Below are 72,089 nucleotides of genomic sequence, written 5' to 3' on the forward strand. Positions count from 1 at the left end.
TGATTGGATTCAGGTCTGGGACCGGACTTTCTCTGAAGCCACTCCTTTGTTCTCTTGGCTGTGTGCTTCGGGTTGCTGTCATGTCGGAAGGTAAACCTTAGCCCCAGTCTGAGGTCTAGAGTGCTTTGGAGCAGGTTTTCTTCAAGGATCTCGGTGTACTTATCTGCATTCACCTTTCCCTCTATTAGGACTAGTCGCCCGGTCCCGCTGCTGAAAAACATCCACACATCATGATGCTGCCACCACCATGCTTCACTGTAGGGATGGCATTAGCCAGGTGATGGGCAGTGCCTGGTTTCCTCCTGATGTGACGCTTGGTATTCAGGCCAAAAAGTTCAATTTTGGTTGCGCCAGACCAGAGAATCTTGTTTGAGAGTCCTCTTGGCAAACTCCAAGCAGGTTGTCATGTGCCTTTTGATAAGAAGTGGCTTCCGTCTGGCCACTCTGCCATAAAGGCGTGATTTGTGGAGTGCTGCCTGGATGGTTGATCTTCTGATAGGTTCTTCCATCTCCACAAGGATACGCTGGAGCTCTGTCAGAGTGACCCTCAGGTTCCTGCTCACCTGGGAAGATTTTTGGTGGTTCCAAACTTCTTCCATTTATGAATGATGGTGGCCACTGTGCTCTTTGGGACCTGTAAAGCTACAGCAATTTTTCTGTACTTTTCTCCAGATCTATGCCTTGACACAATCCTGTTTCTGAGGTCTGCAGATAATTCCTTTGACCCCATGGCTTGGGGTTTGCTCTGATATGCACTGTCAACTGTGGGACCTTATATAGGCAGGTGTTGGCAATCCCAATCATGTCCAATCAATTGATTTTACCACAGATGGACTCGAATTAAATTGTAGAAACATCTCAAGCAGTATCAGTGAAAAAAAAATGCACCTCAGCTCACTTTTGGGTGTCATATCAAAGGGTGTGCACACTTGTGTTTGTATTATATTTTACATTTAGGTTTTAGCACAAATGTCTAAAAACCTGCTTTCACTTTGTCATTGTGGCTAATTTTGTGTAGAATCTTGTGACAAAAAATGAACTCAATCTATTATAGAATGAGTCTGTAATGTAATAAAGCATGGAGGAGGTGAAAGTGTGGTGCAGACTTTCTGGCTTGACTGTATATTGCTTTTTTAATATTAAGTTCATGCAACAGCCAGTAAGTTACAGTGAATCACATTTTCTGTAACCGTGGTCTAATGAGGACTACTAGGGGAGTGATGTTCTATTAGAACTGCTATCAGAATTAGAATCAGAATAAGCTTTATTCCCCAGGTATGCACACACAAGGAATTTGTTTTCAGGTATTGGTAGCTAAAATGTAAAATATGTAAGCAATATACAATGTACAGATTATTTTGATGCAAAACAAAAATATTTTATTATATCTTTTCATGGGACAACACTATAGACATGAAACTTGGATATAATTTAGAGTAGTCAGTGTACAACTTGTATAGCAGTGTAGATTTACTGTCTTCTGAAAATAACTCAACACACAGCCATTAATGTCTAAATGGCTGGCAACATAAGTGAGTACACCCCACAGTGAACATGTTTAAATTGTGCCCAAAGTGTCAATATTTTGTGTGACCACCATTATTATCCAGCACTGCCTTAACCCTCCTGGGCATGGAATTCACCAGAGCTGCACAGGTTGCTACTGGAATCCTCTTCCACTCCTCCATGATGACATCACGGAGCTGGTGGATGTTAGACACCTTGAACTCCTCCACCTTCCACTTGAGGATGCGCCACAGGTGCTCAATTGGGTTTAGTCCATCACCTTTACCTTCAGCTTCCTCAGCAAGGCAGTTGTCATCTTGGAGGTTGTGTTTGGGGTCATTATCCTGTTGGAAAACTGTTTTCGAAGGGAGGGGATCATGCTCTGTTTCAGAATGTCACAGTACATGTTGGAATTCATGTTTCCCTCAATGAACTGCAGCTCCCCAGTGCCAGCAACACTCATGCAGCCCAAGACCATGATGCTACCACCACCATGCTTGACTGTAGGCAAGATACAGTTGTCTTGGTACTTCTCACCAGGGCGCCGCCACACATGCTGGACACCATCTGAGCCAAACAAGTTTATCTTGGTCTCGTCAGACCACAGGGCATTCCAGTAATCCATGTTCTTGGACTGCTTGTCTTCAGCAAACTGTTTGCGGGCTTTCTTGTGCGTCAGCTTCCTTCTGGGATGACGACCATGCAGACCGAGTTGATGCAGTGTGCGGCGTATGGTCTGAGCACTGACAGGCTGACCTCCCAAGTCTTCAACCTCTGCAGCAATGCTGGCAGCACTCATGTGTCTTTTTTTTTAAAGCCAACCTCTGGATATGACGCCGAACACGTGGACTCAACTTCTTTGGTCGACCCTGGCGAAGCCTGTTCCGAGTGGAACCTGTCCTGGAAAACCGCTGTATGGCCTTGGCCACCATGCTGTAGCTCAGTTTCAGGGTGTTAGCAATCTTCTTATAGCCCAGGCCATCTTTGTGGAGAGCAACAATTCTATTTCTCACATCCTCAGAGAGTTCTTTGCCATGAGGTGCCATGTTGAATATCCAGTGGCCAGTATGAGAGAATTGTACCCAAAACACCAAATTTAACAGCCCTGCTCCCCATTTACACCTGGGACCTTGACACATGACACCAGGGAGGGACAACGACACATTTGGGCACAATTTGGACATGTTCACTGTTGGGTGTACTCACTTATGTTGCCAGCTATTTAGACATTAATGGCTGTGTGTTGAGTTATTTTCAGAAGACAGTAAATCTACACTGCTATACAAGCTGTACACTGACTACTTTAATTAAGTTATATCCAAGTTTCATGTCTATAGTGTTGTCCAATGAAAATATATAATAAAATATTTGCAGAAATGTGAGGGGTGTACTCACTTTTGTGATACACTGTATATACAAAATTAGAAAAATACCATGATATAAATAATAAAAAATAAAAATAAAAAAACAGAAAAAGGATTAGAAACCCTAGTACAGTGGTACCTTAAAACTTGACGTCAATTTATTTTGGGAGTGGCGTCGAGTTTTAAAGGCATTGAGTTTCAAGGTGTTTTTTCCCATAAGGATGTATGGAAAACCTGTTAATGCGTTTCACTGTCCTGTGGAACTGTGTATATTTTAGGCTAATGTAAAATAATGGGGTTGTTTTTGACACTTATACACTGTGTCTATCCTGTTAAGTGGCTGATCCAAACTTTAGCATGATGGATATGAACAGGACAGATGTGGCAGACCATGATTCCTTAGTTGCTGCAAAAAGTACATCCTCTTCTGGGCCCTTTTGAGGATGGAATTGGTGTTTTTTCCCACTTCAGGTATTTGGAAATAGTAGTTTCCAAAAACCTGAAGTTCTCCACAGTAGACACAGTGCTGTTAGATCTTGTGATGGGATGGGGGTTGTCTCCTAAAGTTCACTATCATCTCCACAGTCTTGAGTGTGTTCTGCACCAGTACACCAACCATTCGATCTCCTGCTGATATGCAGATTCATCTCTTTCTTCAGCTATTTTATAAACAATCAGCTATTTGGTTTAAATTTGTTTATTCTCATCCCTATTCTCATTACTTTGCTACAATCTCCAAAAAACATATTTTAATTAAGCAAATTAAGAGACAGGGAGCCAGACCACCCCAATCTTAGGAAATAAAGTTGAAGTTCACTACTGTTTACAATGTGTTTTACACAATTTCTCCCTAAACCAGGCCACATCCCAACTTACATACTACTGTTATAATTAAGTGTTATGGTATAGTTACACTACAAAAGACTGTAGTTTGGGACTGCTGTGTCTGCTCTTAACCCAAGCAGCTGAATAGCTTTTCTGATTGTCCAACAGCTGTCCAGACTATGCTACTCGAGTATCTTAGCTATAAACCATCAAGAGTCCAGTGATATCCTTCTCAGAGACCATTCACAGACCTGTGCCATACTATTCAGAATCTTAACAAGAGATACTTACATTATTAAACTACTGCAAAAAGAACAGAATTCTCTGCCTGTGACTTTGAGCTGAAACCATTATTTCATTATTTAAATGATAACACAGAAGCATAAAGTCTGAGTATTAGTCTGGTGATAAAATTATCCAGTCCGATTGGGTTTCATATCAACAGATTGTGCTTTATTAAGAACATGTGATTCTTATTATAATCGAGCTAGATTTTAATCAATTACTGGCTGTGCTACAAACTCCAAACTAAAAACATTAAAAGCATTAATAAAATCCTAGACCCTACTATATTCCAATTTTTAAGAGTTTTAAAAAGGGATCATTCATAAAACAGTAGGTCACCATGTACACAAATTAAGTTAATTAGATAGGTATTATAAATAAACAAAATAAGGATCACAGCAAAAGTAAAATGTATCTAAAATGTGTCATGTACAGGTCATGAATTAATATTCCAATAGAATTTAGAGATTTAATTTACTGAGTACACATCTACATAAAATGCAGCATTTGATTAAGATTTTAATTCTTTCAAACTTTCTTTATTTTCAGAGCACTTTCCAGAATGTACCAGACTCACTCAAGCGTGCCCGATTATGTTATGAGGAGTGAAATGAATGAGCAGTGGAGACGAGGGCCATGGCAGTACTCCTATAGCTTCCCATCCACACCCCAGCATGGAACCTACAATCACTTGCAACCCCCAGCCTGGAACCAAACCTGCTCTACTTGGAAGGTAAATTCATCCTAACTGACTTCAAATTAAATCTGATGCCCCAGCTGTCTTTAATTCATACACTTAAAGTCTAAAGATGAGATACACTTGTGAGGGACATGTATGTCATGAAAATCTTGGAATTTCTTAGATTTCTAAAGCTGTTTTTCCCACACATAATAAATGCAGCACTTTTTAAAATCTAGAATATATGTCAAAATTTGCTGAATTGAAGTTCTATCATGTAATTTAACTATGTGACCATATAAATAAGGCTTGTTTACCTGACCCCTTGTAAAGAACATGGAACAGTGGTCTGCCAAATTCAAAATTAAAAGCTAAACTGTTACCCTATGCAATAAATGAATCTGTCAAGATGACCATGTGTAACCCAAGAATCACTTAAAAACTAATCTGATATGAATTTTAAGCTGATGGAATACAGGTGTCACATCACTGTGGGCCTAGAAGTTGTGCGTGTGTGTGTGTGTGTGTGTGTGTTGTTATTTAAATTAAACACCTTTGTTTAGGTCACTGATGTTCCCATTTGAATTCTTGAGGCTATGCTTGACTAGGTACACAGTTTTACAAGATGTCCATATTCTGTTTGCCATATGATGCAGGTTTAGCTGGGGTAGGTTGTGTTTGTTTGTATGACCAAATGCAAATTCATATTTCCAGTGCAAAAGATAAATACATGTGTTAAAAAGAGGCAAAATTGTATATGTTCTCTGCTCTTTTGTATTACCTGTTTAAATAGTGTAAATTTAGCTTAAATTTTGTTGATTATGTTGTCATGAAAATATGATAATAATATCTGCAAGCAAAACTATCTATCACTAAACAATCCGGTAGTTTCTGTCACTCAGTGTGTCCAATAACATCCATTTGAATGACGAGGACATTTAAATGACATTGACAAATGATCTATAGAGTTTTATCATGAGGATTTTATTTGGATGTTTTGTTGCTGATATTAATAATTATAATAGCAAGATAGAATTTTATATTGATATTAATTATCATGATAATTTGAGGTAAGTAGTAATCATCTGATGTGTCATGTTTATGACTGCTGAAGTAAACAAGGACAAACAAATAATGGAAAAATTACATTTTTATTAAAGGCCAGGTTTATATTAATAATGATATGCAGCAAAGGTTATGAGTAAAACAGCAAACTAGCATTTGATTTCAAATAAGGGATATACGTACATATACTTAGATAAAATGATAATAAAGGTATTAAAGATACTATATGTATTTTACTTCAGAATTGAACTGGATTTGACTGCTAAATGCAAATGCAAACCAGAGATAGAATCCGTTTTTTCAGTTAGAAATATTTAATATTTCCATGTAAATACTAAAACTGATATTGAACTGATTGGACCTTATTGGACGCGTTATGTAATATATTAGCATATCCAAGAATCTATAAGAGAGCTTAAAACTGAACTAAAAGACCAACTAAAGAGATATCAGCACATCTGAATAATTTAAAAATGAAGCACTGATAAAATTCTTAATATCAAATGACGTAGTACAGGATATAACAGGATATGTTATTTGGAATAAGTAATAATACAGTATATGTTAAGTAAAAAGTAGATGCAGGTGATGAAACTCGACGGTAATGAGGCTTTTTTTTTTTTTTTATTATAAAAGCTGCATAGAGAGCCAGATATTTGGTTTGAAAGGGGGTTAGGTAAGTAGTATTGGTTAAAACTAACAGGTAATTTCCAGTTCAAGAAATTTAAACATCACACTTCCTCAAGGCACTTCTCCACAGGAAAATCCATGTTATACATTGCTCCATGTTCCCACGACTGTAAATACAATATGTAGCCAAAAGTGAGGTCACATGTTTCAGCCTGTTACTAAAAGGGTGTATAAAATCAATCATATCTAATAAAGACTCAGTACTGACTGCAGCACAAAGCGACGTCTATGAAGACACAGTTTGTCAAGTTTGTTGTGGAGAAAATCCAGTGACATGCACAGAACTGTGACCTTAACCTTACTGAACACTATTAGGATGAACTGAGAACTAGTTTTGGAATAGACTGTCCATCAAGCTTATGGTCAGGTGTGCACATACTTTTGATCAATTAGTGTCACTAATTAATTAAGGTATTTATTTTTTAATTTCAATGCATTCATTTATTCATTAGGAATCAAATCCAAGACCTTCTTGCTGTGAGGCAACAGTACATTTAGTACACAAATAAATCCTGCCACTCTCTGCCACCCACTCCATACTGCTTGCACTCTCTTCTTCACCTTTCTAACACAGCGGCTATTACTTTGTACACTCAACCCCAAGTATTTAAACTCGTCCGCTTTCATCACATTCATAACTCTGTCCAACTTAACCTTCTCACCACCTTCCTCTCATTCACAGATGTACTGTGCTTTACCCTTGCTAACTTTGATTCACCTTCTCTCCAATGAAAACCTTCATCTCTTGAGGCGCTCCTTATCCTGCTCCCTACTCTCACTACACTTCACAATATCAACCACAAACATCATCTAACCTGCTGTAAATACTTCCCACCTTTGCTCCTCTGTCTGGTAATACAGTACAAGTCCCAGCTTCTCATGCCGCTTGCCTTTTCCTTAGACTTCTCTCTTTGCCTCACACCGCATATCCGAGTACTCCTGTCTACTCTCTTTGTCTCTCAGGAGTTCCCAGTACTCTTCCACCAACCTCTTCCTTCTTAAACTTTCCTGCACTTCTTCATTCCACCACCAAGTCTCTTTCTTCCTCTTTTCAGATGTTACTCCAAGTACCTTCCTGGCTGATTCCCTTACCATTTTTGCAGTTAGTGTCCAGTTGTCTAGCTCCCTTTCACCACCACCTGGCACCTGTCTTACCTCTTCTCTGAATTTTATACCACCTTCTATTTTTATAATAATAATAATAATAATAATAATAATAATGTTACACTTATATAGTGCCTTTTACAAAACCCAAGGTCGCTTTACATACAAAAGTAACAATCACACAGAAATAGCAAAAGATGAAGTGAGAAAGTGCTGAGAAAAAAGGTGAGTCTTCAGAAGAGCTTTAAATTCAGAGAGAGAGGAAGTGGAACATAGAGAGGAAGGAAGAAAGTTCTAGAGTGAAGGGGCAGCAACACTAAAAGATCAACCGCCCATAGTACTCAGTCTGAACCTGGGAACTACCAGGAGACCAGCATCTGACAACCTTAAATTCTGGGATGGAGTCTAGCACTTGAGAAGGTCCGACAAATAAACAGAACCTACACCATGGAGTGCCTTTATTAACCTTCATCATTTAATCCTTGGTTCCGCCCTCTGCACTCCACTTTCTTCCGCCTCTTCAAAGACATCCAAAGACATCCTACAGACCACCATCAGTTGCTGTCAAACTACACTCACCCCTGCCACCACCAGGCCATCTCCAATTTCTTTTAGGTTGCGTCTCCTGCATAGTGCACCTTCCCCTGCTCTTATGTCACCTGGTGTTCCACCTTCTTCTTAAAATGTGTTTTCATTACAGACATTCCATTCTTTTTGCAAAATCTACCACCATCTGTTTTTCATTATTCCTCACCTTAACATCATATCTACCTAACACCTTCTTAACACCTCTATTCCCTTCAATAACATGCCCATTGAGTTCAGCTCCAATCAGAACGCTCTCATCGTTGGGTACCCTCTCCACCACTTCATCTAACTCAATCCAGAAATCCTTTCTCCTCTATCAACCCACTTGTGGGGCATTTTCACTAATGACAATTATCAGCACTCCATTAATTCCCAGCCGCACACTTATCACTCTATGAGACACTCTTTTCACCTCCACTACATTCTTGATATACTCTTCTGTCAAGGTTACCCCTACCACATTTCTCCTCCTATCTAAACAATGGTAATACAGTTTAAACCCACCTCTAATACTCTTAGCCCTACTTCCCTTCCACTTCATCTCTTGCACACATAGTATGTCAACCTTTCTTCTTTCTTTAATATCAGCTAGCTCTCTCCCTTTATCAGGCATAGTGCCCATGTTCAACATTCCTACTCTCAACCTCTACCTTCTTACCATTCTTCCCCCCTCTTCTCCTGCTTTCTCCTCCTTGGCCAAACAGTAGAATAGTTACCACCAGTACACTGCTGACCAACAGTTCTTGGGGTGGACATTGTTAACCTGGGTCTCGATCAATCTGGTATGTAAATATCACTTGATCCGCATATTTGATTTGACAGTTTTTTATGCCAAATGCCCCCCCCCCCCCCTCCCCCATTTACCCAAGCTTGGGACTGGGACCTATACACACACCCCCAATGCCCAGGTTACAGGACAGTCTTATAACTCGTAAATAAAAGTTAATAATTGTATTGAGCAGTAGTTTTAGAAGCATAAAACATGAGCACACGTGTATACTAGCTAAAACCTGGACCGTATTCTCATGTCTGCTGCAGTGCCGCTTAGTCACATAACGCGATTACAGACAAATGCAGATATCCGCAAACTGACGCAGAAACCACCCAAATGGCTCTTCGTGTCTCAGGAGTTATTTCTCAGGAATTCGGACCCTGAGGATTTTGTGGCAGCATTGTGCGAGCTATAAGTCCTTACCAAGAGCTGAGTGATTATTCAAATCAAGCTATTCAAATAGTCTTAATCAGTGTGGACTAGCACCCTCCTGGCCCTGGTTCTAGATATGTTGTAAATCATATTGATTTTACACTATATGGCCAAAAGTATATGGACACCTGTTATTTATAACCGTGTTATAATATAATATAGCAGTACAAGTCCCCTTTTTGCAAGCCTTTACTCCTCTGGAAAGGCTTTCTTTCTTCCAGTATGTCTGTCAAAAGAGCATATGTGTGGTCAAGCATCAATTCAGGATGAAATGTCCTGGCGTTCAACCAACATTCTAATCCATTTAATAGATAATCAATGGGCTTGAGGTCCTAGCTTTGTGCAGGCTATTGAGGTCCCTTCACACCAAATCTGTCAATTAATTGATTTAGTTAAATAAATCACATGACCTATACTACATTGTTTGTATAATAATTTTATAATGTCAGCTGTTTGTATGTGATAGAAAGAACAAGGCTGAAGACAATGGGCATTTGAAGCCTGCAACTTGTGTGTGGTAACCACAAGACATGTAGTATCTATTACTTTATTCATTCATTTATACACTTCATCCTGATCTTGGTTGCTGTGGGTTTAGAGTACACTGAGAAACACTGGGTACAAGGCAGGAATACACTCTATACAGATCAAGGCAGTAACCATTTTATATTCATGCATACTTTTTATAAAACTGGAATACACAGAAAAAACTAGAACAGTGACGGGAGGTGAGGATTCCTAGGACCCAGGAGCTGTACAAAGCTCACATTAAAAGCTGAACAACCACACCATCCTAATTCATTAATTTTTTATTTCCAGAGATGATGACCCCACTGTGTTAAAATACATTCTTCTTGGTTTGATCAAACATTACTATATTCAAATGTTATGAATTAATGTTAATGTAATGTCTCATTGTAATGTTCCTGTTGTTTTATTTTCAAGGCAAGACCCCACTGTTTGGCCCTTTGTGTTAACAGGCCCACTTTGAATCGCTTTGATCGATGAGGGTTGCTTCCCCACTAATAGGATTAAAGCTGATTCCCTTCAAGTTCTCTGTACTGTGTGTAGTGTGGGTTGGAGACTGACCTGCCCTGCATCACCCCATCTTTCCACAGCTGAGACAAAGCAAGAAGGAATTTAAGTAAAAACTTCATATAATCCTCAGATGAAGCCATGGGGGGATGTTCAGAGTGTCTGTGGTATCTCTAAAAGCCCAATTGGATGTGTCTGCTGTGCTATGCCTGTGAGAAACATCAGTAAATATAGACGTTTGACAGATTAATGAGTATGCATCTGGTTGAAAAATAAATAATAGAAATAACAAATGAGTGGAGACATACGGGGGTTCTTCAAAAAGTTTCTGCACTTTTTAAAAACTATATTTATTAAGAATTTCAAAAACAAATTTATTATATTTCTACATAATCACTTTCCTGTGCGATGCATTTTTCTTAGCATCGTACCATTTTAATGCCTTCAGCAAAAATGTGTTTGGTTGAGCACATAGTCACTAATGCACCACTGCTTTCACATTATCATCACATGAAAATATTCTTACCCTTAAAACTTTTTTGAGCGTCCAAAAAGGTAGAAATCAGATGGTGCTAAATCCGGACTATTAGGTCTCTCTCAGTCTCCCAGACACAACCAATTACACCTCCTCCCGCCCTTACCATTTCTAACCAAAATGTAAAAGTGTGGAAACTTTTCGAAGATCCCTCGTATAACAAGGGATAAATTATAAAAACAATAAGCTGCTACCAATATGGCAAGAGAAATCTAAGATCTAAGTACATTTGAAAAAGTGTGTAATAACCATAGTTACTTGTCTACAGTAATGCTATGGCCTTCAAAGAGCCTAGATTTCAAACCAACTGACCATCAAAGCAACTATTTAAGGACTGTGCTATAAAGAACTAGTGTTCCGTTTCTCCAGTACAGTTTTACAGACTTTAAAAAAGAATGTATGCCACTTTATGCCAGCTTGCATACAAGCTGTGGTATTGGCTCCTGGTAACCCAACCTTTGGACATCTGTATATAGATTATAAATAGAATAATTCACCACTGCCCTTTAAAGATGTTGGCTCATTTAGATGCAACAGGAAATACAGTATGTTCAGCACAAAGCACAGAGTCAGTTTGTCTGGCTATAAGCAGTGCTTCATGCATCCATAACCTTATTAATTAAATAATTAGTTTGGCTAGATAAATACAGATTGTGACCACACAAATGCTACACCTAAGAACCTCAGAACACCAGTAACTTTGCCATGCTGTAAAAAACACATTCCCCACCTCCTCTTAACAAATATGGAGGCCTGTGCACTGGCATCAGTGAGCCTCATTAACGAGCTTACATACTCGCCTTTATGAGATTAATGCAGTACATGTAACAGGTGTCTGCCAAAATTCCAGCCCTATTTAAACCTCCCGGCCCATACCGGCCCTGTAATCCTATTAGCTCTAATTGAGTGAAGTCGGCAGTCTTTTTCAGTTAAACCAAGTTCAGTCACTAATAGGATTCAAAAGAAAAATGGTCAATACATAAGATATGTGGGGGTTTTAGTTGGGACACAAGGGCATTTCTGTGCCCATAGCTCTAGTCAGCACGAGTGCATTTGAGGCCATTTATGGTCTCTTTTACACACATACTGAAAAAATAACAGCATCTGTGCAAAATGATAGAAACTGATATTTGCAACAGTAATAGTAGTCTCGGTTTTTTTGACACACAGCTTTGGTTGGAGTTTTACAAATAGAGTTTAACTTTAAGAAGGTCATCTCAATAGCTTTTATCCAGATTTAGCTAATTTTGATGTCCCTCTATTTTGAGTCTATGTCCAGCCACACAATGTTTTTTAACAGTCAATCAGCACCAGAGCATAATACTTCCATCACCATGCTGACATTGCCTTACTTTTTATAGTCCAAAACAAATTTCTGGTTAGTGTGGCCAAAAAACCATAAACCTGAATTCAAAATCCCATTTAATTGGCAACTTTTGTAATGTAAAGCTTGCGTACAGTGCAATGTGTACAGCAAAAACTGTGTTGCATTAGCTCCTATAGTGATGGCAGACCTGTTTTTGGTAGTCAATTTAAACTAGACCACTTTGACAAAATGTCTTGCCTTTGTCTAATAGTAGTCAAATTATCCCTTTTTATGTCAGCATAGATAGGTCACTAACTGTAGGAAATTATAATCACTGAGAAAGTATTACTAGTATATCACAGTTGAATGACGATTTAACATTTTCAACACCCCAAAATTAATAATTCAAGTTGTATGGATATTTTTGACCCAGCAGAGTTTATATCTCAATTAAGAAAACTTTTTAATTAATGACATATGTGTTCCAGTCATTTATTAGCTGGAATGTGAATTCTAATCAGGTTATAAATGAGGTTTAATACAGATCAAGTCAGCATAATCTTACTTCAGTCAAAATGAATTTGTCATTATTATTACGATTGGGTGAAATCCAGCTAATATAAAAGGTTACTTTATAAAAACAAATATTTCATAGGTTTTTTAAATTAAAAATGATCCTATTATAAACCACCCAAAGAATTTTATACAAATGCAATATTTCAGTGAAACCTAAATTTCAAAAGAGATTAGTTAGTCTTCTATCAGCCTTTGTATTTTCCTGGGTGTCATCCTTCTGTTTGACCTTTGACTTTGACCACCATGCAATACTGCGTGTGACCTTTCCCCCTTTGGCCAGCACATCTATTGAGATTTAGCTCTGGTGTCTTTCGGACATGGCTCTTTTCAAAGTGGGATGTGGGATTTGAAACCCTGTAATATGACAAATAAACCAAAATGGAAAAAAAACTAGAAGGGCCAAATACTTTTTATGGTCTTGTATTACGATCTCACGTTTGTCAACAACACTTTCATAACTCTCAATCCTTTTGGTACACTGTTTTGTTGATATATTTATCAATTTGTTAGCTTCACGTTCCTTCTCACAACACTTAAAGAACAATTTGGCACTGAAGAAATTAAGTGATGAAGTGTTTTAGGTGTTATTTTGTACATTTCTTCTCCTACTGAGATGTGCAACAGTACGGGGTCGTCGTTGTTGCATTTTTCATTTTAAAATTGTCCACACATTCTCCATTGGGGACAGGTCAGGACTACAGGCAGGCTAGTCCGGAACCCGGACTATCTTCCTTTGCAGCCATGTCTTTGATAAGTGTGCAGCATGTGGTTTTGCATTATTTTGTTGAAAAACACACGGACGTCCCTGGGGAAAATGACGTCTTAAAGGCAGCACGTTGATTTAAAATCTCAATTTACTTTTCTTGTCAAAGAAATTGTCATACATCCCCATACTGTGGCAGACTTTGTAGGAATTGAAACTCTGTAATATGAACAAAAATCCTGTATTATGATCTTTTCCATGAGAGAAAATATACACAGTGACACAGTTTACCTCTAGGTCACTGGAAAATCTCCAGGAGTTCTGGTCAACAGGTATTTCTATTATCTGTGTTATTGTGGGATTGCAGATCTTATCCCTAAACATGCTAGGGGAAGTAGCCCAAGGTAAAGGAACCAGGTTTTACAGCAGCAATTAGGTTACGTGTTACTAATAGAACACCTATTAGTGTTCACACTGTGAAAACACCCTGTGGTGTGTAAATCATGTGTCCTGGGAAAGAAGTAGCAGGGACACTAACAAGGCATTGGTATAGAAGGCGATGACTGCTAAGACACCTGACCAGAATCAGATACAGGCTTTGTCTTACGTGAATATTACTAAAGGAATGTGGTAGCATTCTAAAAAACAAAAGCCTTCAGGTAGAGCCTTTTTAAACCTAGGGCTATTCAGTGGCAACTCAATATGCAAATACAGAGATGTTATCAGTAGTAAAGACAGTTCACTTGTTAAACCATAACTGGGACGAGAAGAAAATTGTCCTGCAATTTGTAAAAAGCCACAACAATGCTAATGGTATCACTGTACAGGCTGGTTTTAGATCATGGTAGGCCTGAGACCAAATTTAGCAGTCAAACAAGAACTAAATTTAATGGAGACAGTACAATAGAAATATTTGTGAGGCAGTGTCCACAAATACACAGGCTTTTTCTTTTTCTTTTTTAAATCTCACCATCCACATGAAAACGGCAAAGTGAAATAAAAATGTTGACATGAGCATTCCAGCTTGGTATGTTATATTATCATAATATAATATAAAATAAGACTGAAAAAACTGGTAACAATGTTAGAATATTGAATACTGGAGTGTGGAATTGGTGTGGATCAGTGTGTCTGCATGGGTTTTCACCGGGTGCTCTGGTTTACCTTCCACAGTCCATAGACATGCAGTCAAGCAAGTAAAAGACAACTAAATTGCCTCAGGTTCGAGTGTGTATGTGTGTGTGTGTGTGTGCCCTGTGATGGATGTTTCCTGCCTTTCGGCCAGAGACCCACTGAGACACTGACCTGGATAAAGCAGTGGAAGAATAGACAATAAATGAATGAAGGATGCTGCCAGGTATTTTGGGCACCAGGATATTATTGAATTCTACCGTCCCAGGCCACACTAGCCCTGAGAATATATACTGTGGAATTTACCACTGATTGAAGACTCATAATCTCTATAAGAAAAACACTACAGGCCATCGTTTGCAGTTTTAAATTAATTTCACTGGTAAAATTCTTGAATGACAGATACTTTTATTTTTCTTTCTACAATCCATCAGATTTATTTTTTCCTTTTGAAACAGATTTTAACTAAAAATAAGACACGATGCTTCACTCCTCACTCGCAGTTCAAGTAAACAGAAGAGTGGGGGGATAGTGTGCAATGCAGAAGCTGTATGGATGCTTACTTTTTGCCAAAAAACAAAAGAAACCGAAATATGTTGTTTGTTTGTTTGTTTATTAGGATTTTAACGTCATGTTTTACACTTTGGTTACATTCATGACAGGAACGGTAGTTACTCATTACACAAGATTCATCAGTTTACAAGGTTATATCCAACACAGTCATGGACAGTTTAGTGTCTCCAATTCACCTCACTTGCATGTCTTTAGACTGTGGGAGGAAACCGGAGCACCCGGAGTAAACCCACGCAGACAGAGAACATGCAAACTCCACACAGAAAGGACCAGGACCACCCCACCTGGGGATCGAACCCAGGACCTTCTTGCTGTGAGGCGACAGTGCTACCCACTTAGACATGCAAACTTTACATTAGTGGATGTTAGTGTAAAAAATATTATATTAATTATGATAGTGTAATAATTTAAAAATGTTCTTAAAGCCCCTGTTTAGGTCTATCGGTGTAAATTGAAGACACACATCTTAAAATCTTGATGGTTGTTGTGAAATTTAAAGACTTAAAAATCCCCCCAGTCAGACCTAATAGAGAGTTTCCACACAAGTGGCTGCATTTATAAACTTACTTGCAAAAACCCTAAAAAGTACTTACATTTATTAACAGTTGGTGGTATGTTTGTATGTTTGCTATAGTGGAGTCATATGGTGTACTAAGGTTAATCTTAACCCTTCAAACAGGATCCCTAATCGAACCATCAACTGTCAATCAAACGATGAGAATTCTCATCATCCACAAAGTTAAGACCATTTACACAATTAGACAATCACCTCTGTCCATAATCAGAATACACGATAAATAACACAGAGGACGAAGGTATAAATGCATTGGGGTTTGGTTAAGTGTAAGTAAGTTGTACATTAAAGAATGCCAGTAATTGGCCCTGCGGTTTTCATTCCGTGCCCTATTTCTTTCAATTCATTAACTCAAAATAATGGGTTCAGGTTCATTCGTAAGCTAAGCAGTGCAAAACTTCAGCAGGCTGCGCATGTGTGTGTGGGTTGAGTTTAGTGTGTGCATGTGTGCGATTGTAGCATTGATGGGGGACTGGTACCCACGGACTTGTCGACAGACTAGGACGGAAAAGTCTCTTTGTTGAAGCAGAAAAGAGTGCAAGTGGTTGTTATTACTTTAGTGAATTTTATTAAGATACCTGTGTGATCGCAATGCTGGAATATAGCTGGTATGGTCAGGTAAGTCAGCTCGCTGTACAAGCAGGCCTTAAAAATAAAATGCACTGCTAAGATCATCACTGCTATCCAATAAAATCTTTTTTTATATAAAGTATAAATATAATTAACTTTGATCATCACATACAGTATTACTTTGATAGTATAAAATGTGCTTAAACAATAAAATTACAATTTTAAATGTGCCTGTAAGAATAACTAAGTGAACAGTATATCATTACTGAATATTTTTCTAAAGCATTTGTGGATTAACATACACAGAATGTGATATTTTTGTAATACAACTATAGGTGAATTATATGTAATAGTTTTATATTCTTTGTTCACTTTAAAAAAAGTGTCCAACATAAATGCCAATTAAATTTAAGTTTTAAATAGCGATAGGACATAGCTTAGTGGACAGTCACTACTGAAAAAATATATAATTATTATATTTCATAAAATACTGATAGATTAACATATGAAAATGTGCATTTCCCATTAAGAAGTCAAAATGTTATCAACCACATATATTATCTACAAATGCTATTAAAATGGTCAACTTGAATACAAATAGCTTAATGTCCAGTAAGTACAATTCATCTGTCAGTACATACTTTGTATGTTGTAGCCTAGTGGTTAAGGTACAGGACTAGTAAGCAGAAGGTTGCTGGTTCAAACCCCACCACTGCCAGGTTACCACTGTTAGGTTCTTGAGCAAGGCCTGTAACCCTCAGTTGCTTAAACTGTATACTGTAAGTTGCTTTGGATAAAGGTGTCTGCTAAATGCCGAAAATGTAAATGTACTTTGGTAGGAAAACTTTGTTTGCACTTGTGTACTGTGTTGCCCTGGTCCTGTAGGAACAGTCCTGTGTTTCAATATGTACTTTTATAGAACTGAAATGACCATGAAGCCTCTTAAACTTGAACTTTCAAGTCTTAAACCTAAAAAACCCCCACAGGACCACCACAGAGCAGATATTATTTGGGTGGTGGATTATTCTCAGCACTGCAGTGACAGTGTCAACACACACTAACACACCACCACCATGTCAGTGTCACTGCAGTGCTGAGAATAATCCACCACCTAAATACCTGCTCTGTAGCGGTCCTGTGGGGGTCCTGACCATTGAAGAACAGGGTGAAAGCAGGCTAAAAATGTATGTAGAGAGTGCAGGAGTGCAGAATCAAAAAGATGCTTATAATGTTATGCCTGGTTGGTGTATATAATGTGTATTAAAAATAATAAAAAAGCTTTTTTTGCATATATTAAGAGAGGCACATGATGTACCATACAGTTAAAAATTCTAGGGCTAAACATATGTCTTTGGAATGGTTGGTGTTTAAATGTAATATTGGGACACTACCATTCACCTTGTCCCAACATAGAAAACGCGTGTAAAAAAAACCCCCTGATCTAACCCTTAACCTAATTGATAAAATCTAACTGGAATCTATCTAATCTAGCAGTTTACAGCACATGATGTGCTAAAATAGCACATGCTATAGTGGATACTGCATTCATGCAACCAATTTTAAACTGACTTCACCTCACAGGGTTCCCATACCTGAGTGATTAATAGATTAATGAGTCTGAAGTCAGGCATTTGGTATGAAGAGCATCCTGTGGTGATGAAAAGACAGAATTCAAGTCATGTTAACATCATGTAGGTGCAAAGCTTTGAGTAAACTGCTTAGCAGAGGGTACACATGCAACTTTCTCAAAGCCTCTCAGTAATGTGGGATTCCCCCCAAATAAATGCTTTGTTATTAATGCATTGTGGCAAAAAAGAGTGAGTCATTGTTTGAGAAGTGCAGCAAAGTGGGTATATAGAATTTAAAATCAACCTAACAACAATTCAAAATGAATATCTTAACATTTAAAGGGATTTAAAATTCTTTGTTTATAAATTTTTACTTAGCACAACAACACTTTAAAGTAACCAGGTACCACTCATATGTTTTTGACACAGTCTTGGACAATTTTGTATCTCCAATTCACCTCACTTGCATGTCGTTTGACTGTGGGAGGAAACCGGAGCTCCCGGAGGAAACCCACACAGACACAACATGCAAACTCCACACAGAAAGAACCCAGACCACCCCACCTGGGGATCAAACCCAGGACCTTCTTGCTGTGAGGTGACAGTGCTACCCACTGAGCCATCATGCCGCCCTTACATCACACATGATTTGCTTCAGATCAAAGCATTGATTTCTACTTCAGTACTATTTCTCTGTGCTGGGAAACTACTTGTTTGAACTTAATGACCAATACAAATCTGTATATAATTAATGTAGTTATATTTCTGAGTTTTTGTTTTTTCAATGTTAACATTATTAATAAGTAAAGCAATGAATCAAATAATACATTTTATTTTCATCAACTGCTTTATCCTGGTCAGCATCACAGCTGGTTCAGTTTCACCGGGAAACACTATGCACAAGGCAGGAATACCCTAGACAAGGTGTCAATCCATCACAAGACCTTTGCCATTTTTCCCTCAGACAAAGCCAGTCTTATCTGTTTAGATGCCTGGCTGGCTGATAGGCCGGCATAACTGCGATTTAAACCCAGTGACCACAGTGCCACCTGTGCACCCCAAAGAATAAATTATCTTTGTTAAAACATCATACATATTTACAAACAATATTTATGACAATAAAATAAAGATTAGGAATAAATTATTAACAATACTACTACTACTACCATTAATAATAACAACAATAATAATAATCTGATGATGATAATTGACAGCCATTAATGGTGCATAAAGTCACTTTTTAAGTATGTGCACTTTACACTTAACATTCTGCATTTCAAAAACAGACTACTTTAACTCCTTTTTAAGTATCAGATAGTGTCCAGCAAATGCATGTCAACAAGCTTAAAGGTCTCATAATATCTAAATAGTAATTTAAGATAACAGCTGGTGGGCTGTATAAATAGGACAATTTTATTGCACCTATTAAAAAGTACATGGAAGAGTAGTCTTCTGCCAATATCAGGAAGAAAACACAATCTGTCAGAAAAAGAGGCTTTATTTTTGCATATCAAACTTTAATTTCTTGGCGATGTAAAACTTGCTTGACTACAGACAGTGTCACCCATAATCCAACTACCTTGGACCTTTTTCTGTAGTTTCTGGGTTACATCTGACCATTCAGACAAGTTTCAATTCAGCATAATGTGACAGAGTTTTCTTAAAAAATGAGACTAGTTATAAATGTGTGATATATTTAAATGTTATTAAAGAACTCAGTTCTGTTTGTATGTGGTATGTAAGATGTAAGTGGCATAAATATTTACTAGTAAAATTATAGCATTAGTGCACTGGCTGTGTTATAACAGACCAGGGAATTAAGTGTCAAATACTGTGTTACTGTGTTAATAACACATCATTGTTGTCTAAGCATTTGTGTGACAAGGCTATAGAGATTTATGTTCACTGAAGATGAAGCTTGACTAAAGGCTTTGTGTGCACTTGATCCCTAGTACTTTGTCTGTAAAACACTTAACATGGTCACACGTGACTTAAGAACCCAAAGCTCGCGCACACACACTTACACACATCTTTTACTGTAGTGTGTACTACACAGCACATTGGTCCAATGTAGACAGATGCACCATAATTCACCACACACACACACACTCAAAAAATGAATGTATCTGAAGACATCTAGCACAAGTGTTCTTTTGTTCGAAGCCAAAGCAAGTATTAGTAGTTTGGGGTAGGTCAAAGTTGATTTAATTTTCTGCTTAGTTTTCATTAAATCTAAAATTAAATTAGATTATTTCATTTCCTGCAATTTAATTATAGCTGTAATGAATATATGTCCAGCAAAAGCTTTTGAACAGTGGTTTGCAAATTTAGCTTACAAAAGTGCACTTTATGTGGTTAAATATAAAGTTAAATATATTTTATTGCACTGCAGAACAAAGGTCATACAAGGGTGGGGGCTTAAAGAAATAAAATAAATGTTTTTTTTTAAATAATTCTTTTATTTTTACTGAAAGACTGAAGTCTCTGCCAAAATGTTATCAATATGCTTCGTAGTAAAAAAAGGATTTTAGTTTTCCAGATCAGGTATACTGTATCTATTCATAGTAGTCAAAAACACAAAATGTCAACCTTTGATTAAGTCACATCCACTAAGCATTTAAAATCAGACAACATGGCAGCACACTTTCAGTCAAATCTGTTCCACTTATTACATTCTTCTTGACATTTAAAATAAAATAGAATGCAAAGATTGTGCTTGAATATCTTGCACACACATCTTGTATCTGACGAACTCTGATGCTTTTAAAATAATTGAATCTTGGCTGATAATGAGGAGTATTTACACACTAATATGGCTGTAAATGTGAACATGGACATTGAAATGGAGTTGTTTGTCCTTTGCTGCCATGACCTAGAGATCACTTGATTTTTTGTAAGCAAGGATTCCATTCCCCAACAAGAACATTAGTGTGACTGTATAATACAAATAAAAACATTTCCTTGTTTTTTTTTTACTTTGACTGTTATTTCATTATAGCCAGTATGAACCTAAGATATTTCATGCTTTGTCTGGTGAACTTTATTTTATTTCTTAAAATACACCGATCAGGCATAGCATTATGACCACCTTCCTACTACTGTGTTGGTCCCCCTTTTGCTGCCAAAACAGCCCTGCAACTGTGATGCACTGTGCATTCTGACACCTTTCTATCAGAACCAGCATTAACTTCTTTAGCAATTTGAGCTACAGTAGCTCGTCTGTTGGATCGGACCACTCGTGCATCAATGAGCCATGACCCTGTTGCTGGTTTACTATTGTTTCTTCCTTGGACCACTTTTGATAGATACTGACCACTGCAGACCAGGAACACCCCACAAGAGCTGCAGTTTTGGAGATGCTCTGACCCAGTCGTCTAGCTATTTCAACTCTGCCCTTGACAAACTTACTCAAATCCTTACGCTCGCCCATTTTTTCTGATTTTAACACATCAATTTTGAGGATAAAATGTTCACTTGCTGCCTAATATATCCCACCCACTAACAGGTGCTGTGATGAAGAGATAATCAGTGTTACTCACTTCACCTGTCAGTGGTCATAATGTTATGCCTAGTCGGTGTACATCCATTCTTGAATTTTAGGCTTGCAACACATTTCAAAAAGGTTGGGATGGTAAACCATTCACCACTTTGTAATGTTGCCATTTCTTCTCACAACACTTAAAAGACATTTTTGGCACTGAGGATACCAAGCAATGTAGTGTACAAACAAAAACAGACCAAACACACCATAATTCCTCTTCCACCATTATTTTACAGTTGTCATTGGGTAGTGTCAAACCTAATTCAATCCTTTATACTGACAGATAATTAACTCAGAGAATGTGTTTTTACTTGTCCTGGGTCCAATGCTGGTGTGCTTTACATCAGTCCAGCAGATGCTTAGCACTACGCAAGTCGATCTAAGCCTTGTTTGTAGATGCGGTAAAAGACAATCCATACTATACCCAACTAACATATGTAGTTTTGATGATGTTTCCTGATGTAGTTTAAAACTGGGTAGTGTTGCTATGGACACTACAGACATTTTCGTACTTCTGAGCCTGTATGGTCTGCTGTTTTGGGGCTGAGCTGATTTTGCTCCTAGATGGTCTCATTTTGCAAGAACAACAAAGACTGGGGATATTTTAGCAGGGCAGATATTTTATATAATGTACACCAAATGGCCAAAAGTGTGTGGACATCTTACTATGAACTTGTTTGACATTCATTCCAAACTTATGTATGCTGAGATTAATAGGCAGTCTTTCACACAATTTTATACCATGTTTATAAAAAATTTGAACCCTTTGTCAAAAATATTTGTGTGTTTTTGGTGATTAACAAGCTTAATGTCTGAAATAAGGTGCAAAAGCCCCATGTTAAGCATTGCCGTATAGTCATTTGGACCACACTATATTACACTGAATTCTAACAGTGTAAGAATTCATTTCACTGTTACGAACCAGTGGTTAGCTATGCCTAGATAAAGAGCTCCTTTCAAAAGCACAGCTTACCCATAAGCCCCTGCACTGCAGGCGATTAGTGTTTTTTTGTGGACCCGGTGTGTGAAGGGAAGTCATATGACACAGTCTGGTCACTTTGTAAATTTGATGGAGGTCAGAATGAAGACACAGCAAGGAACACAGATGACATAAAGATCTCATGATTCATTTTTATCAATAGCTTTATCTGGGCTTCCTCACCTAGGGGCTTTTAGTAGCAACCAGGACATTGACTGGAAGTAAAGATTACACCAAGGACTTCAGGCACTATTGCAGGGCCACTTATACTTATATATGTGGAGTAGCCAGGCTAATGTCAGCATGGAAAGTGGAAAAGAAACCCATGCAAACACTGAAAGAATATACACTTATAAACTCTTATTGTTTGTTTGTTTGTTTATTAGGATTTTAACGTCATGTTTTACACTTTGGTTACATTCATGACAAAAAACGGTAGTTAATAATTAAGATTCATCAGTTCTCAAGTTTAATGTCATAGACAGTTATGGACAATTTTGTATCTCCAATTCACCTCACTTGCATGTTTTTGGACTGTGGGAGGAAACCGGAGCTCCCGGAGGAAACCCACGCAGACACAGGGAGAACATGCAAACCCCATAGACTCTTAAAGACAGTGACAGAAGTGAGGATGAAACTTATCTTGAAAATCATGTTGCTTTGAAGCTCTCATGTTACTATTTTCTAATAGGACTCTGCTGATTGGGTCTGTTTGATTACACCAGCAATAGTCATTGTACAAGATGAAGGTAAAGTGTTGCTTAATTATGGCACATAATTCGCTTAAAATTTGAATTTCTTGTTTTTTGTATATTTTATTTTACAAATTTTGGCTGTTTTACTCATTTGAAGAGCATACCAAATAGTCATTTTTGGTCAAAACTATTTTGAGTATTTTGGTGCATTAATGGTTTATTTAAAGTTACTAAATTTGATATTGATACTGCAAAATATGTATATGATATACAAAAATATTTTATAGTTTGAACATCTTTGGCTGGCTCTGACTCCAAAGTTCAGCTGCTGATGATATGGGTTTTTGTGGCCCAGAGATATTTTAAAATAAATTGTAATTAACTAAATGGGTAGGCAAAGGACTTTTTTTTTTTCCCTATTTTTGAATTTTGACTATTAACAGGAGGTGGTAGCTCAGTGGTTAAGGTACTGGCACTACTGCCACCAAGATGCCACTGTTGGGCCCCTGAGCAACGCCCTTAACCCTCAATTGCTTGAACTGCATTCAGTCATACACTGATAAGCCATAACATTAAAACCACCTCCTTGTTTCTACACTCACTGTCCATTTTATCAGCTCCACTTACCATATAGACACACTTTGTAGTTCTACAATTACTGACTGTAGTCCATCTTTTTCTCTGCATGCTTTGTTAGCCCCCTTTCATGCTGTTCTTCAATGATCAGGACTCTCCCAGGACCACTACAGAGCAGGTATTATTTGGGTGGTGGATCATTCTCAGCACTGCAGTGACACTGGCATGGTGGTGGTGTGTTAGTGTGTGTTGTGCTGGTATGAGTGGATAAGACACAGCAATACTGATAAGTTTTTAAACACCTCACTGTCACTGCTGGACTGAGAATAGTCCACCAACCAAAAATATCCAGCCAACAGCGTCCTGTGGGCAGCCTCCTGTAACCACTGATGAAAGTCTAGAAGATGACCAACTTAAACAGCAGCAATAGATGTGCGATCGTCTCTGACGTTACATCTACAAGGTGGACCAACTAGGTAGGAGTGTCTAATAGAGTGGACACAGTATTTAAAAACTCCAGCAGCGCTGCTGTGTCTGATCCACTCATACCAGCACAACACACACTAACACACCACCACCATGTCATTGCAGACCTGAGAATGATCCACCACCTACAGACCTGCCAACCTTAAAATAATTTTATGAGTACAAATCCCCCCCTGCTCAAACCCCCCCATAGTACAGTCCACCACCGCCCACCCACCACTTACATTTCACTCAAGTTTTATTATCAAAACAGCTTTACAACGGTGTTGCGGTCATTATAATAACAACAGATTAACTGTAGAACACAGTTACTTCTTTAAACTGTTTTATCTGCTTGTTGCTTCACATGAGCTGTGTGTAAGCGAAATTGAAATATAGCCCAATGCTTTGCTTTCCTTAGTTACTCCATAAGCATATACTTGTAAACCATTACTTTTGGACAGTTACTGCAATCACACCACACACCCGACATTGCATTGAAAATAAACTATAGTACAAGAGGTATAGCCCATGGAAACTCCTTACACCTGAGAATTTTCTCAGAAATTAAAGTAAACTGAAGACATTCTTTGTAAATAAATAAATAAAAATATTAAAATTGTAAGAATACAGGGAAATGTGATGGTTACAATTGCAACACACATATTGAAAAGATGAACCTTGTAACCTTGACGAGTGGTTAACAATACCATCGGGTTAATATTGGGCTAACTCATCGTCTTAATTTTACCTTTTAATGTTTTCAGCTCAACGGGCGAAAGGGGATTACCATTTGAACAACATATTTTACATCGTTGATAAAATCTGATAAAAACCTCATGAACAGTTTGTAGCGTCTTTCTCAATAATGCACAAAAAACGTGATTTTTCGGCTTGTTATGGCTACTGCGCTACTACAACTCCACAGCAAGGGGGGGTTCGCCAATAGCACGCTGACCCCCCTCCGCTCTCGGCACAAGCAGCAAGCTGATTGGCTCTTTTTGTTGAAGGCCGGGACTTTATCCTTGAAAGGACGCCATGATTCGCGTTGTGAGAAATCCCATTCATACTGCAGTCCGTGGCGGGTCTCATCATTAATACGGTCTCTGGCGAGGCGAGGCGAGGCGGGGCGGGGCGGGGCGGTCGGGTGAAAATGAAGCGCTCTGATTGGCTGAAAGCAGATCTCTGTGGCTCAGTGGCGGAATCAACTTTAGTGACAACTTGACTAAAACTGGCGAAATGCGAGATCAAACGATATGCGTACTTTAGTACATGGAATCGTACAAGCGTACTTGGAGGTGAAAATGCGTGCCCGTTACGCAAAATGTGTACATGTTGGTAGGTCTGCACCTAAATAATACCTGCTCTGAGGTGGTCCTGACCATTGAAGATCTGGGTGAAAGCAGGTTAAAAAAGTATGTAGAGAAATAGATTAACTACAGTCAGTAATTGTAGAACTACAAAGTGCTTCTATATGGTAAGTGGAGCTGATAAAATGGACAATGAGTGTAGAAACAAGGAGGTGGTTTTAATATTATGGCTGATCAGTGTAATTGTAAACTAAATGTAAACAATGTATTTTAGTGGGCAGCACTGATGGTAAAATACATTACAGTGACTATTAGACTGTATGCTTTAGTCTTATTTGGGCTTATTCCTTGTTCAATTACTGGCATACATGCCACATTATTAAATTTGTTTGTGTACAGGGGACAGTACAGAGATCTGTGGAATTCCTGTAAGGTGTCTGTAAAAGACTTCCCTTGTTGCTCGGGCACAGGCACAGCTTAATTGATTTAGAGCAAAAATTACATTAGTGCTAATTGCATCTTAAAAAAGCACATACACTCAGTTTCAGCAGTAGATTAAACTGTTTATATAATGCATATTGCATGTACTTTTGGATATCAAAGACTAAATGTTTTGAGACCTGCAACAAACAAAATTCAGACCAAGCATATGCAGATGCGATCATAAACATTCACCTCTACATACATAAAAATATGAATTATAATCTACATGTTTTGCAGAGCTAGATTTAGATTAAATTAAGCCATTATCAGTTGAATGATACAGCAAATGAAGTGGAGTAGCAGGATATTTTGTTAATGCTGCCCGTTCAGTTATTCAACCCCTACATAAAACTGCTGATCTTAAAACCTACTGATAGTCTTTATGACCTAAAGTGGGGTTACAACATGATTAAACCATTGGGAAATCAATAACCAGTTTTAATTTGCTTCAGCTGAGATTTGTTATACACTGACTAGGCATAACATTATGACCACTGACAGGTGAAGTGAATAACACTGATTATCTCTTCATCACGGCACCTGTTAGTGGGTGGGAGCAAGTAAACATTTAAAAAATAAAAACAGGAAAAATGGGCAAGCGTAAGGATTTGAGCAAGTTTGACAAGGGCCAAATTGTGATGGCTAGACGACTGGAGCTGTAACTGTAGCTATTGTGGGGTGTTCCCGGTCTGCAGTGGTCAGTATCTATCAAAAGTGGTCCAAGAAAGGAACAGTGGTAAATCGGCAACAGGGTCATGGGCGGCCAAGGCTCACTGATGCACATGGAGAGCGAAGGCTGGCCCGTGTGGTCCGATCCAACAGACGAGCTATTGTGGCTCAAATTGCTGAAGTAGTTAATGTTGGTTCTGATAGAAAGGTGTCAGAATACACAGTGCATCACAGTTGCAGGGTTGTTTTTGCAGCAAAATGGGGACCAACACAATATTAGGATATAAACACCACCCAGAGATTCAAGTGTTCAAGGTGTGTTTCAGCCATTGTGAAGACTTAGGATCTGTTACAAAAGCTAAGAGAGGACAGCATTTCATTGTGCCAAAAAGGGCAGTGAGTATAAGATTTCCAAGACCTTGAACATTCCTAGAGACACTATTAGAAGTTTTGTCCAGAAGATTCAAACTTATGCCACAGCAACAAACCTGCCTGGCCATGGAAGAAAGCTCAAAATTTGATCAGGCCTACAAAAGTCTTACAGGATGACCTGATGAAAGCTGGGGCAAATGTGTCAGTGACAGCCACCAGAAGATCACCTAACAAACAAGGACTTCACCAAAAAGTCTGTAGACCAGCACATGAGGGGACAAAAGGAATTTGGATACAACTGAGAAAATTTAGATAAGTTTGCAGAGTTTTGAAACACAGTTCACTGAAGTGATGAATCAAGACTGGAACTGTTTGGCCATATGGATCGGCAGTTTGTCTGGTGTAAGAAATGCAAGGCTCATGATCAGAACGCTACAATCACCACGGGCAGCCATGAAGGTGGGTTAGTTATGATGTGGGGATGTTTTTCTGCAGCAATCTTGACTGACAATGCAGTATAAGGGGGTATAAGCATCAAGCGTAAAAACTGTGCCAAATCAAATATGCGATCAAATGATCCACTGTGGCAACCCGTAACAGGAGCAGCCAAAGTTCATTCATTCATTTATAGTTCAGTTGAATAATACCAATATTATATTATTCATTCCTTAGTAGCCACATAATACTGTTTATGGTACCAATATGTCCATTAAACTAATAAAACAAACAAAATATCAAGTTAATTGTAGAGGGAGCAGCCAGCACTCTTCTAATACTGTAGAAATAGGTGTAATATTTAATTTTGATATAAATCATTGAAGTGCACCTGCTATTATGCATTCCTTTTCTACTTGGATAAAACGTACCTCAGATGTGAGCTGGACTTTGAAGTCTTGTTTTAGAAGCAGAGTAACTTTTACAGGATGTAGCTCATGTTTTATGCATTCACTACATGAATTTAACTAAGGTGAGTGCTCATACTTGGTTACTAGGTGTGATGGGGAAAAAACAACATTTACATGTGTAAACATATCGAACACACTCAATGTATAGCGAGAAACGTGGATGCCTGACTATGAGCTTGTTGAACATTTCATTCCATTTCCATCTTTTTTCTTTCTTTGGGGCTCTAACAGTCCCCAGTCTTCTGGAATGGCTTTTCACAAAATTTTGAAGTGTGTGAAAGATTGTACCTATTCCTTAAAAAAGCATATCTGTGATGTTGGATGAGAAGGAACTAGTGTTGGATGAGAAGGTCTGGCACACAACTAATCCAATTTGTCCCAAATGTGTTTATTGGGGTTTGAATTTAGAACTCTGTTGAGGCCACTGTAGTTCTTTCACACCAAACTCATAAAAACATGTCATTATGGACCTTGCTTTTTGTGCACTTGGTCACAGAGTCATGCCCGAACAGAAAAAAGGCCTTTCCCAAACTGTTGCTACAAAGTTTCTCTAGTATCTCAGACCAGAAACTCCTGAGACATTTGGGCAGCAAAATGGTCTGTGTCTGTTTGTTTATTAGGATTTTGACATCATGTTTTACACTTTGGTTATATTCATGAGGGGAGAGGTAGTTACTCATCACACAAGATTAATCAGTTCACAAGTTTTCGCATCAAAGTCGGTCATGGACAGTTTTGCATGTCTTTGAACTGTGGGAAGAAACCAGAGCTCCCGGAGGAAACCCACACAGACACGGGGAGAACATGCAAACTCCACACAGAAAGGACAGAGATCGGCCCACCTGGGGATCAAACCCAGGACCTTCTTGCTGTGGGGACAGTGCTACCCACTGCATATTCTTATGTGGTCAGATCAAAAGGTCGTTTAGAAACCTCCCAAATCCATTTTGGTCTGTGTTGTGGTACTTGCTGTATCTGATTTTTTAATCTAATTTAAGACATTTTTATCCAAAACAAATATTTAAAATAATTGCAGCTATCTGCCAAAACAAGTGAGAAAGCCCCTAAAGTTAGAAACAAATATGGGGAAAGGTATAAATAATCTGAAATAATAAATAAATTAAAAAAAAATCATAATTCACATCAAAACTAAGATCTTTATTTTCCATATCATTACATGTTATTAAATTAAAAATTGTTTGATTTTTGGTGATGCTTAGATTACATCTAAGAGCCCAGATAAATTTCCTCTTAGCATAGGATGACAGTTTGGGTTTTCTTTAACCTTAGCAAATAGATCTGTACTGTCTCTTGTATGTTGTACTTATGTTCATTCAACAACTGATCCTGGGACCTCAAGTTACATAAGACCTTAGTACAAAGTTACATAAGACCTTAGTACAAAGATTTTAGTACCCCCCAAACACACACACACACACACACTGTTCATACTGTTTAAATTTCACCTGATCCATGTAACTTGCAATGCCAAACCTTGGTATAGTAGATGAACGTTAGTGCAAGATAAATTACACTATGCAGCACCAACTACAGTCATGCATTCTGTAACCTGTAGTGACCTTGCAAGGCATGACATTTTGCTGGTGCGTCTGTGCAGTGTTTTATATAGTAAATGTGGAGTCTAGTGTCCAGGCGTGTGTCAGAAAGATAACCTGCCTGTGAAATGTGCTGACTAAGAAAATGTGTACGAGCAGAAAGGAAATAACCAGGAACATAACATCCCCATTTCCTCCCCAAAACATTTCATTCCTTGCTCCTGGCCATCCACATTTTTGCTCATGTCAGGCCTTTGCTTGCTGGCTGGTGCTGGACTGAATCCTGGCAGAGGAAGCATGTGTGCCGAGAATGCTGATGTGTCATGTCTTCCTCAACGAGCCTGGCTTTTAACATGCAAAAATCAGGAAAACACATACACACACACATTCATACACACACACACACACAAAAACACACACACACTTCTGCTTTCTGTGCTGGAAGGCACAGTACTACACCGACTTATGCTTACTGCTAATTCTTTGAGGTTTCATCAGAGGGAAGTTAGGATTGTGTGATTAAATCACCTTGTGTTGATGCTGGAACCATGAGCCGCTGCTGTGTAGTCAAATTCATCTCACTTACTGAAGTCCAGCTTCTGCCGGTATGTAGCTACATATATTAAAAGTAAATAAGAAAGGCTTGACATTGCAAGTTTGCATGGAGCAGATACAGCTTTTACATGTGAATCAAAATGTGTGTGTATGTGCATTTGTGTGTGTGTGTGAACAAGGAACAGAGAACTACATAGCAACACACTAATTGCATGGTCATTTAACTAATTTCTTGTTGATGATTGTGATAGACTACAACTAGTCACGTCTCTGTGCATGTATGGTATATGCTAGTATTGTATTCATGCATTTTAATAAAGTACCACTTTGCAGGATTATAGTGTCAAATGAGGAAAACAGTGCAGTCTGTGTGATTATTTGGATATGAAATAGCTGGTTTGATAGTAAAAGTAATATAAATTTGGGTAAAACAACGCTTTTGTGGCCCAGCGGTCTATCACACCTTCACAGACATAATTGACTTTGTCTGGGAGCGGAGGGATGGCCAAAGCCACGCAATGGATCGGCTCCCTTTTCGCCTGTCCAGGGTATACCTGCTTTGTGCCCAGTGTTTCCTGATGGAACCAGACCAACCATGACCCTGTCCAACGATTTATTAAAATGAAAAAAAAAAAAAAAAAAAAAAATTGTTGGGTAAGTTGGGTAAAGCTGTTTCATAATGTGCTGTCCACTGCTGCTTTGGAACCCAATTTTTCACGTTACTTTTAGGTTGTTCTGTAAAAAAATAAAATAAAATTATGCATTTATCCTGGCTTTGATAATGCACATACCCAGACTGTGCATGTTTTATTAATTAATTATTGGTTTAATACTGATGATGTGATTCAGTATACAAATGTACATATTAAATGCAGCTTTCAGCACTGTTAAAAAATTTGCACTGACTACAAAGATGGAACATGAGTAAAACTTGGGCGACAGCTTACTATTCAAAACAACCATGACCCAAAGCATAGTGTCTAAACAACACTGGAGTGTAGCTACACACAAGCATATTTAAAGAATGTGTGTTTCTATGTAAATATTATTACAGTAGACCCTTGACTTACAAATCTAATTGGTTCTGAAGGGCTGTTCTTAAGTCAAAATGTTAAACCTATTTTTCCCATAAGAAATCATGTAAATACAATTAATCCGTGCCAGACCTCCCAAACCACCCCCCATTACCTAACCTTTCTAATGTCTTAAATGGTCTTTTTTTGTTATAAATACAAGTATATTTTCCCATAAATCTTAAATTATAGAACAGACATTACTGTAATAAACAATAATAAACAACAATACACAGTAGTACTGTACTGTACATAAACACACATCACATTTCAGTACAGTTCTGTACCATACACCATAATCAATTTCCTTCTTTTCTTCAATAGTAATAGATTTTTTTTTTCACACCACTATACTTTCTTTGCACCTTCTTTGGGGCCATTTTGATATTGAATTTTACAAAATATAAATAAAACACCATCTGCTGTCCGAATGTTCGCTCACTGTATATATATACAGTATGTATATACTGTATATATATATATATAGAGAGAGAGAGAGAGAGAAATAGAGACAGTCTGAGTCAACTTGTTTGTGATGTCACATGTTTTGTTCGCGTGTGAATTTCGGTTTGTAATCCGAAACTTGTTTGTACGTTAAGTTGAAAAAATCGCTCATAACCCTAAATGTTCATATGGTAAACAATTCGTAAGTCAAGGGTCTACTGCATTAATCAATAAAACTGCAAAAATACCTTACTCACCCACTCTCTAAACTGCATATGCATCTCCTAATCAGGGTTGCAGGGAGGGGTGTGTGCTGTAGTTTATTCCAGCTCTCAATGGGCACAAGGCACACAGAAACACCATGGACAGGGCACCAGTCCATTACAGGGCAGACATACACACAAACACACTCTTCACCTGGGAATCGAATCCAGGACAAACAGTGCTACCTACCATGCCACTCTGTCATTTGGAACCCTATTTTTTATGTTACTTTTCAAGCAAACATCTCAGCCTGAGCCTACTATTCAAAACAACAATGACCCAAAGCATAGTGCCTAAACAACACTGGAGTGGCTTCATTTTGGGATTACTGGTGCAGCACAAAAGCAAAACTGATATTTAAAGAATGTGTGTTTCTATGTAAATATTATTATTAATGAATAAAACGGCAAAAATACTTCACTCACTTTCTAAATCGCATATGCATATCCTAATCAGGGTTGCAGGGAGGGGTAAGTGCTGTAGTTTATTCCAGCTCTCAATAGGCGTAAGGCACACAGAAACACCCTGGACAGGGCGCCAGTCCATCACAGGGCAGACATGCACACAATCACATTCTCCACCTGGGAATCTAACCCAGGACCTTCTTGCCAAGAGGTGACCCCATCAAACCACAATGTTTTAACTGATTATTCTAATTTAAGGCAAAGACAAGACCAATATACATACCAAACAACAAAACCAAGATTACTAGCTGCAACCAAGAAAAGTCAAATATTTTTAATAGTAATGTGTAATCAGCCTGTAATAAGATCAGTACCTGTTTTTTAAGCAAGTCAAGTCAAGTGAACTTTATTTATATAGCGCTTTTTACAATAGACATTGTCTCAAAGCAACTTTACAAAATCCAGGACCAACAGATACAAAAACCCCTGTAAAAAAGCACAGTAAAGTGAAATGATATAAAACCCAAGTTTGTCTGGAAGTAACACTGTGACCCTATTTTGCACACGCAATAAGCCAACAGCTACTATTATTCGCCAGTGTCCTCTTTATTTCAATTTTAGGAAGACACATAATAGTTCAGACTGTATCAATTAGTCTTTGCATCTCAATGTTTTAGAATTTGCATAAAAAAATCACAATATTTTTGATGTACTTGACTAATGACAAAAGTTAGTAAGAATCTTACATTGTACACACATAAAGTGTGTCCCAAACTGTTAAAGGGGAACAGTTACATTTTGCCATCATTTAAAGCAGAAAATGTTGTTTACTGCCGGAATTGACATCTGTAGTATGTAAAGGTTAATGTTACAGTGCTTTACAGATGTAAATGTGTAGATTTATAGTACAGTACATATAGTTCATCCCAGACCATGCTGGATGTTTTTTTTTATTATTATAAGTTATTCATGTGTTACTTTCTCTTCCCCTTAAAAAGCTTTGTGGTGTAACGTTTCTGCTGATTGCTCTAATAACTCCACTGTAGAGCCCACAACTGACAACAGTCTGTACCTTTGCAGGAAAAGAACAGATACGTACATACAGTGTGCTTCTGAATTTTCCATTAAATCTGTGTGCAGACTGGTACGACTTATCAGTAATGATCTGTGGGCATTAAAGGTTTTTAGGGATCCATAATTTCTACCGTTAGCGTTAATCATCTTCTCCAGCATTACATAACTCGACCTTTTCTCAATTGAAACAAGAACTTAAGCAATACTGAAACTAGATTGAGCAATGTCTGGTCGTCCATAATATAGATTACTCTCAGACTTCCAGCTTACTGTCAAGTTAACATTGGTCTGAAAGCCTGATGTATGGAATAACTTCTGTAGAGTGCACGTTTCAATAAGGTACTGTGACTACTTTGTTTTGCTATATTTTTATGAGTTTATGTGCATTGTTAAAGGGAAAAAGTCACTTTGGGTATTGTTTTATACCAGACAGTGTTGCTTAATGCCAAAGCTTTGAATATTTTCTATTTGTATTTACATTTAAAGCATTTATCAGATGCACTTGTCCAATGTGACTTACAAAAGAAAATTTCTTTAGCAACAACAGTCCAAGAACAAGATTTTGGTGAAAACATGTCAGGACAGAACTATATGGGTGAAACTATTCTTTATTATTAGTTTTTAAAAGACAGATATGTACAAGGTTAATTTGCATTCGACTAGCCGTCTTTTGAATAACTAAGACTCAGTTATAACTAATAACTAATAACTAAGTTGTTCAGACAAACCGGGGAAGTACATTCCCCTTACATTGTTTTCCTCAAACCATAACTTCCAAAAATCACTGCAGTATAAAGTAAGTGTTTGTGAAAAGTTTGTGAATAGCTTGATACAGATATAATAAAGAACAGAGTCCATTATTGGCTCTAGGTATTGAAGACTGTATAGTTGCATTCATTTAGCTAAATATTACCTTTCAAATGATCAAATTGCATTTTAACTCTCTTTTCTGATCCCATACAACTAGGAAACATGGTATAAAAGTGGCACGGTATCCTAACGTTTTGGGCACAGGCAAGCTTTTGATATCTTATTACACTGGTGTAATAGTTTGTGTGTATGTATCTGTGTATTTAGATTATGTGTGAGAATAACTGGTGTGGGAGTCCTCGTTTAATTAAGTTTACCCAAAGGAAATTTACAAAGCTTAATCTGAAAAAGTATGTCTTCTAAATACATTTACAAATACATATACAAAGCCTTTCAGCTTTATACTGTCCACTGTCACCTTTTTATTTTTTTGCAAATTTGTCACTTTGTTTTTAGACTCGAATAAGCACAAAAGACAGTATTAAAATTAATATTTAATTTGTGTAAAAAAGAAATAAGGCTAGATACACCCAGACTTGTCAGCCCTGTTGATTTAAACATCTCTAACATCCAACAAAATGAAGTAGACTAAAAAAGTTGTTACAAGCAGCACAATATGTCACAGTTAAAAGAAATTTAGAATAAAATAGTTACAGCAGTAACTCTTTCAAGAGTTGGTAGGCCTTACAAAATTCCTTCAAGAGATTTCATCCAGGAAGTCACAAAAGGACTGGGTGAAAACTGCAAATGCAAGTGGTTATGCAACAAGACAAAACCTAAACCACAAGAGCAAGCTCAAATTTAAATGGCTTAAAAGAAAGTCAAAAAACCCTACTTGAACCCTGTTGAGATACTGTGGCAGAACCAAAAAATAAACAGTTTATGCTTGTAAGCTCTCTAATGACACTAAATTAAAACTATTCAGCTAAGAACTGTGACCAAATTTCTCCACAGCAATTTAAAAGACTGATCTTTCATTATCTAATGGCAAGTTCACACTACATGACTTTCCAAGTTGTAAGGTTGCTGTACAGTTCACACTACACAACTGGATCTCTTGTAATCAGGAGTCTTTCAAGACTGTGTGGCTTTCACACTACACGACTGATCGGCGACAGGGTGTTTCACACTACACCATCTATCACCAACTGGAATCACAGACGAGCTTCTTTGGTCTCCCGAACTATGTTTTGACACGCGAGAAGTGACGAGGGGTGAAATGATACCACGTCTAAAAATGCACGTCAACAAGTATCGAGCGATCAAAATTTGTGCGCTGATGTGCAGTGTAAAATCAAGTAGGAAAATAGGAACAGCATGGATTGTTCTATAGTGAGTTGGAGATTAATAAATATTTTTTGCAATGCAACGTGGGTGTTACGTTTTGTAGAGAACAATAAGGTCAGAAATACTGTAAAACTAATGCCGAGTTGCTCCTGAGCCGGCAAATCTAGTGCCGACCAGTCTGTGAGCGAAAATCAGGGCAAAAATCATGTAGTGTGAACTAGTCATAAAGTGCAGAAATACAGTCTGAAAGAGTTGCCAGTCCATCACAGAGCAACACATTTACCCATTTACTTACTCCATTACAACCATATGTGTCACAATTAGTGGAAGCAGTCATAGTTCAGCAGTTAACATATTTACTGCCAAGTTGCCACTGTTTGGCCCCTGAGCAAGGCCCTCAATTTCTTGAATTTTATTTACTCATTTTGGATAAAATGTGTAACCATTCCTAAAGTCTATTGTGCACTTTCCTCTTTAACTTCTTTTAGGTTCCGATCAGACGACTGAGTTGACCATGGCACAATCTTAATTTGTGTTCAGTAAAACAATTTTTGTTGATCTGGACATATCTTTTAGATCACTGCCATTGCTAGGAAGCTATTTATCTCTTTATCTTTTTAACAGTGATCCTTGGGGATTTTTTTCTCATACATTCTCATCACTGTGTGTGCAAAACAAAGTTTGATCCTCGTCCAGGCAAGTTTGTCACAGTTCCAGTTGATTGGAACTCCTTAATGATTGACCTAACTGTAGATCTGGGCATTTTGAGGCAAGTTGCTATTCCCTTACTTGTGATAGCCAGCACACTTTTCCTTATTTTATTGGTATGTTTTCTTGTCTTTCCCATGCTAAAGGATGACTAGAGAATTTAACCTTTGTGTCGTCTTGAATACATACTCCAGTAAAACAAGAAGTTGAAAGTTCCTACATACTCTAATCAACTTAAAAAAATAAAATATAAATGTAAATATTGTTTCAGTTACATTTTCTAATGATTTTAAGTAATGGTGGCAAATGTGGTTTTGTTAAAAATAATTATTTTGAGGTGAGGGATTTTTTCTTTCTTACAATAAATTTACTCCAATTAAAGGCACACTGCATATTTACTTACATGAGAGGAAATGGTTTGTTCCTAGTTACAATTAGAAACGAACATCAAACATTTATGGAGCTGAATGTAGTAGTTAATAACAGTGCTTATCTCTCATACATTGAAGTGATAAACCAATATACAGAATTTAATGTAACACACTTGTAAAGTGTGGTGGTGGGCACATACAGGGGTTGGACAAAATAACTGAAACACCTGGTTTTAGACCACAATAATTTATTAGTATGGTGTAGGACCTCCTTTTGCGGCCAATACAGCGTCAATTCGTCTTGGAAATGACATATACAAGTCCTGCACAGTGGTCAGAGGGATTTTAAGCCATTCTTCTTGCAGGATAGTGGCCAGGTCACTACGTGATGCTGGTGGAGGAAAACGTTTCCTGACTCGCTTCTCCAAAACACCCCAAAGTGGCTCAATAATATTTAGATCTGGTGACTGTGCAGGCCATGGGAGATGTTCAACTTCACTTTCATGTTCATCAAACCAATCTTTCACCAGTCTTGCTGTGTGTATTGGTGCATTGTCATCCTGATACACGGCACCGCCATTGGATGCACATGGTCCTCCAGAATGGTTCGGTAGTCCTTGGCAGTGACGCGCCCATCTAGCACAAGTATTGGGCCAAGGGAATGCCATGATATGGCAGCCCAAACCATCACTGAACCACCCCCATGTTTCACTCTGGGCATGCAACAGTCTGGGTGGTACGCTTCTTTGGGGCTTCTCCACACCGTAACTCTCCCGGATGTGGGGAAAACAGTAAAGGTGGACTCATCAGAGAACAATACATGTTTCACATTGTCCACAGCCCAAGATTTGCGCTCCTTGCACCATTGAAACCGACGTTTGGCACTGGCACGAGTGACCAAAGGTTTGGCTATAGCAGCCCGGCCGTGTATATTGACCCTGTGGAGCTCCCGACGGACAGTTCTGGTGGAAACAGGAGAGTTGAGGTGCACATTTAATTCTGCCGTGATTTGGGCAGCCGTGGTTTTATGTTTTTGGGATACAATCCGGGTTAGCACCCGAACATCCCTTTCAGACAGCTTCCTCTTGCGTCCACAGTTAATCCTGTTGGATGTGGTTTGTCCTTCTTGGTGGTATGCTGACATTACCCTGGATACCGTGGCTCTTGATACATCACAAAAACTTGCTGTCTTGGTCACAGATGCGCCAGCAAGACGTGCACCAACAATTTGTCCTCTTTTGAACTCTGGTATGTCACCCATAATGTTGTGTGCATTGCAATATTTTGAGCAAAACTGTGCTCTTACCCTGCTAATTGAACCTTCACACTCTGCTCTTACTGGTGCAATGTGCAATTAATGAAGATTGGCCACCAGACTAGTCCAATTTAGCCATGAAACCTCCCACACTAAAATGACAGGTGTTTCAGTTATTTTGTCCAACCCCTGTAATTGCATAATTCCATCCATCTGATTGGTCAGTTTAATAGTGACCTAAAATACTGCATTTAATCAAATCAAGATATTGTATAGTGACATTCACTATCTTCTGAATTCATGTGGTTTGTATTAAGACTGCTGGGTTTGCAGTTACTAAATGTACTGTCTGTAACATTTGCTCTGTACACTGGTCATGCCCTGTAACCCTATTTATCAGTTAAGAGGGACCTTCACTGGACCCCCAATGACCAAACGATGTTTGGCAGTTGGATTATTGTTTACATTTATGACATTAAGCAGACACTTTTATGCAAAGCGTGATTGAGGGTTAAGGGCCACTGCCCAGGGCCCAACAGTGGTGACTTATAGAACAGTGATAATAACATAATAGTGTGTGTTGTTTGTACTGGTATGAATATAGCAGGTGCAGCAGTGTTATTGGGAATTTTAAAAACAGGCATTAGGAACCATACTGACCTCTTTGCTTGAAACACAAACCTTTTAAGCATTTATAAGTGTACAGTTCCAAACTATAGCTAATTTATTTCCTAAATTTTATTTTTTTATGTGTGAACATATTCTAATTACAGGACATTGTTGGCTTTATATTTTTGGTTGTAGCACTATTCTCCTCCCATTTTTGTCAACATTGTGTAATGACTGCGTTCACTTTTACTCTCACATATCAAGAGGTGGTTAACATGCCATTTTCTAGGGAAATATAGTTTGTGTGTGTCTGTGTGTGAAAATGATGTTATAAAATCAGTAACATTTATTTCAGACAGTCATGTCAAATTAGTCACATAAGCTTGACATTCAATTAGGATATTTTTAGAGACGCTAAGCGCTATTTTCAGACTTTCCAGAAATATCCATACAGCCCACACCACAGTCGCCTCTTTGTGAACTTTTACAACGCAAAGACAAAACAGGGTCATTCTGGTCCCCCCAAAAGTGAAGAGGTCTGATCTATATTTAGTTTTATTATGTGTTGTGGACTAAAATAAGAAAAGGGCCCCAGTTTTTGACAGTTTTTAAGATCTTATTAAGGACAGTGGTCTTCAGAAGGCTGTGTCTAAGACGGGCGCCGGGGTTATTCAGAAGTCACACACAACAAGCGGCGTTTTGTCCCCAATGCCCTGAAGCATAAGTGGAAGAGGGAGGTGGGAAGGACTGGATGGTGTGCACAAACAGAAAGGGGCGGTCCTGTGGAATTGGTGATATAGGCAAAACACAGGCATCCTGTGGTGATCAAACCTGGCAAATCAGTTCTGTGATGGTCCTTTGTTTGAGGTGATTACCACAGCAGGCAATAAAAGGGGCGCAGGTTTGGCCTCCATGTTAATTAGGTCTTCTACTCAGTTTATAAAGACAGGGCTGAATAGCAGAGGACAGTCACAACGTATCTACTGACAAGATAAACTTAACCTGGGATCCTACTTGAGTTGCTCATCAGAGCTGCAGAGACACAACAGTTCTGAGAATGCCACACTTGTCTGACTGTAGTTACTACAACATGCGAGATGGACTTTCCAGTGTAAGGATTTATTTTACCTTGATGTTGTGATGATTTAGCATGCAGTGGGGAGGTATTCTTGATGAATTTTAGAGTTTGTCTGAATGAGAGGTTGAGTACTGGGGTTGTTTACCTCATGTACCTCCTTGTTGACAGCAGATGCGTCTTGACTTCATAAATTAATTTTTAATACTAATATTGTAATCTGGTTTGATTAAACGGCTTATCATAGCTTTTAAAAGCTATTTTGATTAATATTTCATTCGTAAACTCTTGATTTTTTTTGCATAAAATTATTGTCATAAAGTCAAACGTATGCATTTTAGTTACTCCAATGGCAAACTCTGTATGCCTAACTGTGGTTTTTAATTCTCAGGTTCAGAACCACCTGGAGAACCCCAAGTATCACCTCCACCAACCCCAGGCCCAGCAGTACCTGACTGTAGGCACCAAGCTTCCCGTCCAGGCCCACCCTCACCCAGGCCAGGCCTTGGGCACCATGCCTATCATGCGCAATGGACATTTAACACCCGTCAGCGACAACAGCACCCCTGGAAGCCCTGTCACTCTTTTTACTCTCGCCAACAGCCATGAAAGTGAGGTGAGTGGAATGATTGGTCCTCAGATTTCTCTCAAACCATTCATCAACATTTAGCATTGATCAACAGTTAGTACAAATGATTAAACACTTGTTGTTGGATTAGGACACAGCCTGTCCCTGCCTGCAATCTTCTACCTTAAATTAACTGTAAACTCTGATAATGTTAAAAAGCAACTTTTTAATGTAAAACACTGCAGTAAGAACTGATTTTATCATGTCACTCATTTACTTAATTAATCTGACAGTTTTTTAAATCTGTGATCAAGGGTTTCACTGTATCTTGTCCTAAAAAATAATACATTTACCAGATGGTGTAGATAATTATATACTGTAGATGTTTATGATAAAACAGCTTGTTTACTATAAAATCATAACAGCATTAAAAATGTTTAGTTTCTTTGCAATGATGATCATGATGTCAGTGGCTAATGCAGTCTAGAAGCTTTTACTCAGATATTTTTTTTAAATTACAATCATGTTTTTAGTCTAAATTACCTTTATTAATTGTACATTACATGGACAAATATATTGGGACACCCTTCTAATTGTTAAATTCCTGTGTTTCTGCCACATTAGTTGCTAGCAGGTATAAATAAATCAATTATACATGCGAAATTAGATGCTCCCAACAGTTCCAGCATGACTGTGCACCTGTGTACCATGCAAGGTCTGTAAAGACATGAAGAAAAGCTTAGTTTAAACTCCAGTGGCCTGCACAGAGCCCTGACCTCAGCTCCACTGAACAGCTTTGAAATGAACTACAACATCAACTTAGGCTTTCTTGACCAACATCAGTGCCCAGCCAGACAAATGCTTTTTTGAATGTATGGGCACGAATTCCCACAGAAATACTTCAAAGTATTTTAAAAAGCCTTCTGAGAGAAGTGGCTATTATAGCTAAAAAGATCACATAGAGGTCACTATTTTAATACCATTTGTTTCTTTTAAATGGGATATCCACCAAGCCCATGGTCAGGTGTCCAAATACTTTTGGCCATATAGTGTATTTTGCATATTCATTCATATTTCTGTTTAAAAGGATGTTATGAAAGGATTTTTTATGATGGTGTATAGTAAAAACTATTTCAACAATCTGCTTTGCAAAATCGATTTTCTCTAAAATGAATCTACAACAGTGTATTATTTTTGTTTTTTAAATTAGTTCCTAATTACAAGGTATTATTTATATTATTTAGGCATTAAGTTATAATTTATCTTCTTTAGTGGTTTCATTTAGATGTGAATATACTACAAAATGTATTTATTGAATTAATAATGTATCAAAGAAATACCAGTTATAACAGTTAGAGAAATAATAATCTAACCTACATGTACCTGTCATTGATATTTTCTGACTGTAATGTCTGTTTTCTCTTAGTTTCCAGTGGATGAAGTTATTGATGATCTGATTAGCCTTGAGTCCAGATTTAATGATGGTGGATTGGACGGTATGGATCCCAGCATCATAATGCAAAACAATGTAAGGATTCTATTTACTTTTTAATTCTGCCACAGCATTACTGGCATATCTGGGCTATTTTTTTTTTTAACTCTGTGCCTTCTGGGACAAAAAAAACATTGAATTAAAATCATATTTGATGGCACAGATGTCATGAGATAAAGAGCAGTTTTGTTACAGGTTATCCAGTTATCCTATATAATCTGTAATAGGATGTAAATATTTACATGACTGTGTCTGTCACTGATCTTCTTTTATAAGAATGGTGAAATTTAAAATTATTAAAATGTGCTTCTGTTTTTGCATGGCTGTGAAAAAAGCAAGCATAATGAATACTTATGTTAATTAAAGTGACTCATTTTATGAAGCTCTTTAACTTCTTAAATGGGACAAAGAAATTAAAAGTATGAATGCAACTCTGTGGTGATACTGATACTCTGTGGTGGTTCAGTAAAACAGTTTAGGCTGCACTTGTAGTTGACTGCAATTATAAATATAAACAAATGCTTAATTTACCTGCAACACACTCAATAAAGTTGGGACAGGGAAAAATAAGAGAAATAAGTTTATAGAATATTCATGTTACACAGTTTTGCAAGCAAAGGTAAGTCGTGGCTCACCACTTTGTGTCCAACTTATAATGGTCAACCTGATAAAAAATAGGAATAATTAAAAATTAAGAATTTAGCAAAAAAATTTCAGCTCTTTTACCATCTACTATTCTAAAATCTTGTGAAGAGATTAATGGAATCCATCGAAATCCTAGTCCAAGTAGGGCAAGGCTGGGAACCACTGTTAAATGTGCGTCAGACAGCATTCTACTTTGACAGTCTCATATGCTTGGGAGTACTTCGGAAAACCAGTGTCACTTTACACAGGCCTCACCGCTATGAAAAAAAAGCAGCATGAAATTAGGTTATGAAAATAAAATAAACCATAAATCATTTTTGTTTAAAAATACTGCAACCAATGCTGGACCAGAGTTCATCTTAGATGGGCTGAGTTCACATTTCAGCTTTTTGTGGGAATTAAAAAGACAATTAAAAAGTGTAATAAATAGGAAAGGTGACGTAACACAGTGGTAAACAATACTCTGTCCCAGCTTTTTGAGTGTATTGCAGGCATCAAATTCTAGATTTGTTCATATTTACATTATATAATTAAGTTGGTTAGTAAATGAAAAAATATTTTCTTTGTACTTTTGTCAGTTGAATAAAGGTTAAAGAGAATTTATACGGCATATATTCTGTAATATTCATATATAATGTATATAATAAAAAAGTCTTTAATGGCAAATTATTGGTTTAAATACATATCATAAAGTGTACTGGGTATAGACATAAAATGGCACTGCTCCTATGAAATTACATCTTTATTAAATTCCACAATGTGAAGAATGACCAAACTTTGTTCATTATGGCATATACATCACGCTAATGATTTAAACAGATATATAGAGGGATTGCACATAAATCTCTTAAGAGCATCAAGAAAGGAATAATAGATCAAAAAGCATTTCTCATTGATGTGCTTTAAAAAATCTTTTGACCTGTCTGGGGTCAGATTAACTCTTCAGAGTCAAAGTTCATGGTGTCTGTGGGCAAAAGACTTAAATGATGTCTGTGTAACAATATAGATTAGTCTCCTAATACAATCAGAGCACTCTTTGGTATGCAGAAAAGTGTTAATGAGTGAGTGCAAGCCTTGCATACATCTGCTCCTCTGCCCTCTGTGGAAACCCTTAGATGTTTAATAATCCAAATATAGTAAGAGTGATAAAGTAAATGATGAAGAGATGGTGAATAGATAACAGAGATAAAGATATGCAAATGGAAAAGAGTTCATGTTCTTTTAGGAACTGCAATTTAGCTGAAACATAAAAATGCACACGCAGGCATCTAGGGATACAAGCGTTGGCTTTGTTTCTTTGAGCGAGCAAAAACTGTAAAATATTTTGCTGATGCGTGCACCCGAACAAAGAAGCGCTTGAGTGCTGATTATAGCGACACCTGAACTCACTCAAGAGACGTGCATCGCTGAAAGTGGAACTGTCAAACAGCCTTTCTGCCAAAATAGTATCACACATGCAAATCTGGAACAATCAGTATAACTCACTTTAAAGAAAAAGTTAGGAGGAGTCAAAAAAATACAACTATTGTCCTTGTTAGGCACATGGTTATATCAGGAACAATGAGTGTTACATATACAGAGTAATCTGCTAACTGCAGTAAATTTGCTAACAACAAAATATGATAAAGGAAAAAAACTGGATAATGTAAGACTGCTGTGTTTGTTGGGGGGAGCGCTTGAAGGATAAAGTAAAAAGGAAGTGAGAGAGAGGTACCGAGAAAGAGAGAGAAAAATTATATTTGAGAGAAGCAGTGAGGCATTGGATTGGGCTAATGCCTCGAATCCCAACGGGCTTGTTCAGAAATGATACCATGCTTAAACGGATCAATTCATTTTAATTAGTCATACAGCGCGATGCATCACATCACTCTGCCGTGTCAACATATCCGCGAACACGGATAGAAATGGATTGAAGTGATTACGACGCCAGCAGTCGGGGAACTGCAGCAATCTTTCATTTTGATAAGCACTCTCATTGTGTGCTTAGATGAGGGGGTACAGGAGCAACAAGCACAACAAAGCTAACAGCCAAACCGCTCGTTTCACCATATAAATGACTGACCTTCTCTGAAACTCCTAATCGGACCTGTTTGAGAAAGTTTTTCCACAGCACAGATGACAATTGTACTTTTATTTACAAAAAACAGCAGGAGGTACTTAGTAAATATGGTAAAAGTGCTAAAAAAATTTTTTATGGGTTGTCTGTGTCCAGTACTCCACTGTGGATGCAGTGTATTATGCATGTGTTTAATACTGGCATGTGTCAGGGCCTATTTAAATAACTATACATATATAGCCACCCTTAAAAACCCATATGTCGTATATACACTGATCAGCCATAACATTAAAACCACCTCCTTGTTTCTACACTCACTGTCCATTTTATCAGCTCCACTTACTATATAGAAGCACTTTGTAGTTCTACAATTACTGACTGTGGTCCATCTGTTTCTCTACATCCTTTTTTAGCCTGCTTTCACCCAGTTTTTCAATGGTCAGAACCCCCCACAGAACAGGTATTATTTGGGTGTTGGATCATTCTCAGCCCTGCAGTGACAGTGCAGTGGTGGTGTGTTAGTGTGTGTTGTGCTGGTATGAGTGGATCAGACACAGCAGCGCTGCTGTATTTTAAAAACCGTGTCTACTCACTGTCCACTCTATTAGACACTCCTACCTAGTCAGAGGCGATCGCTCATCTATTGCTGCTGTTTGAGTTGGGCATCTTTTATCAGTGGTCACAGGACACTGCCCACAGGGCTCTGTTGGCTGGATGTTTTCGGTTGGTGGACTATTCTCAGTCTAGCAGTGACAGTGAGGTGTTTAAAAACTCCAGCTGGGCTGCTGTGTCTGATCCACTCATACCAGCACAACACACACTATCACATTACCACCATGTCATTGTCACTGCAGTGCTTAGAACGACCCACCACCCAAATAATACCTGCTCTGTAGTGGTCCTGGGAGAGTCCTGACTATTGAAGAACAGGGTGAAAGGGAGCTAACAAAGCATGCAGAGAAACAGATGAACTACAGTCAGTAATTGTAGAACTACAAAGTGTTTCTATATGGTAAGTGGAGCTGATAAAATGGACAGTGAGTGTAGAAACAAGGAGGTGGTTTTAATGTTATGGCTGATCGGTGTATAGCCACCCTTAAAAACCCATATGTTACCCATATGCTGTATATATACTGAATAGACATATAATAATAAAAAATACAATTTACAATAAAATTGATTGAAAACTAAGTGTATGATTTACTTCAAAAATTAAAACAATTTTGGTAACAAATATATAGAATTTGTGTGTGAACAATTAATCTTAATAATTTAGTGATATTTAACTAGTGAACATTTTATATAAAGGCTTTTTTCAGCCTGGAAATTAATTTTATTATATTGTACATTTAAATTTCCCCTTTTTCATGAACAAATCATGACAATAAAAGTGTGATAGAAAGATTAAAATACAAACATGTTTTGATCTAACTCTGTCCATCTTCCTGTCTGTTAAAAGGTGGCCCTCAACGGAAGCATGCTGGATGTTTTTGGCAGTGACCAAGGTATGACTGCCTCTCATGGTGGACTGGAAATCACAGGTACGGAGCACAGCTGCCTATATGCACAGCTGTAAAAAAATTTATAGCATGTAGAAAGAAAGAAGACCATAAGTGTTTAATAATGGTTATGTAAAAACACTGTAAAGGCAGTGAGATGCTAACAAAGCCAATTTTATTCATTCGATTAGTACAGTTAATTAGTACAGTTGATAAGTACATTTTATTCAAAATTACTAAATGTTTTACACATTAGTGTTACATGTTTTCCATTTTAAATGATCATACAGATTTTATAGGCCATAGGATTTTATGTTTTTTTAGGCCAGTATCAGGCTACTGATAGCTCTAGCCGGTTCAAATGTTACTTTATTTTTCTAATGTTTTAATACTGAAATATATGCACATTTAGTCATTGCAATACACTTTGACATGGTGTATTTTTCACTAGACGTTATAAACATTCACCTAGTATTTAAATACTGCAATAGAATTAATGCCGCTTTTTTGCCAGTTACTTGATAGGCAAAAAAATTAATTACTTCACATTTTTACTTTAGACGTTAACAAGTTATACCAATTGTATAATATCTCATTTGACTGATGCATTCAGTTTTAACAGATTATTTTGAAAGCAATGGATATAATCTTTGATACTTGATTAATACTGGTAGCTAGGTCAACTATTTGTCTTGAAACATGCAATATAAGCTGTATATATACTTTTTTAATATTAAGTTTAGATGCAATACTACTATGCTATATGGGACCCTTTATTACCTAATAGCCATTAATAGCTGTCATCACAGCTTGCAGAACAGGGTGACCAGTGTGAAAATTATACAGTGACGATTGGAGGGGTCAACTTTTTATATTAGCTAACAACCATGAGGGTGACCCCACCTACAATAATTTAAAATTATTATAAATATAAATGTACAGGTAAACTAGTCCATCCATGCTAAAGCTCCAATGTTGCCACAGTAATTCATTACCAAACACAATGCTAAATGTAAAATAAAAACATGCCATTTTCTTTTATATTCATAAAGATGTCAATGTGTTTTGTAACAGTGACCGTTTTGCTTAGTTTAGCATCTCAGTTTACACTGTTCATTTCTCATTTTAATGCTTCAGCTAGAAAAACATGGTGGCTTGTAATGTTCGTGCAGTGCATGCTCTTTCTGAAAGAGACTTACCGTATGAATGCCATACATGAATTAAAGCTAATTGATTTAGGAAATATTAAGGATGCCTCAAGAACTCCTCACCCCAACAAGATAATTACTCAATAACTATCTGTTTCACACAAGTGTGCTGCAGCACAATGAGTGGTTGCACTCAGATTAAATGTCCCTATTGAATCAGCAGAAATGAATCGAGAAATCTAATCACAGATCCCAATTACATAATTTGCAGGAATGTGAGCGAGGTTTGTAATGCTGGAGAACTTTGCTTCTGCTTTGCTGCATCAGCATATTTTAGGAGTTAAACGTCAGTCAGAGTGTCATAAAGGGGGCACAAAGTTTCTCTACAATAAGCTGGTGTTAAGCACCAGTGTCAATGACAATGACTTTTCACAGCATAGACAAAACGCATACTGCTGTGCATTATATATACACCGATCAGCCATAACATTAAAACCGCCCCCTTGTTTCTACACTCACTGTCCATTTTATCAGCTCCACTTACCATACAGAAGCACTTTGTAGTTCTACAATTACTGACTGTAGTCCATCTGTTTCTCTACATGCTGTTTTAGCCTGCTTTCACCCTGTTCTTCAATGGTCAGGACCCCCACAGGACCACCACAGAGCAGGTATTATTTAGATGGTGGATCATTCTCAGCACTGCAGTGACACTGACATGGTGGTTGTGTGTTGTGCTGGTGGATCAGTGGATTAGACACAGCAATGCTGATGGAGTTTTTAAATACCGTGTCCACTCACTGTCCACTCTATTAAACACTCCTACCTAGTTGGTCCACCTTGTAGAAGTAAAGTCAGAGACGATCGTTCATCTATTACTGCTGTTTGAGTTGGTCATCTTCTAGACCTACATCAGTGGTCACAGGACGCTGCCCATGGGGCGCTGTTGGCTGGATATATTTTTGGTTGGTGGACTATTCTTAGTCCAGCAATGACAGTGAGGTGTTTAAAAACTCCATCAGCATTGCTGTGTCTGATCCACTCATAACAGCACAACACACACTAACACACCACCACCATGTCATTGTCACTGCAGTGCTGAGAATGATCCACCACCCAAATAATACCTGCTCTGTAGTGGTCCTGTGGGGGTCCTGACCATTGCAGGGTGAAAGCAGGCTAAAGAAGTATGTAGAGAAACTAATGGACTACAGTCAGTAATTGTAGAACTACAAAGTATACATATATAGTTTGTATATTAAGTATATAAGCCATCTACAAATTGTCACACTTTATTAACATACCTGTAACCTCATGCAATGGGCGCTGTCCTATTTTCTTAACCACTGCCCCTTCTTTTATTTCCACAGAACACAACACCAGAGTCTTAGCAAAAGAGAGACAGAAGAAAGACAGCCACAATCTAAGTAAGATTTCTTAATGTTAAAATCTACAGGACTTTTTTCGTTTATAGTATGGTATGTACCGTGTTCTATAACCTTTATTTATCTATTTGGCAGTTGAAAGAAGGCGAAGATACAACATTAACTACAGAATCAAAGAGCTTGGAACTCTAATACCAAAGTCCAATGACCCGTAAGAGACAGCTTCATCATATTTACTTCTATATTAAAAATAAATATGTAATATATATTTTTGGCAACTTGCTACACTAGCCAAATATCAAACATGTGAAAAGGGCAGGGGTAATAAGGTTTTTATTTTATTTTAATTAATTTAACTACTGGGCGGCACGGTGGGTAGCACTGTCGCCTCACAGCAAGAAGGTCCTGGGTTCGATCCCCAGGCGGGGCGGTCCGGGTCCTTTCTGTGCAGAGTTTGCATGTTCTCCCTGTGTCTACATGGGTTTCCTTCGGGAGCTCCGGTTTCCTCCGACAGTTCAAAGACGTGCAGTCAGATTAATTGGATACACTGAATTGCCCTATAGGTATGTGGATGTATGTGTGTGTGTGTGTCTGCCGTGCGATGGACTGGCGCCTCATCCAGGGTGTTACTGTGTGCCTTGCGCCCATTGAAAAGCTGGGATAGGCTCCCCCCCCCCCACACACACACAACCCTAATTGGATACGCGGTTAAGAAAGTTAATAAGTGAGAGAATTTAATTACTGTGTGAAATGAATCATACCACAGATGTAAAAATAGGATTCTGTCCCAATACATTACCACTATTTTTTACCACACTTTTTAACTGGTGGATTGCTAATTTTAGATGTAAACTGCTGTTTAGTGTATTTTAATGTTACTTATTGTAATAATAAAGATCAGTCATTAAGTCAGTATGCAAAACTGTCTCTTCTCGAGACATCCTGACCAGCGTCCGTCAAAATTAGTTAAAATGATGCTGAAAAAACAAAAAAGCCTTTTAAAACTAATAACTAAAAAGTTATCTTCATCCACATCAATATGCATTAACATCAGTAATTTAGTGCACAGCCCTATTTGAATAATAAAAATGGGGTTAAAGGCAAAGCAGGCCATTTCAATCAAAAGTTTAAGCACTACTGAATCTCTGGCTTACAGTTCCTAATGTCCTAGCCTAATTGAACTTTTCAGAATTTATATAGAAAATTACCTTTGTCACTGTGTTATTAACATACAGTAAAGAATTATTAGCATTGATCAGATCAACGTCTGTTCCAAAGTGAAAGCCCATTTTACAACACTTCCTTCCTTTTATAAGTAATATAATCAGCAATGGCAGCACTTTGCTTTAGCTTCCAAAGTTCTTTTTTTTTCACCTTTACCCGGCCTTACCTATTTTTACTTGTGGATTAATTTTACAACAGAAGAGCCATGGCATGGACTTTCTGCAGACACACTTAACTATTCTATTAAAATTTCCATTTACAGGCAACATAATGTCTAAGATGAAGAATTGGCCATGTAAATCACCATTTCTTAGTGCTTTAAAAGGAGGTGCTTTGTGAGGGTATTTTTCCTGAGCTTCTGCTGACGTGAGGTATGTGTGAAAAAGGTTATCTTTTCTGTTCTCTGGCAGTGATATGCGCTGGAACAAAGGGACCATCCTGAAGGCCTCGGTGGAGTACATTAAGTGGCTGCAGAAAGAGCAGCAGCAGACGCGAGAGTTGGAGAGCCGCCAGAAGAAGCTAGAGCAGGCCAACAGGAAACTGCTGCTCAGGATCCAGGTACGGAAAGACAAATAGAGGAAAATGAATGTAGGGAAGACTCGTATGTCCCAGACCTCATTCTTGACATCTCTTTTTAAATGAGCTTTCCCTTTCTTTCAATAAAATACGTCTAGTTGAAAGAAACTGCCTGATTAATAAATAGTGAGAATTAAATTAGAAGGCTTAATGACACAGGAAGTCAGAACTTCTTTCCTCCCTCCTATAAAATTATGAATTACAATCTATCAGTATTGACATCAGCAGTAACATTACGAGTTTTTCCACACATACACCTTACAATTAGCCTGCAAAGTAATCAACAGACTTTTTTAACAAATGATCACAGATTCTTCATCTGAGTCTTAGTACTGACTGTGAATTTATTTTTTAAATAGCACTGTTTATTAAACCAATTAATATTTACTTTAATAACCCCAATATTTAAGTATTGGATACCACGACAGGTGGGTGGTAGGGCCTTTTGTCTGCTAAATTATCTGAGGTTTATTTTTAAATATACTGCTCTTTTAATTAGTGTCACATTGTATTTTTATCCTATTTATTTCATTTATTTACTCTTGCTTGAAAGTCTTGCATGACTTTGTACTTAACAGGTACAGTAGTGCACATATGATATGATTATATTACACACTATGCAGTGAGCGTGTATAAAGTAAAAATAATTCTGATTTGGTCTGGCTGTCTGTCTGACTGAAAGTGTATTCCTTGCCTGAAAGGCCCTCCTGGAGTGTAGTCTGATTGTAGTGAAGAGTAGGTGGGACAGTAAAGTAAGGACAAATGTGTCTGAATTAAAGATGGTGAATTATTTTGAAGAGATAAAAGCAAATCAAAATACGTAAAATATAAGAAAAAAGAAAACATATGGTTTGTGCAACAGCATCCATGTATATAAAAGTACTGGCATGGTTCAAATTACAGGGGGTGGGGGTCTGACCCTTCTAATTAATACTTGGACCCCATTAAAAAGAGATAACAACAACAGTTTGGACCCATTTTGATAGATACTGACCACTGCAGACCGGGAACACCCCACAAGAGCTGCAGTTTTGGAGATGCTCTGACCCAGTCGTCTAGCCATCACAATTTGGCTCTTGTCAAACTTGCTCAAATCCTTCTGCTTGCTCATTTTTCCTGCTTCTAACACATTAACTTTGAGGACAAAATGTTCACTTGCTGCCCAATATATATCCCACCCACTAACAGGTGCCGTAATGAATAAATAATCAGTGTTATTCACTTCACCCGTCAGTGGTCATAATGTTATGTCTGGTCAGTGTACATTATAGCTGTTTTACTCATCCAAGGATGGTAGGACTACCTGACTGATTTATTTTTTCCATGTAGTGTAATTGACTTTTATTGGCAGCTGAAGTTTATATATTTTTCATCACCCCCAAAGGACTGGTAAAAGTTAAAAAAGAGAAAGACCCATTTAGAGCACTGTTTTATTTACATCCATCAAAAACTTTCAGGACTGATCCTTAAAAGACACTAACAGAATTTGTTCTAAATTACAACACAATTAGGTGCCCAGGTGGTGCAGCGGGATATTCCGCTAGCACACCAGAACGAGATTCTGAACTCCTTGGTTCGAAACTCGGTGTTGCCACCGTTTGGCTGGGCGCCATCTGGCAGGCATAATTGACAGTGCCTGCAGCAGATAATAATTGGCCACCGTATCTGCAGGATGGGGGCTGAACTATGTGTGGGTGGGTCTTCATACGCTGTGTAAAGACCCTGATTGGCGGAAGAGACGCTTGTGCAGAATGCAAAGGCGAGAAGAGGAGGGCTGTGCATGTGTCGGAAAAGGAGTGTACAGCGACGTGCTCTCCTTGAATGCAATCGGGTATCCCTCAGCAGCGCAAGACACATTAAATGCGCTAAGTCGGGAGGAAAATGGGGAGAAAATGCATGTATAAAAATAAATAAATAAATTACAATACAATTACATATAGTACAATTTATGTAGCATAGGTTTAGAATGCTTTCTTATATCCAGTTGTGGTTTTCCAACAGTCCTAAAATTAAACCTCAATCGACAACAATCTTGCTCTTAATCGTAGCAGATCTGGTATATAGAACCTTCCTGGGGTTCCAAACCTTAAGTTAACATGTAACCCCTAATACATAGGAGTGAAAGTTATGTGAAAGTGAATTTGTGAAAGTGATTAATGTTTAACCCTAATTGTGCCACATCTCATCCTGGACCCCTTTCCAAAGAGCTACTGTACATGTTTCCAAAATTGCCACTAAAATGCTGTTTAAAAGTTTATATTTAAAAGGGGCTAATAACTAATCCTTTTGTAACTGTTTTTTAAAGGAACTGGAGATTCAGGCCCGGGCTCATGGTCTGCCCAGCTCTTTAGGATCAGTGGAACTTTCAACTCACCTCATCAAACAGCAGCAACCGCCAACTCCTGCACCTCCTGCAACTCCTGGACCCCAGAATCCTTTATACCCACAGGAGGAGCTTAATGGCCCAAATTACCTGAGGAACTCCTTACCTGTGCTCCACACTGCAGGAGGAAACAGAAGCACCTCTGGAGAACAGCCCAATCCCTTGTCTACTACCTTCTCAGATCCGCTTTCTCACTTCACAGACTTTTTCAGCGCAACATTAAAAGAGGAACAGCGACTGGACGAGCTCTTCATGGAGGATGCGCTGTCTCCATTCGGCACTGACCCACTGCTGTCAGCCGCTTCACCCAACGCATCCAAGGAGAGCAGCCGCAGAAGCAGCTTCAGCACAGACGATGGAGATGATCTCTGACCCCGGACCTGTGCCCAGTCTGGATCACTGTGTTCTTTAGAGGAAAAAGTACAAAACCTTACTGTGAGGTTGTAACTGACCCTCTGTGGAGATGCATACACTGGAATAGACTGAACTTTTGATACTTATCTACTGTACAGCCTGCTGCGACTAATGGACAGCTTTTACATATACTTATAACACTGGATGACAAAACTACTTTTGTATACTATTTTTCTGAACTGTAACTTAATGGCATTGTTTATAAGGAGCAGTAAGAGAAGAAGTAAAGAGGATTTTTTTCCTTTGTCATGCCTTATTCAAAACCGGTTAGCTTTATAACCCCGTTAAAAAGGAAGCAATGCAAATTATACTAGCAATAAAACTAACATGACTTTTTATGTTTTGTATTTTTAAAGGAAGATATCTGTTTATGTATTTATATGTCTTAATCCCTTTGTTACAGATTTTATGACAATCTAACACTTTGCGGGTGGACAAAACACAATAAACCCCTTTTTGATAAACCAAGTCTGCTTTTATTTTTTTTACTTATTCTAAAATAACAGCCATGCAATGTATTTATTTATTTGCAGCATTTAGCAGACACTTTTATCCAAAGTGACAATTTTCATTTACAATTCGACATTTACAAGTCGAACAATTGAGGGTTAAGGCCTTGCTCAAGGGCCCAACAGTGGCAACCTGGCCGCAGTGGGGCTTGAACCAGGGACCTTTTAATTGCTAGTCCAGTACATTACACAATCAGCTCTCTTCTGAAATCTACTGATATTTCAGAAACGATACTGATTTAATTCACTAGATACTGGAGAATTAACTTAATATCTAGTTGATTTACTAAAATAAACCCATACTTCATTCCTTTACAATATGCTTGACTTAAATCACTCTTTCTGTTTACACCTTTCAAACTGCTACACACTGTAAATAATTACAGTAAAAAATGTGGACTTTTTGCACACTTCTGTTGTGGATTTGATTTTAAATAAATATATTTGCTATTTTTACCAATCAATCACTCAATCATTTATAATGACAAAGTAAAAACACATTTTTTTTAGTTTTATAGACATTTAAAAAAAATATTCACTGTTATTGGCACTCCAAATTGTGATCAGGTACAAATTGTGATACGTTTGCTGTAGTTATCCTTGAGATGTGTCTAGAACTTTGCTGGAGTCCACTGGTTGAAATGTGGTAAGCAGGCTAAAAAAGTATGTAGAGACACAGATGGACTACAATCTGTAATTGTAGAACTACAAAGTGCTTCTATATGGTAAGTGGAGCTGATAAAATGGACCGTGAGTGTAGAAACGAGGTGGTTTTAATGTTATGGCTGATCAGTGTATAACAAATCACATCTGAAGCTAATTTAAAGTGGTTAGTAAGTTTCCAGTGGTTCAATCATGTTGTAAACCAACTGTAGGTCACTGTAGCAGTAAGTTAGCAGTAAGTTTTAAGATGTGCAATATTATGTAATAGTTGAATAATTGTGACATTGTAGTACTAATAAAATATCCTGCTACTCTAAATTTTACATCATTTATTTTCTTTGTTTATTTGCTGCATCATTCAGCTGATACTTAATTTAAATCAACTGTATACATATACATAACAGCATCATGATTTTGTTTTGATCATACTGTATAGTATCAGATCACCCTTGCTTATTCATATTTGTATACATTGTTCATTGGATCTAGTTCTAAAAGATACAAATGTACAAATATCAAAACACCTTTACAGCATGCTTGCACACTCACTCACTCACCCAGAGCTCTGATTGTGGTTTGTAGCTCCTCTGCAGTGCTGTGGGACTGATGAGGTCCTGGCCTGTCTGAAGATCCAGCAGCTAAGAGGTTTGGTGTTTTTAAGTGACGTTCTGATGAGGATGACTCCTTGCCGCAGGCCACTAATGACACACAAAATACCCATAATTACATACAAACCGAATGGCCCTGGCAACACAGCTGCACTCCTTCACAGTGCTGAGTTGGGGTTAGAGGACTGATGAGCAAGTTGTTGGGCCAAATCAGTACACTTCCCCTTAAAAACCACATGCTTTCCTCTTTTTATTCAACATAAACCATAATCAATACCAGTCAGTCGTGTGTGTTTAAAGTTTGTTTTGGATAAACTTGTGATTGAGCCTTTTCGAAAAACATTTCATTAGCTGGTTTTTAGTTTTTAGGACATTTAAAAAGAAGAAATGCATTAATTAGAGACTGAACTCTAAAGAGAAAACATGTCAGTGTATTTCAGAGACAGCCATGAGCTCATTAAAATCTAAATAAATGAATGTTTTGCAATATTATTACTAATCAAGTTGAAAGCTTTAGCATGCCTTGTGTTGATTGAACCAGCGTATCATTATCAAAAGAAGATTCTGTTTCCTCAGTGTGCTGAGTGAGTAATTGGCAAACGCAGTTACAAAATATAAATATGGATTTTCATCAAAAGAAAAATACAGTATAGGCATCTTATTAAAACAATTTTAATGAATGAAGTCTTATTAATTCTGTTTCTGCGGATCCGCTTACTGAAGACTTTTGCATCTGCAAACAGTTTTTATCGATTCCACTTGATTGCTGTGCCTAACTGTAATACCAAATGCAGCGTTCAAAAGTGCAGTAAGTAAGGAAACATTGTGTTCCAGTCTTGGTTTGATACAGTCACTAAGAAAATCACATTAAAAACTACTCAAATCAAAAATCAAATCACACACAGAGTCATACACAGTACAACTGGCAGTGAAATGCTTTAGTGACTGCTCAGCCACATTAGCTACAAAATAGACAAATGAGACAAAAAAATATATTTGAAATAGAAATAGAAATGATTAAACTAATTATTAACTAACTAATTATTTGATTAAATTAAATTAAATTAGTTTCAACACAAGAACGTATTTACTGTATTGAACTAATTTAACGTTTTAAACAGGTGTCATTCCTGATCAGCTTCACCAATGTCTGCTAAACGAGGGAACAGATGAAAAAGAAAAGCATCCAACAATATATTCACGGCTTCAAATTAATGTGAGGCAACCGAAGAGAAACTTTAGTTAATACTAGGGATGTAATGATGCACCACAAGACAGTTAAAATTGGTGCACATGTGCCACGATTCGAATCGGTTATTCATTTAATATGAATCGATATTTACTTTAAACAGCAGAGGGCACTGGCGATATTCACCTCTCCTGGTTGACGGCACTTCACAAAGTTGCCAGGTAGGGGATTTTCCAGCCAAATTTATTTATGTGAGGATACTTTCTATATTTGTATTATTTATTTATTTATATAACGTTGGATTTATTTTAAAATTTCATTTGTTTTTTTTTACACAGTAAGCATTATTTGGCATAGTTTGTACCTACCTCAGAAATAAAAGGGCATTCATATTTAGATAAATAAAAGATAAGCACAAATACAGTATTTTCCTTTCCTTTTTTTTTTTTTTTTTTTAAGAAAAATAATAAAAGGAAACTGTCAAAATTTGTCTATAATTTCATTTTGTTTAAAAAAAATTGGGAAAAAATCGTATTGTGAATCCAGTACCGTGAATCGTATCGCAACTTGGGTAGAGTGTATCGTTACATCCCTAGTTAAAACAGCATCAGCAGGTTTCAAATGTTACAATGTCTAAGCAGGACTATCAAACAGATAAAATAAAAAAGCTAATAATAAAAAGATGTGCTAAAATATAAAATCCACAGTGTATTTAAAAGATCTCACGGGGTATTTCAGAAATGGCTTATATATTCTAGTCACTCCCTACATCACCAGTAGATGGGGATAATACACTGTGTCCTTTTTTTATTCTCCAGCCCATCTGATTTATTCAGTCAAATGAACTGTGCGAATGAAAAATACGCGAAATATCAAAAGCAGTTTATATATTTTACCCATTTACATCACTTACTTTATTATTTGTTTGTTTATTTATTAGGATTTTAACGTCATGTTTTACACTTTGGTTACAATCATGACAGGAACGGTAGTTACTCATTACACAAGGTTATATCCAACACAGTCATGGACAATTTAGTATCTCCAATTCACCTCACTTGCATGTCTTTGGACTGTGGGAGGAAACCGGAGCACCCGGAGTAGACCCACGCAGACACAGGGAGAACATGCAAACTCCACACAGAAAGGACCCAGACCGCCCCACCTGGGAATCGAACCCAGGGCCTTCTTGCTGTGAACCGAGAGTGCTACCCACTAAGCCACCGTGCCGCACTTTATTATTAGTATCACTACTATTATTATTATTATTATTATTATTAAACACAAAAGCAAAGCGGTGTTTAGTGAAGCCACGTTCTACCCCAGACTGAATTGAAAGCTTTATTAGTGTCTGTTAATGTGAAGAGAACTACTTAAGGAATGTTAGCATCCTAGCAAGCACCAACAAGCCTACATGGCTTGCACAAGGAGGAGTTGCCACTGGCAACTTTATAAGTATTTATAGTAAGTTCATTAGTGCATTTGCTCTCTCTCTCTCTCTCTCTCTCTCTCTCTCTCTCTCTCTCTCTCTCTCTCTCGCTCTCACACACACACACACACACACACACACACACACACACACACACACACACACACACACACACACACACACACACACACACACAACACACACACACACACACACACACACACACACACCCTAGTCTTCTGATTACAGAGAACCAGCTCCATATAAATTATTGCATAATTGATATCTGAACAATAACTTGTAAGACAATATTGAATGGACATTAGATGCATCTAACAACAATAAATAATTTACAACCTGTAAGTGATATTACATTACAGGCCAGAACACAGACTGGTTTTGTAGCATCACATGCTGGATTTCTAGTTTAAAGTACCCATGAACAGGAATTCAGTATTAATTATTAGTAGCTGCTTTATCCTAAATTACTGTCGTTATAAATTTGAAATTACGAGTCATCCAAAAGGACAAGGAGTTATTTAGGTATACCTTCTTTACAGGGCATAATTCATGGCACAGCATCAGTTAATCACCTATTTACTTAGTTTTAAGTGGCTAACCACAGATAATTCAAACTATAAAAAATATGTGCAAAATAATCCTCTTTAGTGTGTGTAATTGCAATTAAAATAATTATTAAAATAATTATTTAATAATCTTTGTCATATCAGCTCCACTTACCATATAGAAGCACTTTATAGTTCTACAATTACTGACTGTAGACCATCTGTTTCTCTGCATGCTTTGTTAGCCTGCTTTCATGCTGTTCTTCAATGGTCAGGACCCCCACAGGACCACCACAGAGCAGGTATTATTTAAGTGGTGGATCATTCTCAGCACTGCAGTGACACTGACATGGTGGTGGTGTGTTAGTGTGTGTTGTGCTGGTATGAGTGGATCAGACACAGCAGTGCTGCTGGAGTTTTTAAATATCGTGTCCTCTCACTGTCCACTCTATTAGACACTCCTACCTAGTTGGTCCACCTTGTAGATGTAAAGTCAGAGACGATCGCTCATCTATTGCTGCTGTTTGAGTTGGTCACCTTCATCAGTGGTCACAGGATGCTGCCCACGGGGCGCTGTTGGCTGGATATTTTTGGTTGGTGGACTATTCTCAGTCCAGCAGGGACAGTGAGGTGTTTAAAAACTCAATCAGCATTGCTGTGTCTGATCCACTCACACCAGCACAACACACACCAACACACCACCACCATGTCAGTGTCACTGCAGTGCTGAGAATGATCCACCACCTAAATAATACCTGCTCTGTGGTGGTCTGACCATTGAAGAACAGCATGAAAGGGGGCTAACAAAGCATGCAGAGAAACAGATGAACTACAGTCAGTAATTGTAGAACTACAAAGTGCTTCTATATGGTAATTGGAGCTGATAAAATGGACAGTGAGTGTAGAAACAAGGAGGTGGTTTTAATGTTATGGCTGATTGGTGTGTATATATATATATATATATATATATATATATATATATATATGCACTGTGCACCAGGATAAAGGCAATAAAAGAATAAATAAATGAATTAATTAAATAAGCTGGGGTTACTTGACCATCAACCTTTAATAGTTTAATAATAATTATTATTGTCATTATGGCTGTTGTTGTTATTGTTGTTATTTTACCCCAAAAGTCTCTGAGTTTAATAAATATGTAACTTTTATAACCCAAATACCAATTGATAAAACTAGAATCAGCCATGCAGGAGAGTTTTACAGTTTTAATTATTATTGTTTTCCTTTTTTGTTTGGTTCCTTTTAGATCTCATAATAGTAATGAATAACGGGTTAATAACGAGTGAGCGTCTATCATGACCCAGGGTTTGCCTCTTTCAGCTTTACCAAGCTATCCCAGCATCCTCTGAGGTTCTGAATCTATTCTGCGTTTATGGTGACCGCACCCCAGCAGTACCTTAGTAAGACCAACGTCACTGGCCACAGAACTGCATATTAACAACGGAACACAAAGAGATGAAAACGCTCCAGCTGGGCCAAGTGCTATAAAAGCCACCGATGCGATTTCCAGACAGTTAGATTAAATCCAACCAGATGCCAAAAACATAACTTCAAACAAATTGACTTCCAATTATTTGAGTGTACACTTCCAGATGTGCTACATATGGAGGTGGGATGGAGATGGAGGGGGGACGAAAGGTGTTTTGGGCTGTGCTGGACTGTACAATAAAGACAGGCTGAAGGGTGTGTGTTTTAAATCACAGGACGTGGGACAGGACGTGAGATGACAAATATGGCTAAGGAGAAGAAAGGGTGTCATTAGGATGAAATGGTTTCACAGTGTGCATGCACACACACACACACACACACATATACAAACACACACACATACACCTACGCACACATGTGTACGTGGATACAGGGGGACCAGCATGGCATCATCTAGCCAAGAGGTTTCTTTAATGCTAATTTAAAAGGGATCTCAAGCAAATCCTGTAAATGTCCTCTGTTGGAGTCAGACAGAGGACATTTCCATCTTCAGCTCAGTCATGCATATGCACAAGTGCATAATCATTTATGCAGATATTTACAGGTTAGTGTGAATAGACAGAAATTTAATTTATTACACAATAAATCCCAGTTTATAATCACTAAACTAAAAAAATCTTTAATTTTATTTTAACTAAAATTATTAAAGAAAAAGACTTACAGATTACAAAAATGATTTAAAAACTCCTAGTTTATATTTGATAATATGACCAAGTAAAACAGTAAACCATCTGATTATACCTTATATCATCATTAAATAATAATTCTTTAAGCACACAGGTAAATATCAGTGTATGACATCTCCAGTTTTTACTGTCATGAGGAAAGAGCTTATCTCATAAACCTGGGGACTGTAGGGTAAATTTTGGAGCACTAGTGCCTTTCCAGGGCTCTGCCCCAAGATGCCCATTTAACTCCTTTTGACCCTGCATGACCTTTTGAATAAATAAAGCAAACTAATGTTTTGAGCCTAGCTTATACACAGATCAGCCATAACATTAAAACCACCTCCTGGTTTCTACACTCACTGTCCATTTTATCAGCTCCACTTACCATATAGAAGCACTTTGAAGTTTTACAATTACTGACTGTAGTCAATCTATTTCTCTACATAAATTTTTGGCCTGCTTTCACCCTGTTCTTCAATGGTCAGGACCCCCACAGGACCACTACAGAGTAGGTATTATTTGGGTGGTGGATCATTCTCAGCCCTGCAGTGACACTGACATGGTGGTGGTGTGTTAGTGTGTGTTGTGCTGGTATGAGTCGATAAGACACAGCAGCGCTGCTGGAGTTTATAAACAGCTCACTATCACTTCTGAACTGAGAATAGTCCACCAACCAAAAATATATCCAGCCAACAGCGCCCCGTGGGCAGCGTCCTGTGACCACTGATGAAGGTCTAGAAGATGACCAACTCAAACAGCAGCAATAGATGAGCGATCGTCTCTGACTTTACATCTACAAGGTGGACCAGCTAGGTAGGAGTGTCTAATAGAGTGGACATTGAGTGGACACAGTATTTAAAAACACAAGCAGCGCTGCTGTGTCTTATCCACTCATACCAGCACAACACACACTAACACACCACCACCATGTCAATGTCACTGCAGTGCTGAGAATTATTCACCACCTAAATAATACCTGCTCTGTGGTGGTCCTGACCATTGAAGAACAGGGTGAAAGCAGGTTAAAAAGGTACATAGAGAAACAGATGGACTACAGTCAGTAATAGAACTACAAAGTGCTTCTATATAGTAAGTGGAGCTGATAAAATAGACAGTGTGTGTAGAAACAAGGAGGTGGTTTTAATGTTTTGTCTGATCTGTGTATACACAGTACACTGTAATAATTTTATTTGAAATACAATGCAATAGCAAGCATACATGTAAAAAATGCAAATATGAATATAAAGAAGATTGACCATGCCCATGTAGAAGATGTTGAAGTACTATTGGACCTTGGTCCAGCCCATGGGCCTGTTTAACTGCAATCATCCCTGTTTAATCCAAAGAACAAGAGTGCCCATTCACAAAGTCTGCATATCTACGCATTGTATTGTAATCGTAATTATTATTAAACTCACATAAAAACTATCTACGGAGAAACCTAAGTGCAAATTTTGCAAATAACTGGAAACATTTCAATCACGGCAAAAGACAATTATCCACAAAATACTGCACATTTACCCATTATTTCTAACATCACTGAAATTACTGGTATAAAATTATTAATTATGAATTCAGTAATTATGTCTTCAGTTAAACAGATGTGGATGGTAATAAGTCCATGTAAAGAAAAAGGGAAATGTGCATTAAAATTGGAGTATTACATGCTGGTTTCAGCATTGAGGTCAATCTTTAAAAACATTTAAGCACCAATTAAAGACCCATGGTTAAGACCTTTGCCACTTTGCCATGCCTATGTGTAATATTTCTAGTTCCAGTGCTAGGTGCTTATCTCATTAAAAGCAGAAAGTGGGGTCTGTAAGGGGATTTCAGGACACTATTGTCTCCCGGGTCCAGCACAGCTAACAGCCCATTTAAGTGCCTTCATCCACAGTTGGCCCATTTGATCCAGAGGGCCAGAGCTCCAATTCCCCGACTCTGCCTAACTGTTCCTGAGGATTCAAATAGAGAGCCGAGGTGTGCTGAGACCCCTTTCTGTTTAATTCATGCCCCTGCATGGTACGATGCTAATCCACAGCCAGTCTGCCACTGCTGTAACCTCTGCTAATCTGAGTGACCTTGAAAGACTGCCGAATGGACCCGCAATTGATTTGTAATTCAAAATGGGAGCGACAGGTCTGAAACCATGGACTCCTTTATTCAGACAAATAAAATAAGCTGTGATGAAAGTTTTATCCTTGGTTTGTATTTTCGAACCATGGTGAAGGTGCATAGTAGTTCATAGCTCTACTGGGTGCAGCTATAAACGTGTATATTAGCATGGGCTAGTGTGTCAGGTATGAGAGGCTCATTAGCACTCAGAGATAATTGGTGCCGCATGGCTCGGCCCGTTTGACCACAGTTCTGTGCATTATTCATCTGACAGCCGGCCGTTACCAGGCCCTTTAGAGATGGATTCATTCATTATTTATGAGTAATTGTTTATTAAATGCAGTGCCTTGACCCTATTACGCCTATTACAGGCTGCAGAGTCGAGCCGCACAGTTTTACTATATTCTAAAGATCTACAGCCATAAGGGGATCACTGGGGTGACACATAGGGATTGGGGGGCAGAGGAATATGGAGAGAATGATGATGAGAGACGAAGACTGAGCTAACAAGTGATGATACACGAAGGAATTCATAAATGCAGGGTCAAATAGGAAAAGCATATACAATATTAATGACTGTATAAATTTACAGACAGTAATAGATTTAGATTAAAGGTCATTCCTATAATACGGTGTATTTTTTACTTAAACTATTCTTAAAACAGCCATATTTTAACAACACTGTAATAAAGAGTTCACCTTGAACCCACGTACCTTGTGACAAGGTGAAATATTCAATGCTAAAGTCTTAGCTTTTGATTTTAGCATTTAATGTCAAATAATACTGTTTTTTAATAAGGCATAATTTTCTTACAGTATGTTTTTACTAACGTAATATTAAACACAACTTAAAGTCTGTGTTTCCAAATCATTTTACTTTTTAAACCTAGTTATCTTTAATTAATAAGTAATTTTTTTTAAATAAAGAAAATAAATATTGGGTGTGAAAGCAAATGTTTAGATTTTTAGTCAAATTAAATGTTGAATAAAATATTTATTTATTACAAATGTTTAATATTAATACAGCTGTTATTTAGTAAAAATGATGCATTATATACATGTATTTATTTATTTATTTATTTATTTTTTTCCCCCCAGAAGATGGTATATTCACAATTTTAAAATGTTACAATTTACTTTGTTTTTCTATTTTCTTCCCAACACATTTAGTTTTTATTGTTGATTGTTTTTGATGTTTATTTTAGCTTTAGTAATTTTAGTTCTGAGGTCAAACTCTGGCAGTGGATAATAAAAAAACAAAATAGAGTACAATTTACATTTACTGGATTTACTAAGCGCTTTAATCAAAAGTGATTTACAGTTGTAACTAAATACAGTGCAAGCAATTTAGGGTTAAGGGCCTTAGCTAGGGACCCAAGACTTAAACCAGTCCTATCCTTAGTCCAAATCCCTATCAATAGTCCAGTGCTTAAACTACCACAAACCTCAATGATCATGACCATTACAACATTCAACCTTTACAACATTTACAATCATTACATATGTATTATATAGTATATTAAATGAATGTGTGTGTGTGTGTGTGTGCAATAAACCTAATAAATGTTTGTTTTTTTCTATTGTGTTGTTTATTTGGTCTTTTTATTAGTTGTTAATGCAAATTTAGTCTATTAGCATGCTATTTTATAGTAGTAGATTATTATTATTATTTTTTTAGGTTATAATATATTGTTATATATTTTTTCCTATATAATACTGAAATCATACTCTTTTCTATATTATAAGAGCAACACACAATTCTCATTTGCTTCATAAGACTTCATAAGATTAAAAAATAAAATCACTAATAAGATATTATACTTAAATAATAAAATAACACAATGTAACACGTAAAAGCCAGTAAAAACCTGGTATGTAGGTTTCCATTCTTTGTATCCCTGACAGACTAGATTATAAGAGGGCAAAACTCTTAAAATTCCAATTACAGGAATTCTTCAGTGCCAGGATGGCAAGTGGGCAATTGTGGCATCATTAGTGAAGGAGTGGAGCTTGAACATGACAGCTGGAGTAGTTCTAGGTTTGTGTGAGGTAGTGAGTGGGATAAAAGGTCATTTCTTTATCCTGATGGAAGCAGGAGAGAAGAACCACTAGAGGACAGTGTTGGAGCAGAATTAGGGTTAGTAAGAAGGCTTTGCTCGAACACATGGCACTGGGTGTGTTATAGGCTTAACGTCTAAACAAAATCTAGATACAAACACACCGCGTAATGCCAACAAACTTCTATAAGTCTAGACTTAAGACTTAACAATTTTTAAGACAGTAAATTGATTAGACCAGTATACTATTATATTGAGAAGCAACATACAGTATATTATTATACTATATTGTTATTACACACTTATAAATAGAAACAAACTTCATTCTTACAAATTAAAAACATAAAATTAGAACTAACTAAATAAAAAATAGTAAACATATTTTAATCAAATGATCCACCAATGCCAGGCTTCTTCAGCTGGCAACCCTAGTTGTACAATTTATCCAAATTCATAACCATGTATATTCTTCTAAACATCTCCAAGACTGAAAAAATCATTCAGCTCCCTAAAAACTGCAAGGATTATAACAATCGATAAATTACTAAAAATAATTTAAAAAATAAAAATAATGAGAAGCTGCTTATGGATTTAAACAATAATCTGAAGGTAAGTGTTGTATTGTGTTTCATGTCGACAGAAGAAAACTATTGTTTTCAGATCTCTGTTAGCAGTGTGAATTATTCAACCTGACTTCCACACATATTTAACAAATCCACATACAGCGGAATGTGTGAGGCTTATCTGCTCTTCCATATTTGGTAACAGAAGGCAGAAATGTTGTGGGAGGCATTAGGAGCAGTGGAAGATTTCATTACCTTTGTGCTGCTGAGCCTGATTAATCTGAAGTGTGAGCTAGAGGGCTCAAGAGTGGGTGTGCAACTAATGACACTTTCCTGAAGAGCTTTCCAGCTCACAAACACAGCCCAAATTTGGTCTCTTTAAAGAACAATTAATTACATACATAATTACGAGGATGATAGTCCAAATTAAAATCATCCCATAATAATTAAATCACATGAAATAAATGTAAGAAAATATTACATTTACCATGAGCCAAATACAATTAAAAAATACATCCACAGCCTGCAGGGTTAGCACATACACACAGCACATGGAATACATTTACTACATGTGCACTGTTATGAGCATCTGAAATTAAAGACTTTGTTTCAATCTTCATGGAATATTGACTTAATAAAAAAGCAAACAAAAGGCAATATTCTTATAAGACATATAAACCATTTTAGTATAAACTATTAATAATAATAACAATAATAATAATACTAATAATAATATGTATACATTTATACATGTTATATGTATATCTGTTATATTGTTTTTTATATATATTTGTATATGTATATTTGTAAATATAATTTAGCCGTATATACAGTATATTTAGCTGAATACAGCATACACAACTCACCAGTGCATATACTGTATATTGTTTACATATTAGCTGCCTTGACATACAAATGACATAAGTTTTAAAAAATCAGTTAATAAATGAAAGACTAAATAAATAAAATAATAATAATACCACTACTACTATTACTACTACTAATAATAATAAATACCACTACTACTACTACTAATAATAATACCACTACTACTACTACCAGTACTACTACTAATAATAAATACCACTACTACTATTACTACTACTAATAACAATAAATACCACTACTACTACTACTAATAATAATAATAATAAATACCACTACTACTACTACTAATAATAATAATAAATACAACAACTACTACTAATAATAATAATAATACCACTACTACTACCAGTACTACTAATAATAATGCCACTGCTACTACTACTACTACCACTATTAATAATAATAATAATAATAACACTATTACTACTACTGCTATTACTACTAATAATAACAACAATACCACTATTACTACTAATAATAATTACTACTAATAATAATAATACCACTACTACTATTACTACTGCTAATAATAATAATACCACTACTGATTCTATGACTACTACTATTACTACTACTGCTACTAATAATAATAATACCATGACTACTACTATTACTACTACTGCTACTACTAATAATAATATCACTACTACTACCATTACTACAACTACTACTAGTAATACTAATTAATAATTATTATTGTCCATTTTAATTCATCAAAAAGGATTGGATTCCCATCTACCAGATGATGTTTGGATGATAAACCATTTTCAGCACTGCATCAACCCTAACATGGCAACAGTATGATAGCGTGTATGAGTTGAATTATTAAATATGGATTAAACTTACTGACCTCTTTATTAGAAACACACACCCTGTTAGCACTGGATGTAGGTGTAAGTGAGAGAGAGTAAAGTATTTTCTAATTTCATGTACAGTGTGTGTTACTCTTTCTTTAGCCTTTCATCATTTGACACTTTCTGTTCCCAGGATGCTGATGGGTGTATATTTTTGGTTGGAGCACCTCTCTCCTCCCAGCACTGACAGTGAGGTGTCTAAAATCCCAAAAGAACAACAGATCACATCTAGTCATCGAGTCTTTTTGATTAATAAATAGAATGACACAATGTTCAGAGCAACAACTAGGCTACAGTCATTAGTTGTATACCCTCAGAGTTCATGTGCACGGTAGTTATTGTTTTTAAAGCAAGCGATAAATATACCAGATAAGTATACCTAATAAAGTGCCATTTAATATATGCTATTTACGACACTGGATTAAATTATATTCATTTTTAATGAGTGGATGTTCCACGTGAAATGAAACTGATAATCCTATTTTAAAATTAATATAATATTAATATTTTCCATATATTTAGCAAAAAGTGCTGTGCTGACCAGTTAAGGTCAAGATATTAATTTATACAAATATAAATAAACACATGGGGCTCAAGTGGCACTGTAGTCTATTATGCTAGCCCACCACCTCTGAAATCCAGGTTTCAGTCTTAGTGATGCTATCAGCTGATCGGGCATCTACACAGACATGATAAGCTATGTCTGGGCATGGTCAAAGCCCTGTGTTGGATTGAAACCTGTCCAGAGTATTCCTGCCTTGCACTCAGTGTTTTCCGGTGAAAATGGACCCTGACCAGGACAAAGCAGTTGAAATTAAATGAAAACAATGAAAATTAAATTAAATTAAAACAATTAATGTAACTCATATGTCTGTAATTAAAATTAAAATAAATAATGTAAAACATCTATTGGCGATAAGCATAGGTACAAAAGTCCAAATTAATAAGGAGAGGTGTCCACATACTTTTGTTATGGATTATCTCATCGCTTCGTATGCATAACAGCGGCAGAGCAAATCAGGTACAAATAAAAGCTTGTTCCGGTTGAAGAGGCAGAGGTGGAGCTCACATCCTCGCTAATGCAAATGCCGCTTTGTTATCTACCATGAATCCCAATTTCCTGAGAGTAAAATAGCGCTTCTTTTTCCACTCATCACATGATGGAATTTTTCATGTTTGGTTAGAGCTGTCATTTTTAAAACGCTGTGTGCTAATGTGTGTAATCTGCTTTGCAACACATCAATTATGATGAATCTTCCTCCAGCACTGGTGTTTTTATTGCATTTCACATGGTAATCACTCTTCACTAGTTTAGTAAATAACGTTCTGCGCTGTAGCACATAGCTCAGCCTGGGTTTCACAGCGTCTAGCTGAGCTAAAAGGAAGTGGGAGAAACGCTGTGCATGTGTTTATTCATTTGTACGTTCTTATGTGTGTATGAAATATAACGTCACATTTTCTGTCATTACAAGAACAGCAAATAAAATAAATACTGACTGAGGACGTGCAAACTATATAATCCCTGTACCTTCTTCTATGTACACATACACCGACCAGGCATAACATTATGACTATTGACAGGTGAAGTGAATAACACTGATTATCTCTTCATCACAGCACCTGTTAGTGGGTGGGATATATTAGGCAGCAAGTGAACATTTTATCTTTAAAGTTGATGTGTTAGAAGCAGAAAAATGGACGAGCGTAAGGATTTAAGCGAGTTTAACAAGGGCCAAATTGTGATAGCTAGAGGCTAGACGACTGGGTCAGAGCTCCAAAACTGCAGCTCTTGTGGGGTTTTCCCGGCCTCCAGAACACAACAACGAGTTTGAGGTGTTGACTTGGCCTCCAAATTTTCCAGATCTCAATCCAATCAAGCATCCGTGGGATGAAACTCTCTTAACAACATTATTAAGGCGGCAAGTAAAATAATTGGCGTTGCTTAAGCTCCCTTAAATGATATATATATTTGTCGCTCTACTCAGAAAGCGAGATTGATATTGAGTTGTCCAGATCACTCACTTAACTGTGAGTTTCAGCTTCTTCCATCTGGACGTAGATTCAGGTTCCCAACTAGTGATGGATCGTTCATAACGGCTCTTTAAAATGAACGAAAGTCGCACCTCTAGAAGCCGTTATATATATTTTTATTTCTGCGCAGTTCTTATCGACTGTAATCCACCCATTCCGCTTCGCATAAGTAGAGGGAATTAATCAGTTATAATGAGAGCTGTTTATTGTCGAAATTCAAATCCGAAAACACTTTCAGTATCGCGGAGAGAGTGAGCGAGACACACACACACACACACACACACACACACACAAACATACACACAGAGAGAGAGAGAGAGAGAGAGAGAGAGACGTAACCGAGCTACAGAGAGAACATGCAGAAAATGAGCAGTGCTAGTAGTATAATGACAAATAATTGAGAAATAAACTATAAACTTGTTTAATTATGTTAAATCTGATTCTTTCATGGCGCGTATGTTTTAAAGCAGAAACAAACACAGGCACATCTCTGCACAAGAGAAGATTTTTCTGAAACTTAATGCAATGCAACCACAGTATGTCTCATCCCTGTAGTGTTTTTTCCTTTTAAAATAAATCTTTTTTTCTCATTTAAGTGTTTAAATTATGCCTACATTTAAGGCAAGGTAGCAAAATTTGCATGATTGTTTATCATTGACATTAATATCGGGGCTGGTTTACCGACTAGCGCCACCCGAAGAACAAAGAGCCATTTTTTTGAATGGCTCTTTAAAAGGAACGGAGCCAAAAGATCCGGCTCCCTTCAAGGAGCCATAATTCCCATCACTATTCCCAATGGTAAAACATAATAGATGGAAAAATTATTTCATACCTAAAGCGATAGGGTTATTAAATTTGTGATATGAATTTCTCTTATATTTATATTAGGATTGTATATATATATATTTGAGCTGTATTATGTGTTTTTGTCATGTTTTTATTTTTGTGTTGTATGCCATGCTGCAAAACAAATTTCCCCTCGGGGACAATAAAGACTGAACTGAACTGAACTGAGCGTGATAGCTTCATTTTTATATTTTGACTAAAACATAGATAGGATGTTAGAGGACAGTATATTTTTGCAATTTAAAATCGTAAAGAAATGTTTATAACTATTTAAAAACAAGTCGCAGTGTGTCCACATTTTAAACTACAACATACTTACTATTGCACCACAGCTGGGACGATCCCAAAAAAACAGGATATGAAAAAAATCTCATTTTCAGTTGCCTTCCCCAGTTACCACAGACTAAAGATTTACAGAGAAAAAACAAAACATTCTATACAGATACCAAAGAAAACACATCTGACTTTAATCAGACAGCATGGACTACAATGGATCAGTCTCACACGGTGGGTGATCATAAACCTGATACCAATAAGTCTCAGCAGCTGTCGTTTAGATGAAAAATCTTCCATTTGATCAAGTCAGTCCTACTCCCACAATCCTCCTCCATGAATACACTGTTTGGCCTTTAGACTTCAAATCCAATTACTCAGTAGTAATGTCAGACACATAAACAAATCATGCTCTTCAAACATTTTTTTTTGGTCAAGCCCGTTCAAAATCTGTATCCTGATTAAATCCAAGCGTTCGTATCATGCACTGAATGTTTAACTCATAAAACACAATTTAATCTTGCAAAATTGATGCCAATCTACTTGCTGGCTTAGTGTGGTTGACTGTTAGTAAGCTGAGTTGAGCCCAAATAAGTCCATATAGATTCAAGTGACACACTAAATCAAACCTCTTTGGCAAAGGGTTTCTGTAATGTTTACCTCAAAATCAACCAAAAATCCAATTTTATCTACCAGAGCATTAAAAGTCTGTAAATGTGCTCACACCAGAATAGCCATTACAGAAAATGATGTAAAAAGAAAACGTGACTCATCAGACCAGGCGGCCTTCTTCCATTGCTCCGGGCTCCAGTTTCGTGCCCATTGTTGGCGCTTTCGCATGGTGGACCGGGGTCATCATGGGCACCCTGACTGGTCTGCGGCTATGCAGTCCGATGCGCAACAAACTGTGATGCACTGTGTATTCTGACACCTTTCTATCAGAACCAGCATTAACTTCTTCAGCAATTTGAGCTACAGTAGCTCGTCTGTTGGATCGGACCACACGGGCCAACCTTCCCTCACCACGTGCATCAATGAGCCTCGGCCGCCCATGATCCTGTCGCCGGTTTACCACTGTTCCTTCCTTGAATCACTTTTGATAGATGCTGACCGCAGCAGACTGGAACACCCCATGAGAGCTGCAGTTTTGGAGATGCTCTGACCCAGTCGTCTAGCCATCACAATTTAGCCCTTGTCAAACTCACTCAAATCCTTACGCTCGCCCATTTTTACTGCTTCTAACATCAACTTTGAGAATAAAATGTTCACTTGCTGCCTAATATATCCCACCCACTAACAGGTGCCGTGATGAAGAGATAAATTTTATTATTTACTTCATCTGTATAATGAAATATGATAATTTTGGCATTTTTAGCATTTGATGGGCAGTTGTAGCCTAGTGGTTAAGGTGCTGGACTAGTAATCAAAAGGTCACTGGTTCAAGCCCCACCACTACCAGGCTTCCACTCTTAGGCCCTTGAGTAAGGCCCTTAACCCTCAATTGCTTAGACAATGTATACTGTCACAGTACAGTAAGTCACTTTGGATAAAAGCGTCTGCTAATTGCTGAAAATGTAAATAATGGTTTTAGTTTATCGCAAGGTAGATGCATAATTATTTCAGCTACATTCTGTGGCCTCACTGCAAGAAGGGCTTGGGTTTGGTTCCTCAGCTGGGCGTCTAGGGTCCTTTATGTCTAAGGTTTGCTTGTTCTCCCTGCGTCTGTGTGGGTTTTCTCCAGGTGCTTTGGTTTCTTGACACAAGTCCAAAGATGTGCAGTCAGGTTAACTGAAGCTACTAAAATTGCTTTAAGTGTGTGTGTGTGTGTGTGTGTGTGAGTGTGTGTAAGTGTGTAAGTGTGTGTGTAAGTGTGTGTGTAAGTGTGCGTGTAGCTGCCCTGTGATGGACTGGCAAACTGTACGGGGTGTTTCCTACCTTTCGCCCAGTGAATCATACTGACCAGGATAAAGTGATGGTAAAACAGGCAATAAAAGAATGAATTAATTAATATGAACGCATGAATGAATGAATAAAGTTGTTTATGCTAGCTTCTTATATTTAGGGTTTGGTTTGTGTTTCATAATGTGCAGTATCAAGGCTATCAATTACAAAATAAAAGGTCACTTTAAAGTTATCTACTTCCAAATTTGGCTAAATTAATTAATTAATATGGTTAAAAACATTAATACACAATATTTCTATTAAACTTCTTATCCCTATACTCTACCTGACTTTTCCACAGATAAAACCACAGACTTTCTGATGCACTATGCAGTATTTAAAGCTAACATCCTGTGTTGTTTCCTTTGAGAACTACTTAAATGTTAACAGAGACAATCATCTCATGTCAGCCTCACTTGCATCTTGTTTTGCCAGGTGGAGCCTCCACTCTGGCTGATGTTTTGATCAAAAGCAGCTGCAGGGGCCCGATACCAGTTAAGTCTGAGAATGTCAGCCAAAACAAACAAGGCCTCACTTCGTCCTTGACAATCACGCCCCATGTATTAACCGTTTGTCAAATAAAACAAGAGAGAAGAAATGAATGAGACTGTGTTTTACAGTTACAGTTAATC

The 72,089-nt window shown here is 37.4% G+C and overlaps 1 protein-coding gene across 1 annotated transcript; it reads left to right on the forward strand.

Moving 5' to 3' along the window:
* The first annotated feature begins 4,542 nt into the window (after positions 1-4,542).
* tfec (transcription factor EC) lies at positions 4,543-53,215 on the forward strand. Its single transcript, XM_063006371.1, has 8 exons — positions 4,543-4,713; positions 39,753-39,977; positions 41,356-41,457; positions 45,582-45,663; positions 48,140-48,196; positions 48,290-48,365; positions 49,789-49,936; positions 52,260-53,215. The coding sequence occupies exons 1-8, from the start codon at positions 4,543-4,545 to the stop codon at positions 52,707-52,709; spliced, it is 1,311 nt and encodes a 436-aa protein (XP_062862441.1). The 3' UTR covers positions 52,710-53,215.
* Positions 53,216-72,089: the final 18,874 nt, after the last annotated feature.

Source organism: Trichomycterus rosablanca, chromosome 1, assembly GCF_030014385.1.
Source record: "Trichomycterus rosablanca isolate fTriRos1 chromosome 1, fTriRos1.hap1, whole genome shotgun sequence".
Classification (NCBI taxonomy): domain Eukaryota; kingdom Metazoa; phylum Chordata; class Actinopteri; order Siluriformes; family Trichomycteridae; genus Trichomycterus; species Trichomycterus rosablanca.

Bases quoted from the DNA above. Each gene is read 5' to 3' on its own strand.
- tfec (XM_063006371.1), top strand. From the start codon at position 4,543: ATGTACCAGACTCACTCAAGCGTGCCCGATTATGTTATGAGGAGTGAA. The intron at 45,664-48,139 runs GTACGGAGCACA...TTATTTCCACAG, and splicing joins TGGTGGACTGGAAATCACAG to AACACAACACCAGAGTCTTA. The intron at 48,197-48,289 runs GTAAGATTTCTT...TCTATTTGGCAG, and splicing joins GAAAGACAGCCACAATCTAA to TTGAAAGAAGGCGAAGATAC.